Genomic DNA, 60,948 nt, shown 5'->3' on the forward strand with positions numbered 1-60,948 from the left:
GAATGAGTAACAATACATCAGAGAGTGAACGTGGATCTGAGAAAGTTCGTTATTTGGCTGATCAGTATTCAAGTGCAGTGTTTTTGGTGCGCAGTCCAAAAAACGATGCAAGTGATTGTCTTGGTCACTTTCCTTGTGATTGCAAGACTCTGGAATTGGTAACATAGAATACTGCAAGTCTGGTTCACTGGTTCATTGGGGAGACTGACGGTGGGGCAGCTACGTGGCTTCCATTGTTGCGCAGACCAAGTCCTCACACTGTGGGGTCACCTGATGTAGCAACCAGGGAAGGAGACATCCAAGCCAGTGAGGGAGAGAGCTGTACGAGCTAGGATGGGGATGGCCCCGGTGTTTGCTCGGTAGAAGACGAGCTGGATTGTGTTCATCTGCAACTGCATCAGGGCATGATGGGAACTGCTGCACCATCAGCCTTCGAGCCATGACACTCAGGGACATGGGCGATATAGACAGAGATAGATTTGGTTTTGTAACTGTATGGTTTTCTGCTACTGTAACTACCTGTGCTCTATGTGTTGTGTGCGACCGTCTGGACTGTGTTTTGCGCCTTGGACCCAGAGGAACACTGTTTCATTTGGCATTCACGTGTATGGTTGAATGACAAACTTGAATTTGAACTTGTACTTTGAACTTGAAGTACAGTGTTCCAACAGCTTCATCTTCACCCTGTCACTTTGGAAATATTCCAGAGGAAGTGATAATAGGTGTATAATGTTGACATTTACATTGGTGGGGAGTCCTCATGTGAGGCTGAAACTGAATCAGAATGGCAGGATCCCTACTGAACTTGATGGCTGGACTTGGTAGGACTTTTTCAGACTGCCTGGATGTCTGAGTGGAAGACATAGTGGAGGCTATGACTGTGGATCTTTTTGAAAAGTTCCCATGAAATGTGAGAGGCCTGCGGTCAGGAAGAAGCCTCCCACAGCAATGCCCTGAGGTGATGAACAATTGGCACTGTGAAGAGAAGATGGCTATTATTTATTATCTTATAATAAGCTTGAAACAACAGTTGTCAGTCACTATGACATTTGTGAAAATCACAAAATGATTGAGACTGTAGAATACACATGCAGTATGTTTGGATAGAGGGAAATACAGCATTCACAGTAAATGCTGGTGTCTCATAGAGATCGATTATATTCTTGGTACTGCATACTATTACAATTAGAACTCATGAATTGGTGATGAGAGCTCAAACTCAACAGAAGGAAAAATATATACTTTGAGCTAAATAAGAAGACTTAGCTGCTGGCTGGCAGTGTAAGTGAGCACAGTGGCAGCTTGATCCACCAGCAACTTCGCTGTGCATTGCAGCAGCCAACCCTTGTGAACACCAGCTAAAGTGGGAGGAACTACAGGCCAAATTCTGCACAAGAATAGGAAAAGCACAGCAGGCTGCATCACTGTCTGGTCTGGAGGACACAGGACCGAAAGAAGCTGCAGAAGGTTGTAAATTTAGTTGGCTCCATCTCGGGTACTAGCCTACAAAGTACCCAGGACATCTTCAGGGAGCAGTGTCTCAGAAAGGCAGTGTCCATTATTAAGGGCCTCCAGCACCCAGGGCATGCCCTTTTCTCACTGTTACCATCAGGTAGGAGGTACAGAAGCCTGAAGGCACACACTCAGCGATTCAGGAACAGCTTCTTCCCCTCTGCCATCCGATTCCGAAATGGACATTGACCTCTTGAACAGTAGCTCACTTTTTAAAATATATATTCTGTTTTCGCACAATTTTTAATTTATTCAATGTACGTATACTGTAATTGATTTACTTATTTTATTATTTTTTTTCCTTCTTCTATATTATGTATTGCATTGAACTGCCGCTGCTAAGTTAACAAATTTCACGACACATGCCGGTGATAATCAACCTAATTCCGATTCTGATGGCCTTGGTGGCCTTGGGAGTGAGTAGCAAGGACCAGCATAATTCTTGGAGAAGAGTAAGACTACGGAGATGCACAGGACCCAGTGGAATAACTTGTGCATATAGTCTGGGAAATAGAAAGCTCCTAATAATCTTTCCTCTCAGCAGACATTGCTATTGAGTTTTCCCAGCATTTTCTTTGAATTAGTCATAAGGTTGACAGGATATTTCCCTTTTTCACCTTTTGGAGCAATTTCAAAAGAATTCTGGTTTTCTGAATGATTCGGAAGGCAGTAGACCTTAGAACAGCCTTCTTGTGGTAGTTATCAGAACTTTATAGGAAATCAGATCTATGTGCAAATCCCATTTGTTGAGTTATGGCAATTGTTTAAAGGAAAATGAAAGATCCCTGTTTGATTTACTAATTAATTTGTACATCTTTTACCATTAAAAGAACAGGTACAAACAACTGCTCTAAAAGAAGAAAGACACGAACAGTCTCTGAACTCAGTTTTAGGTTTAAAAGCTCCACAGAATATCGACAACAGGTGAGCACATTTTTCAGCCAATCACATTTCTCCCAGCTTTGATTTACCCTTGTCAAATATTCTCCAAATTTGCTGACTCATGTTGAGATATAGAGGGATCCATAGGTACTGTCTGCTTCCTAGTGTTTTTTCTAAACAGACCCACCTCGTGTATGAACCAATACTATGCCAGCCAATTAATTGTGGAGGTTGTTGGATAGGAGAGCCTGAAGCTGAATAGTCATAGTCATAGTCATAGTCATACTTTATTGATCCCGGGGGAAATTGGTTTTCGTTACAGTTGCACCATAAATAATAAATAGTAATAGAACCATAAATAGTTAAATAGTAATATGTAAATTATGCCAGTAAATTATGAAATAAGTCCAGGACCAGCCTATTGGCTCAGGATGTCTGACCCTCCAAGGGAGAAGTTGTGAAGTTTGATGGCCACAGGCAGGAATGACTTCCTATGACGCTCTGTGTTGCATCTCGGTGGAATGAGTCTCTGGCTGAATGCACTCCTGTGCCCACCCAGTACGTTATGTAGTGGATGGGAGACATTGACCATCATGGCAATCAAGTGATATGGAGGTAGAAAGGGAAAAAGGAATTGAGATAGAAAATCAACTTTGATCTTTTGAATGTCACAACAAGATAAATAGGTTCTCTAGCCTCATTTACTCATTTTTTTTCTATCTTCATCTATTGTCTCTACGTATTACCTGTCCAGTAAGGGTTTGGGGCAGCAATGGGAGTAAACCACTTCTCCCCTTCCTTGTGTGAGTTCTGTCAATTCCAACTTGTACTCAGTGAAGATCAGCTCTCAAGACATTATTTGACCCAGGACCTTGTGGTTTTCTTTTCCGAGCTAATTGAGCTACTGATCCATACACTTTAAGCTACTGGTGGAAAACAATAATTAACTATTGAGATTGGGAAGCAAGTTGAAGAGCAAGTAGATCATATCAGCTGGCTCTGACAATAAGGCTAAGTGTGATAAGCCTTCGGGTAGATGCAACCAATAAATTCAATCCAAGAACCTTACACACTCTCTTCACTCCCAAGTAAGACAATGAATTACAGCCATTTGCCTTCCATCAGCTCTCCAGCCTCCCCTGCTAAAATATTTATATTGCTGAGCTGATAAAAGAAGTCATTGCAAACACATCTCTATGTTATGTATGATGGAGCAATTACACCATTTCCATTATGTTATACTGTACAGTATTTCAAAGTCATTTGCAATAATAACGTCTCTGAGACTGAGACAGGTCATTTTGTACCAGCAAGCACATAAATCTTGCATCTCATTCTTTAAAGAACATGGTTAGATTTGGGTTCAGAGCTAGTAATTCTGCTTCAATTAGAGGTTCACTTGGTAATCACTTTTTGCATGATATTCACATCCAGTGTTGATACTGTAAAACTCCAATGCTGAACTGGACATTGGAGAATATGCTGATTCAATCCCAGGACTGTACATGGAGGTTTGAGGGACAGTATCTGAAGGCTAAGGTCTTATTCTTGGTACCTTGATTTTGCTTTAAATTGTACCTTTCTGAGCATAGAAGCTATTAGTTGTCTTGAAAGAAAAGTAAAAGTTTTGCCTCAACACAACAGACTTTCTGTCTAACCACCTGATCACAAAGTGGCTATTACTGGATTTGTCTGGATGGGATTATATTAGTGATAGGGAGACATGAGTTTGAAGCCTATCAGGGCAAATTGGTAATTTTTCTGGAAAGTTAAATTAAAATTGGAATAAAATTAGTTACCAATTGCAGAATAAAAATACCCGACTCAGTAAAGTCCTTCAGGGAGGGAAATTTGCCAGATCTACACCAGCAGTGCTGTGGAAACTCGCCAACCTTCTCAAATGCTACTATCAGCAAAAATATCAGCTTTGCCCCAGCACCCACATATTGTGTGGTCAGATGGTTAGACACAAAATGATACTTGCTATACATAATTATTTCTTTGTATAGCTCTTGTATAGTATCCCCAATATTGATCTGTTCAATAAATATACATGTACTTTGCTTGCATGAATTTCTTTCTTTTCAAGAACTGCGGAAATGAGAGCAATCGAAGCTGAAATCCTGTTCAGAGATATTGGCCCTGATTTGGACAGTTGGATCAATTATTTTGCTGAGATCACAGAAGAAGCTCAACCTGTAACTTTCAATGGTAAAGAAAGGGAACGGAGAAGCATAGTCCAAAAAGAAAGGCAGCTCTTGTTTCAGGTACTGTATAGTACTGAGGCAATTCACAATCCCACCTCTCTGGTGCTATTAGGGTAAGCATACTACTGGAAGTAGAAGGCATAGAAACTGGGTATAGGCCACCCAGCAACACTGTTTATTTTTGTGGGAGTAAATGAACCACAGCATCCTTTATACTTTCTAACCACTTTCACAGTTTGCCCTTCTACTTTCAAGGTCACTGTGTCTATGCACTCAAATTTCAACTCTGCCATTTATTTTTTATTGTTTCCCTTAAAAGATTCTTAAAAGATTTGTGACACTAAAGTTTATCCACATAAACCTATCCAATCAGCCAGTTCATGCAGTCTGTACAGTAGGTGTATTCCCAGGACTGATGCCTGGAGAGTACAATATCTGCTCTTTCTCACAAAAGAACAAAGACAGTGGAGTGGGAAAAAGCTACGGGTGCTAAGAGAGTGGATGTATACCATTTGTCAGCTCAGTCAATATCTCTTGTCCATCAAGATCAAAGTAATTTCTTCTATACCCTTTTCCCACATAATTGTTATATGATCTTCCCCCCTTTCTCTCAAGCTTCAACTTACTTTGCAACTCAATTTTCTTTTGGCAGGCACCTCACTTCCATGCTTGATCTTGGTCCTTAAAAAAACATTTTACTTTTCACTGGGATCAAACTCTGCCAAATTTCTGCTCAATCCTGCAAATTCCACATCGTTAACTCGACATCTATGTTCTTCATGCTTTTGTAACTAGAATATCTTCACAATAAAGATGCATTGTAAATTCAGATTTCTATAAAGTATTGCTGCTGGACCTGCTGAGTTCCTCCAGCATTGTGTGTGTGTGTGTGTGTTGCTATAAAGTATTAAGTTTGAATAATATTGAACTTAATTTCTAACAGGATGAGCCTTTTGTACAAACACAGTAATTTGTAACAAATTGGCAGTTTCATGTAGAAAAGCTTTTTCATGTTCAATACAAAAAAAAATTATAAAGTCTATGTGCACTATGGGGCACAGCCTTAGAAAATGCACCATAAATTTTACTCTGTTACTGAGGTAGAATCTTTTAAAATCACTGAATGTGGATATTTACCATCAGTTTCAACATTCACAAGCTACAACAAAGAAATGAAAGAATAGTAGTCCAGTTACTGGAGAAGATTTTTAAGGATATAAGCATTTAGAAATCCATGGTTTAATTAGGAAGTCATAATGGCCTTGTGCAGGAAAATTTACATCTTACTTAACTGATCTTTTCAAGGGGCGATGAAGGTGATTAATGACAACAAAGACATGGATTTAAGTAAGGCATTTGACCATGTCCCTTATGGGAAGCTCATCCAAAGGATTAGAATGCACAGGATCTATGGTGAATTTGGTCACTTGGATTCGGAATTGGCTTGCCCAAAGAAGACAAAGGCTAGTGGTCAATCGGACTTATTCTGGCTGGAGGTCTGTGACTGTGGAGTTCTACAGAGATTCATAGCGCGGCCTCTGTTGCTTGTAATATATATCAAGGTCATTAATATATATAAATAACCTGGATGAAGGCATAGATGGGTAGGTCAGTAGGTTTGCACACAATATGTGTGGAAAATTGACAAAGGATACAGCAGGTATAGATCAAATACAGATGTAGGTGGAGAAATGGCAGATAGAGTTTAAATATGAAGAGGTATGAAAATATGAAGAGTTTTGGGCAATCAATTATAATGGGACAGTATGCTGTTAATGGGAAGAACATTAACAGTGTTGATGAGCAGGGGGATCATGGGGTCCAATTTTATAGCTCCTAGAAAGTGACTACATAGGTTGATATGATGGTTGCGAAGGCATATAGCTTACTTGCCTTTATTAGTAGAGGCATTGAATTCAAAAGTCAGGAAGCTATGTTACAGATTTGTATAACTCTAGTTAGGCTGCATCTGGAGAGTTGCACTCATTTCTGGATTCCCCATTATAAGAGGGATGCAGAAGCTTTGGAGAGGCTGCAGAAGAGGTTTACCTAGATGAGATGGCATGTGCTATGAGGAGAGTGTTGTTTTCTCTGGTGCAGCAGAAGCTGGGGAGAGACCTGATGGAGGTTTATTAGATCATGAGGAACATAGATGCAGTGGACAGCAAATATCTTCCCCCCCCTCCACCCCCCAAGGTTAACATGTCTAATACCAGAGGGTGTGCATTTAAAGTGAGAGAGAGTAACTTCAAAGGAGATGTATTGGTCATGTTTTTACACAGAGTGGTGGGTCCTGGAATGCACTGCCTGGGGTGGTGGTAGAGGCAAAAAAAGACAGACATTCACAAGGCACTGAGAGAGGCACATCACTGTGTAGGAAATAGAAAGTTATGGATATTGTGTAGACAGAAGGGATTAGTTTAGTTGGGTATCTGAATATAAGTAAATTAGTTGGCACAATATTGTGGGCCAAAGGGCCTGTTCCTGTGCTGTATTCTTCTCTGTTCTATGCACCATTTAACTCAACCAGTCCATGTAAGACCCTGAGATATAGAGGCAGAATTAGGTCAGTTGACCCAGCGAGTTTCATCGTGGCTGTTCCAATTTTCCTCTCAGCCCCAATCTCCTGCTTCTCCCTGTATCCCTTTAAGAAAATAGCAACCTCTACCTTAAATATATATAAAGACTTGGCCTCTACAGCTGCCTGTGGCAATGAATTCTACAGATTCACCACTCTCTGACTAAAAAAAGTCCTCCTCATCTCCATTCTAAAAGGACACCCATCTATTCTAAGGCTGTGTCCTCCCACCTTAGACTCTCTCACCACAGGAAACATTCTCTCCACATCCATTCTATCAAGGCCATTCACCATTTGATAGGTTTGAATGAAATCATCCCTCATTCTTCTGAATTCAGGTGATACAAGCCCAGAGCCATCAGATGCTCTTCATATGACAAGCCATTCAATCCTGGAATCATTTTCATGAACCTCCTTTGAACCCTCTCCAGTTTCAGCACATCCTTTCTAAGATAAGGGGCCCAAACCTGCTCACAATACTCCAAGTGAGGCCTCACCAGTGCTTTATAAAGTTTTATAAAGTTTCAACATTACATCCTTGTTTTTATATTCTAGTCCTCTTGAAATGAATGCTAACATCGCAATTGCCTTCCTCACCACAGACTCCACCTACAAATTAACCTTTAGGGAATCCTGTACATGGACTCCCAAGTCCCTTTGCACTTCAGTTTTTTTGTATCTTCTCTCCATTTAGAAAATAGTCAACACTTTCATTTCTTCTTGCAAAGTGCTTGGCCATACACATCCCAACACTGTAATTCACCTGCCATTTCTTTACTTATTCTCCTAATCTGTTAAGTCCTTCTGCATCTTCTCTGCTTCCTCAAAATTAGTTGCCCCTCCACCTATCTTCCTATCATCTACAAACTTTGCAACAAAGCTATTGATTCCATCATCCAAATCATTGACATATAACATAAAAAGAATTGGTCCCAGCACAGACTCCTGTAGAACACCACTAGTCACCAGGAGCCAGCAAGAAAAGCTCCCTTTATTCCTATTCTTCCCCTCCTGCCAACCAGCCACTGTTTTATCCATTTCCAGTAATACCACGGGCTCATAACTTGTAAAGCAGCCTCATGTGTGGCACCTTGTCAAAGGCCTTCTGAAAATCCAAGTACACAACATCAACTGATTCTCCTCTATCTATCCTGCTTGCTACTACTTCAAAGAATTCCAACAGATTTGTCGGGTAAAATTTTCCCTTGAGGAAGCCATGCTGAGTACAGCCTATTTTATCATATGCTCCAAGTACCCTGAGACCTCATCCTTAATGATCAACTCCAATATCTTCCCAACTACTGAGGTCAGACTAACTGGCTTATAGTTTCTTTTCTTCTGCCTCTCTCCCTTCTTGAAGAGTGGAGTCACCTTTGCAATTTTGCAATCTTACGCAACCATTCCAGAATTTAGTAATTCTTGAAAGATCATTACTAACGCCACCACAATCTCTTCAGCCATCTCTTTCAGAACTCTGGGGTATACACCATCTGATCCAGGTGACTTATCTACCTTCAGACCTTTGAGTTTCCCAAGAACCTTCTCTCTAGCAATGGTAACTTCACACACTTCATGCCCCCCGACACCTGGAACTTCCACCATACGGCTAGTGTCTTCCACAGTGAAGAATGATGCTAAATACTTATTCAGTTTGTCTGCTATTTCATTGTCTCCCATTACTACCTCTCCCGCATCATTTTCTAGCAGTCTGATATCCACCCTTGCCTCTCTTTTACACTTTATGTATCGGAAGAAACTTGTGGTATTCTCTTAAATATTATCGACTAGCTTACTTTTGCATTCCATCTTTACCTTCTTAATGACTTTTTTTAGTTACCCTCTGTTGGTTTTTAGAAATTCCCAATGCTCTAACTTCCCACTAATTGCAGCTCTATTATATGCCCTCTCTTTAGCTTATATGTTAGTTTTGACTTCTCTTGTTATCATCTTTCCTTTAGAATATTTCTTCCTCTTTGGGATGTATATATCCTGTGCCTTCCAAATTGATTCCAGAAATTCCAGCCATTGCTGCTCTGCCTTTATCCTTGCCAGTGTTCTTTTCCAATCAATTCTGGCCAACTCCTCTCTCATGTTTCTGTACTTTCTTTTTATATCTGTGTTTACATTTTATAAAAGTAAATAGTCCAGTAATAAGTAACATGAAAGTGCTTGGATATTTTCTGAAGCATTTTTTCACACTGATTGTTATAATCCTGGAATTTTATAGTTACAATATAAAAATATACAGTACTTAATTTTTTTTGAAATATTCTATGGTGAAATATGTTTCAGTCATAATAAAGAATGTTCTTCAGTATGAAGTTACTATTTAAGATCTTGCAAACAGGAGTATGCAACGGGACTTGGGAGTCCTCGTACAGGATTCCCTTAAAGTTAACCTCCACGTTGAGTCGGTAGTGAAGAAGGCGAATGCAATGTGGCCTTCATTTCTAGAGGAATAGAGTATAGGAGCAGGGATGTGATGTTGAGGCTCTATAAGGCGCTGGTGAGACCTCACTTGGAGTACTGTGGGCAGTTTTGGTCTCCTTATTTAAGAAAGGATGTGCTGACGTTGGAGAGGGTACAGAGAAGATTCACTAGAATGATTCCGGGAATGAGAGGGTTAACATATGAGGAACGTTTGTCCGCTCTTGGACTGTATTCCTTGGAGTTCAGAAGAATGAGGGGAGGCCTCATAGAAACATTTCGAATGTTAAAAGGCATGGACAGAGTGGATGTGGCAAAGTTGTTTCCCATGATGGGGGAGTCTAGTACGAGAGGGCATGACTTCAGGATTGAAGGGTGCCCTTTCAGAACAGAAATGCGAAAAAATTTTTTTAGGCAGAGGGTGGTGAATCTATGGAATTTGTTGCCACGGGCAGCAGTGGAGGCCAAGTCATTGGGTGTATTTAAGGCAGAGATTGATAGGTATCTGAGTAGCCAGGGCATCAAAGGTTATGGTGAGAAGGCGGGGCAGTGGGACTAAATAGGATACAATGGATCAGCTCATGATAAAATGGCGGAGCAGACTCGATGGGCCGAATGGCCTACTTCTGCTCCTTTGTCTTATGGTCTTATGGTCTTTATCAGCATACCAATTATTCATGTTAGTCCGAAACAATGTTAAAGATGTGCCGGTGTTTTATTTTTAGAGTTCCAACCTCCAGCTGCAATCACTGAAGACTCAGCTTTACACTCTGTTACGAGGATTGAGGAACAAGCCTGAGATAGATCAGCTTCTTGCTCATATGCTGGAGATGTCACATGAGCACGAAAGATCGTCCTTGGCATCTATGAAACAAAATGGTACATTTAAAATATTTACATGTCAGAATCAGGTTTATTATAAGAATCAGGTGTATTATCGCTGACGTGAAATTTGTTGTGTTATGACAGCAGTACAACGTAATGCATAAAATATGCTATAACTTGCAAGAAAAAACATTTTTAAAAAGTAGTGTAATAAGACAGCAAAATGATGAGGTAGTGTCATGGGTTCATGGAACGTTCAGGAATCTTATGGCAGAGGGGGAAAAGCAGTTTCTAAAGCACAGAGTGTGCATCTTTAGACTCCCGTAACTCCTCCCTGATGGCAGTGATGAAAAGAAATGACCTGAGTGATGGGGTCCTTAATGATGGATGCTGCCTTTTTGAGGCATTGCCTTTTGAAGATGCCCTCGATGGTGGGGAGGCTCGTGCCTGTGCTGGAACTGGCTTATATTACAACCCTTTGCAGCTTCTTCTGATCCTGCAATATTTCATCTCCTATTATTTGTGAATTGTAACATTACCTCTGCTGAGCTAATATAAAATGATTGGAAATGTCTTAATCTATTTTATTGTCAGGCTAGAGAACACATACTTTAAAAAAACAACAAAATGACTGGCATTTTTTAACCAAAGTGAAGCATTTTGTTATTATTTAGCACTCTGTCCTGTTTCTTGGTGGAGCATTGCAAAATTTTAACCAGTAGAGTACCATGGAATCTTTAATTGGTTTACAATCGAGGACGAGAGTAGTAAACTGTGTTCCATTTGAAGTTCAGTTCTTTGTTTGTATAGCTCCTCAGAAGGAGCCATAACATATTTCTTATCAATTTCTTTAATCTTGTCCACAATTGCCATCTCCTCCTGCTTCTGTTTCTTCCTCAAAGCAACGGAATACGAAATAATCTGACCCCGAATATAGGCTTTAAAAGTGTCCCAAAGAGTGTTAACCGAAATATCTTCTGTATAGTTAATTGTAAAAAAAAGCTCAATCTGTTCATTCATAAAATTAACAAAGTCCGAGTCCTGAAGCAACAGCGAATTAAAACGCCATTGTCTATTGTTTGGTATATTGGCCATAATTTTAATAGAAAGCTTAAGTGGAGCATGATCCGAAATGGTTATAGAATCATAATCACATTTAATCACTGAAGGAATGAGACGAGAATCAATGAAAAAATAATCAATTCTTGAATAGGAATGATGAACATGTGAAAAGAAGGAAAAATCTTTTTCCTGAGGATGCAGAAAACGCCAAATGTCCGTCGACCCAGAATCAGAAAGGAAAAAATTAATCAAATTTGCAGATTTATTAGGTAAAGTCCGTAAAGGAGCCGAACGGTCCAAAGCTGGAGATAAACAGGTATTAAGATCTCCGCCCCAAATCAATGAAAACTCGTTCAAATTCGGAAACTGATCAAACAATGATTTATAAAATTCCGGACAATCCATATTAGGAGCATAAACATTAACCAAAACTACTTTTTTATTAAATAGTAAACCACTAACCAATAAAAATCTACCATTCGGATCAGAGATAATATCCTGTTGTATAAAAGTAACTGAAGAATCTATAAAAATAGAGACGCCTCGAATCTTAGCATTAGAGTTCGAATGAAATTGTTGTTCCTTCCAGAATTTGAAAAAACGTAGTCTGTCCCCCCTCCGTACATGGGTCTCTTGTAAAAATAAAATTTGTGCTTTAAGTCTCCGGAACACTTTAAAAACTTTTTTCCTTTTAATAGGATGATTAAGACCATTAGTATTCCAGGAGACAAAATTAATAATAGACTCCATAAATCCTAAAGTCAACCCACAACAAGGAGGATTGACAATAGGCGCGACCCACAAACCCGGAGAGGAAACAGAACATACAAAAGATACCGGGGAAAAGGACGCAACCAGTACTTCAATAATGTATATAGCCCAAAGAAAAACAAACTAAAACGTGAAGCCCCTCCCACCACCCACCACCCCAAGACCCCAAGGCAAAATCTAAAGCAGACCCGCCAGAAAGAAGCAAGCGCTAAAACTACCCCCATGACGTCCAGTATACGCTCCCTAAAAAAAAGGTATAAATATGAAAAAGATCAGCTAATTGTAAAACAGTAAAAAAATAAGTAAAAAAAAGTTAACTCAATTAAGATACATACAGAACAGAACAAAAGCCGGAAAATATATATTAAAAAAAACCACAATAAACCTCAAACTCATGAATAGACACAGCAACAAAAAAAAAGGATTATTAACATAAAGTGATTATAAAAAGCAAAACAGAATAAAATTTAAAAAAAAACTACAAAATTTAAGGCCGCACAGGAAATACGTAAGATGACAAAAGGGAAGTAACCACCCAGAATCCCCTGGGAAAAGAAAGAAATGACGCAGTTAAAAAGAAAGTTTAGCAGCCATATTAAGAAATCAAAAGTAAACTTTTCTGCCCAAATAGGGCACAGAAAAGTTAAAACCAACCAATTCACAGCCTCCGATCAACGGAGATAATTAAAAAAAGGCAATTAAGATGTTGAAGATGAAAGTTGATCCAGATAACTCTGGGCATCCGATGGAGAATCAAAAAAACGAAGTGATTTTTATGTTCACAGTGATAAAATTGGCAAGCTGCTGGCTAATCAATTGAAATCTAATTATGTTAAATCTCAAATCAATCAGATTTATAACCAAAATGATCGATTGATATTGGATCATGTGGGGATTAATCAAACCTTTTGTGATTTTTATTCTTCTTTATATCAATCAGAGTCTCCTCGTGATTCTAAATATATGAATGATTTTTTAGATAAGTTAGACTTCCCTCAGATTTCACGGGATATGTCTTCTTTATTAGATACTTCCATTACAATGGATGAGATTAAGAATGTTATTTTTTCTATGAATCTGGGGAAAGCTCCTGGCCCTGATGGATTTACCGTTGAATTTTATAAATGTTTTGCTTCTTTATTGATTCCTTGGCTCTATAAGGTTTTTGAGGCTTCTTTGAAACTTGGTAAACTTCCGGAATCTTTTAATAGAGCATCAATTTCTTTAATACTAAAGAAGGATAAAGACCCTGCTCAATGTGCATCTTATAGACCAATATCTTTATTAAATGTTGATTCTAAAGTTTTTTCTAAGTTATTAGCAAATAGACTAGAAAAAGTACTTCCTTCTATTATTTCGGAAGACCAAACGGGTTTTATTAAAGGTCGTTACTCTTTTTATAATATTCGTACATTGTTAAATATCGTTTATACTCCCTCACAAAATGTTCCTGAGTGTGTTATTTCTTTAGATGCCGAGAAAGCTTTTGATAGAGTAGAATGGCCTTATTTATTTAAGGTGCTTGAAATGTTTAATTTTAGCTTGAAATTTATATCCTGGATTAAACTGTTATATTACTCCCCTGTAGCCTCGGTTCGTACTAACTCTTTAAACTCACCTTTTTTTCCTCTCTTTCGTGGTACTCGACAAGGCTGTCCTCTTAGTCCCCTATTATTTGATATTGCATTAGAACCTCTTGCAATTGCTATTCGAGAATCTTCAAATATTACTGGGATAACTCGGGGATTAAAGTCCCATAAATTATCACTCTATGCTGATGATTTACTTTTATATATTTCTAATCCTGAGAAATCCATTCCTGCTGTTTTAGAGTTATTAGCACAATTTGGTCTTTTCTCAGGTTATAAATTAAATCTTAGTAAGAGTGAACTTTTTCCGATTAATAAACATCTTCCCTTATATTATAGAGTACCATGGAATCAAAGTGTCTGCTATTTCTGAGACCTGTATTCATTAACATTCAAACAAGAATAAAGATTGCTGCTGCTTTCTCAATTTAGAGGAGATTTAATTAAATTCCCTCATCCCCTCTAACAAGATCAACGTGGCTGTTTACTTGGAGAAGTGAAACCTCAATCCCTATTTATCCAACCGGGCAGGCTGTAGAACGAAGTGTAATGGTCTCCTCTTTCTTCTCCACCTTGAAGACAGTTAAACAATAGGTGAAATTGAAGAAAGCTAAAAAAAAAAGTAGACTCGTTTGCTGTAAATAACATTATCATTATTTCCTAGCTGAAATGGGAAAATGCTGATAAAGTAATTCTATTTTAAAACAATTATTTTTAATAGGATTGAACACATCAAAAGGTAGTTTGAAGGTGAAGAAAAGGGATGTTTCAAATATCCTCTCAGAGCCTGGAAACTCTCTGAAAGCAAATGGTAAGTTGTTTGCCCAGATACAATTAAATTAACCTTAGCATGTTTTGGAAGGGATTGCCAGTGAAAGGGAAATCTCCTTCAATAGATCTCTGGTTTATACATCTGAAGCTTTGAATTGAATGTGGTCTATAGGACTGACATGCAAGATGAAAACAAAGTAGATGAAGATACTTCAGTTAATGGATATTACCTGAGTGAGTCATCTCTGTTGTGAATCCTTCTCAAGTATTATCCTCTTAATCATCTCTTAAAACATAAAAAGGCTCCTCAGGGCTCATCCTGCCAGTGCAGTTATTCCTGAACAATATCTGTGCCACACAGATGCCAGAAAATGATAAGCTACACTCACTGGGAACGTCACCACCTCTCATTAAGATTCAGTGCTACCACCTGCCCACCTGAATTTATAGATTTCTCCCATTGTTCTCACTAATGAAATCATTACAACCACTGCACATAGCATCCTGATATTAACACAAAACAAAACACAACTGGACCAGCCATACAGATGCCATGAAAACCTGGAGAAGGTCAGAGGTCTGGAGTTCTAATTATCACCTCACTTCCCAAAGATTCTCTGTTATCTCTACATTCCAAAATAGACAAATCAATGCATACTCTTCATAAATACAAGTGTTTCTGCAGATGCTGGAAATCCGGAACACCACACACAAAATGCTGGAGGAACTCAGCAGGCGAGGCAGCATCTGCAGCAGGGAATAAACAGTCAATGTTTTGAGCAGAGACCCTTCATTGGGACTGGAAAGGAAGACGGAAGAAGCCGGAATCAGGAAGTGGGGGAGTGGAAGAAGCTAGAAGGCAATAGGTGAAGGCAGGTGAGGGAGACATAGGTGGATGTGGGATGAAGTGAGAAGCTGGGAAGGTTAAGGGCTGAAGAGGAAGGAATATGATTGGTGAGGAGGGTGGACATGGGAGAAAGGGAAAGAGGAGGGGCACCAGAGGGAAGTGATGGGCGGGTCAGGAGAAGAGAAGGTGTGAGAAGGGAGCTAGAATATGGAATGGAAAAAAAAGAGAAGGGGGACAGGGGAGAAATTACAAGAAATTAGAGATACTGAAGTTCGGGTTGAGGGCTACCCAGACCTGAATATATGGTGTTCCTCAACAACCTGAGAGTGGCCTAATCACGGCAGTAGAGGAGGTCATGGATTGACATGTCAGCATGGGAATGGGAAGTAGAAATAAAATGTGTCTCTCACACATGCTGTCCACCTGTCTAAGTAAATGCATTCAAGAAGCCTAACAATATGTATTAATCCCCCCCTTCCTCCCCCATGGCTCTACCAAAGTATATATTATGCATAGAATGCAAAGCTGTAATTTTCCATTGTTTCTTTGGTGGTACTTTCCTCATCTGAAACATAGACTGACAACATGCAAACAGCTTCAGTCCCATATTTCACTCCAAAATACCATCCTGACAATCGTGTGTCAGCATTTCTTCGTTATTGCTGGGTCCAAAGTACTAGTCCATAACCTTCCACCGTTCAAGGTGAAGACCGACAATCATCTTCTCAGGCACCCAAGATTGGGAACAAATGCTGGCCATTCTGGTGCTGCCTACATCATAAGAATGTAATTAAGTAAAATAAGTTCTCCATGTAGCATCCCTCATCACAGTCTGCATCAAATGCACAGACATGCATATAACCCGGCAACACCACCTAGAAGAACCAATAAGTAGTTCTGGTTGACAACTTCATCTACTACTACAAACGAGGTTCCCTATTAGGAATGGATTCAAGACATAGCTTTGGTGTAGCACATAAATACTGTTCTGTTTTTTGTCCAACTCATTTGAATGATGCCAACTCATTTGAGAAACCTCTTTTGTTCAGCAAATCATCTAGAGGAAATCTAGATAAGCACAAAACAACATAGAATTCAAATATTATGACAATAGCTTTGGATAAGTGAGGATGGGGAGAGATTCATGGGAACATAATCACTTGGTAGAATATGCAGTTGTTTCAAATCAACTGTTTCAGAACAATAATCCCATGTAATTTGCTGTATTTCAAAAGCTTTTTTTTTCACTAAAATGGTTCTCTGTGACTGGTATTGATATTTTATATCCATCTGGTAAGTGTATTATTTGTTTAGGAATGGATACTTAAGTGTGCAACATCATAAATCATAGCTTTACTCCTTCCCACCAAAACATTGTTCCCACTGTTTAGGTTGTCAGAGTGTAAATGAAACACTGCTGAACATTAGCATATTGATGGATGAATATAGATGGATTCTGGATATACCAACAGAGGAATTGTCAATGACCTTTAAAGAGGTATGTACCATTGCAATTTTGTAATATAGCAAAGTCTTTGTGAATACATCTCTTGTGTAGCATGGGAGGAAATTCATATTAAAACTTAAGGAAACTTCAATGTTTTCAAGCCATCCATTCTTTGAAAAATGGAAACTAATACATTTCTGTCCGGTTCCTTCCAACTACTTGAATGCCTCTAGGGCCTACAAAGTTATAGAGTACGGGGCATTCCAAAATCGGGACAATAGATGCAAATCTATGTGTAGTGGATTGAGTGAGTGCCATGCTTGTTTGGCCCAGGTGATCCAGCAGGAAGAGATTTTCTTTATTTTTGAGAAACGTATGAACAAACTGGATTTTGGCTAAATTAGGACCCCCTTCTGAGAACATAAATATCTATTGCAGAAAGCCTATATAACCAACATCTCTCCTCCTGTTCTAACATGTTCCCATTCTCATTCTGACATGTCTATCCACGGCCTCCTCTACTGTAAAGATGAAGCCACACTCAGGTTGGAGGAACAACACCTTATATTCCGTATGGGTAGCCTCCAACCTGATGGCATGAACATCGACTTCTCTAACTTCCGCTAAAGCTCCACCTCCCCCTCGTACCCCATCTGCTACTTATTTTTATACACACATTCTTTCTCTCACTCTCCTTTTTCTCCCTCTGTCCCTCTGAATATACCCCTTGCCCATCCTCTGGGGTTCCCCCCCCTCCTTGTCTTTCTTCCCGGACCTCCTGTCCCATGATTCTCTTGTATCTCTTTTGCCTATCACCTGTCCAGCTCTCGGCTCCATCCCTCCCCCTCCTGTCTTCTCCTATCATTTTGGATCTCCCCCTCCCCCTCCAACTTTCAAATCCCTTACTCACTCTTCCTTCAGTTAGTCCTGATGAAGAGTCTCGGCCTGAAACGTCGACTGTACCTCTTCCCAGAGATGCTGCCTGGCCTGCTGCGTTCACCAGCAACTTTGATGTGTGTTGCTTGTCTCTCCTCCTGTGTTATGGTGCTCTCTGCAAAAGACATGGTGCTGTAAGACAACAGGCTCTGTATAATGGTGTTGGATGGGACCAATGTTTAGCCTTGCTCCCCATTGTGGTACAACATCTGCTGTGGCTCGGTCAGTAGAATTCTTAACCGTGAATCAAAGAATCTCAGATGTGGACTTGCTCTGGTGAATAATCACAAAAATCTAGCCTGACATGCTTGTGACATGCTGGAAGTTGCTCAGATGGATTTTTATTAACCTGATGTTAAATTAGGTCCTGGTTTCTCTGATGTGAGAAGCAGCTCCATGACATTTTTTTGCTGATGATTAGACAGTGTTCCAGGGTTTTCATATGATTCTAATTCTAACATAGACATTTCAGTTGACTTTGTAATCATTGTCACGTTTGGTTTGTGGGAGCTTGCTCTGTGTAAATTGACTGGCATCTTTCCCATATTATGACTACACTTCAGAAAGATGTTAATGGTCAAAAAGAGTTTTGGGAAGTGACGGGTGAAAAATATTTTTTTTGTAATCACCATTTCATCCTTCTCAGCTTTTGTCATCTACAACATGATTCCTTGGTTTTACTTCTTTTCTCTGCTTTCTAGAGGAACTTCAATACGCTTGATCATTCTTCTACCACATTTTCTTTCTCTGTAGATTCCCATGCATTGTAACTGAAAGATAAATCTTCATTATGTAAATCCATAAGACTAGAAGCAGAACTAGCCCGTCGAGTCTGCTCCACGTTTCCATTGTGGCTGATTTATTATCTTTCTCAACCGCATTCTCCTGCCTTCTCTCCACAAGCTTTGAAGCCCTTACTAATCAAGAACCTATTTACCTCCACTTTAAAATTGTATTATTCTGTGTTACTGGAACATTAGGTTTGTTTATTGTTTCTATTATTCAAGCACGAATTGCACATTACTGTAGCGTTATGGTAGCCTTGAGGCATTCCATTGGCTAGGGTTGACCATGGATGTTTCATCCTAGCCATCTACGTTCACTCGATAGGCAAGCCAGGGCAGTACCATATGGAGAGCAAACTGTTGCGATGTAGCAGGCTTACCCTCTCCACGCAGCTGATGAATCCAAAAGAACGGCAGAGACCGTTAAAGTTTGACACCAGCAGCTTGGCAGGAGTTGCCAGTCAGCATTGAACTCAATGTAGGACGGCCTTAGGGGCTCCAGCTCCTGACTTCTCCCTCGGGGTTTACTCCCGAAACCTTCCCCATGAACAGGTAAAGCTGCAAGGCAGCAGAGGTTTGAGATTGGAGATTTCCTTCCCCTAGATGAGCTGCCAACCATGGCTGACAGGCCCCATGTGCCTGAAGCAACTGGTTTGAAGGCACCAGAAACCTGCCTTTACCCCTTCTCCCGTCTGTAGAAACCGTTCCACTAGGCTTAGTAGCTAAGCCACACATGAACGCCAAGAGCAGGACATGGTTGTCAGAAGCTAGGATCTACTAATTGTGAAGTGCGTTTTATGCTGAATGAGATTTGATATGATTCTGTTCATGTCCAGGTGCTGGTGGATACATCTTCCAAAAACGAGAAAGGATTATTTAAGGCACGTGTTAAAGCTCTGGTTGGAGGTCGGCCTGCAACCTTTCACAGTCTGGTTGGTTTGGAGAATGATTCCTTTTATAGAAGCATGGCACAGATTATTGCTCTAGCTCTGGATAGTTTAAAAACATAAGGTGATGCAGCAGAATGGGTATTTGAAATATTTCTTTTGCTTTGGATGTCATGTTAGCATCCTGTAAAAACAATTAGGGAATACTGTACAGTATATATTGAGCTGGGATAACTACATAACTATTACCACATAGACAGAGAGAAGTAAATCATATGACATCTCAAACAACTTCATGCAATATATTAGCTACTGAAGTGAGGTGATTGTTATGTAATCAAAGACTACAAATCAATCTGAGAAATACTGTGTCATATTTAGAACTTGGTAGTGTCCCGAGTAATATCTGCCCAGATGTGAAAACTAACTCATTTTGGGAGGGTCACTTATGTTGATGTCCAAATATGAAGACTGAAATGGGTCACTCCAAAGGTAAACCAGCACTTAATAGCTGAATTATCCTCTCTTCCATGCTCCACAACTGGACTCAGCTGTGTGCTGCACCTGACCTTTCTTGCACCGACTTACATATTTCACTGCACAAAAGCGGCAATTGGATGAGAACTGAGCATGAAACAGGGAGCAGCTCTCTGTAGAACCAATAGCTAAAATAAATACAATTTGGGCCTTTACCTGATTGGTTCAACAAAATTAGTAGAAATGTATAAAAAGATATCAGATGTTCATTAAAAGGAGGCTATAGTAATATAGATTTCATATTACATTACCATCACAAGGTGCTTTGAATAAATTATATTTGTCAGAAGCATTGGAGGAAATTGTCGGATAGAACCAATTAATAAGGCAAAAAACATGATTTGTTTTTTATTTCTGTGTTAGAGCTGGTTTTTAGTATTGGCAGTAGAGCTTAAAAGTCCCATTTCTAGGAGGTAAGAATCTCCCTGTCAGCATGCAAATAACTGTATCAGTGGAACACACACAAAATGCTGGAGGAACTCAGCAGGCCAGGCAGTATCTATGGAAAAGAGGAAACAGTCGACGATTCGGGCCAAGACCCTTCATCAGGACTGTTGTGCGTGTTGCTTGGATTCCCAGCATCTGTAGATTTTTTCTTGTAAATGTATCAATGGTACGTTTTCCATTATCTATATCTGAATGTAAGACATAGTTTTTAAAAAAACTGTTAGTTTTGGAATGTAGGTAGAACTTTGACATCTGGGAAAATAAGTTTTTATACATTTTCAAAATGATGACTCATTTTTCTTTGTAGAAAGCTATAATTCCCCCACTAGAATTTCAAACTATTGACTCAAACTGGTGGGGAAATCTAAATATTTTAAAATTAGAACATTTACTTTGAACATACATTCTAATATTAATGATGCAGTTCACAAATGCTCTGTAAATATCATGTAAAATATGGTAAAAATGTTATTTTTTATATATATAAAATTTCGCAAACATTGCGTGATGTTGTATTGATAAGGTTTAACATGAATACCCAAATGCATTTAAACACGGAATTAATGTTTTATCACACACTTGTCTCAGGCAGAGATCATATATAGAGTAGCAGAATATTCAGTTGATGTAAGTGAGTTAAAAATTAACTCTCCTTTCTGTGATTGTGAGTGAAAGTTGATTTACTGGACTATTGGTATCTCTATAACCACAAAACATCTCTATTACCACAGACAATCAGAGTCCTGCTTTCTGTTAATGACCTACTTGAACATTGCCTTAGGTGGGCCCTGGTTATCCACGAGCTCCCACTTCACCCTGATTTTTACTTGGCAGATCCTTCTTTTGTAAATGTGATGCAAATCTCCCATGGATTTCCAACCGGCAAAGGTTGAAAACCCAACCACAAAGGAGTAAATTAGTCGCTCTAAATTAGTTACTTGGAAGAAATAATGATCTTGAACTTCCTTAACGGAAATGTACAATCTATAAGCAACACACATCAAAGTTGTTGGTGAATGCAGCAGGCCAGGCAGCATCTCTAGGAAGAGGTACAGTAGACGTTTTGGGCCAAGACCCTTCGTTCTGACGAAGGGTCTCGGCCTGAAACGTCGACTGTACCTCTTCCTAGAGATGCTGCCTGGCCTGCTGCGTTCACCAGCAACTTTGTTGTGTATTGCTTGAATTTCCAGCATCCGCAGAATTCCTCATGTGTACAATCTATAAATTGAGTATCCACTAATGAGAAGCAGATAAAACTGCAGACACTGAAAGCTTAAAAAGAGAGGGATGCTGGAAGAAAGCAGCCAGTCAATCAACAACCGTCTGGGTCAGAGACCCTTCCTCAGAGCCGAGCACTCAGTTCTGATGAAATGTCTCCAACCCGAAAGGTTAACTGGTTTCTCTTTCCTCAGATGATGTTTGATTGGCCAGCTCATTCCAGTCTTTCTGCTTTGTATGAGTATCCCTTATGCCATTTTAAAATCCCAGATTCCAATTTGGTTTTATCTGAGCGTTATTACGCCAGTATTACATTTATATGATTTGTTTGTCTCGGTTATGCTGAGTATTAAATTCACTCACTGAGGCCTGAGTGCTTTGAGACCTAATAGAAGAACATAACAAAAAAGTTGTGGAATTTCTAAGAGCAGTTATTTTTTTTAATGACGTGTGCGTACATGCATGTAAAAATATATGTATTTGTATATTTTTTTCCTTAGTGAATTGAAGTGCAAGGTGACATAATGCACTGCTGCTATGACCATTGACTTATTTATTATTTGTACAATGTATTTCATGCAGTTTCTTCAGATTTGTGACTGTAAAGCTGTAACTACTAAAAATAAAATTGTCAGTAAAACAAGTTTCTTTTGATTTGATGATTTTATTGATGTTCACAAAGATCAAATTTTACTTTTACTTAAAAAATGATACCAAGTTCTCTTTTCTTGGCACAGCTGTAATTCAAATACATTTTAAGACTGTAAATGGAGGGCTCAGTGAGAGGACAATGAAACACTGTACGTGGGTAGATAAGGTTGTGGTTTGAAAAGACTTCTCAGAAAGACAGGCTCTTTGGCCCACCATGTCTACGCATATCGTTTTGCCATTTACACAGATAAAAGAAGTCAGATCTTTGTGAAGAAAAGGTAGATGATCCCAGAGGAGCTTTTTTTTGGGTTTTTTTTGTGCTTGAAGAAGGCAGTGTATTATTAGTTAGTTCTCAAAATCAAAGTTGAGCTTACATTCATATGAACGAGTACGAGTGCACAGGTGTGATGAAAAACTTATTTGCAGCAGCATCAGAGACGCATAAGCAGCATTCACAAGAAAAGAAAACAATTTGTCTTCTATTATACAATATTTTTACTATAAAATGCAATTAAAACAACAAAAATAAACTACTTTAGTGCAAACATGAGGAAATCTGCAGATGCTGGAATTTCAGGCAACACACATCAAAGTTGCTGGTGAATGCAGCAGGCCAGGCTGCATCTCTAGGAAGAGGTACAGTCGATGTTTCGGGCGATGATCCTTTGTCAGGACTAACTGAAGGAAGAGTTAGTAAGAGATTTGAAAGTTGGAGGGGGAGGGGGAGATCCGAAATGATAGGAGAAGACAGGATGGAGCCAAGAGCCGGACAGTTGATAGGCAAGAGGGATATGAGAGGATCATGGGATGGGAGAACTAGGGAGAAAGAAAGCGGGGGGGGGGGAACCCAGAGGATGGGCAAGGGGTATAGTGAGAGGGACAGAGGGAGAAAAAGAGAGAGAAAAATATATATATATAATAATAATAACAAATAAATAACCCTCCTGGCACTTATCCTTGTAAGCGGAACAAGTGCTACACATGCCCTTACACTTCGTCCCTTACCACCATTCAGGGCACCAGACAGTCCTTCCAGGTGAGGCAACACTTCACCTGTGAGTCGGCTGGGGTGATATACTGCGTCCGGTGCTCCCGATGCGGCCTTCTATATATTGGCAAGACCCGACGCAGACTGGGAGATCGTTTCGCTGAACACCTACGCTCTGTCCACCAGAGAAAGAAGGATTTCCCAGTGGCCACACATTTTAATTCCACGTCCCATTCCCATTCTGATATGTCTATCCACGGCCTCCTCTACTGTCAAGACGAAGCCACACTCAGGTTGGAGGAACAACACCTTATATTCCGTCTGGGTAGCCTCCAACATGATGGCATGAACACTGACTTCTCTAACTTCCGTTAATGCCCCACCTCCCCTTCATACCCCATCCGTTATTTATTTATTATTATTGTATATCTTTTTTTTCTTTCTTTTTCTCCCTCTGTCCCTCTCACTATACTCCTTGCCTATCCTCTGGGTTCCCCCCTCCCCCTTTCTTTCTCCCAAGGCCTCCCATCCCATGATCCTCTCATATCCCTTTTGCCAATCAACTGTCCAGGTCTTGGCTCCATCCCTCCCCCTCCTGTCTTCTCCTATCATTTCGGATCTCCCCCTACTCCTCCCACTTTCAAATCTCTTACTAGCTCTTCTTTCAGTTAGTCCTGAAGAAGGGTCTTGGCCCGAAACATCGACTGTACCTCTTCCTATAGATGCTGCCTGGCCTGCTGCGTTCATCAGCAATTTTTATGTGTGTTACTTTAGTGCAAAGTGGTCAAGGTGGGTCTGATATTAAATGAGATTAATTGGGAAGGAAATTTAGGAACTGAACAGATGCCAGAAGTGAGAAGTTGTTTGATTACATGAAGTTGTCACAGACAGAAATGAAGCTTATTTAAAATCTTTCCTAACCATGAAATTATCCAAATGTTTTTTAAACATTGTATTTGTATCTGTGGAATAAGATGTGTGCATAGTGAACAGCAGCAATCTTTCATAAACTTAAAGGGCTGCATCTATTCTGTTTAGCAATTGAACAAAATGGTCTGGCTATTCTTGGCTTCTTTGGATGTGGGATCACAGATCGCTGGTGATTCTAGGATTGCTAGAAAGTCTAGGATTGCTACTCCTGCAGCTGCATTGAAGTCCTGAACCAGTGGTTCCCAAAGTGGTGGGAGTTTCTAAGGGAGTGATAAAGATAAAGGGGGGGGGGATCTTGGTAGCAAGGGGAACAACCGAGGGATTACATGCTTAATTTAAGAAATGAATTATTTATATAAGCATTTGATCTTCAGCCTCTCATAATGGATTACAATGATCACGTAATCACCCCATCCCTTGCTAACCCATCATTCTCTTAGACTTTGATCAAAGAATATCATAGTTGTTGAAAAGCAATTTGACACTTCTGTATTTGGCAAATTATAAGCAATCTGGACTGAAGAAATCATGTTATTTCTGGGCCCAGCCCATGCTTCGTTCCAATTTCACTACTGTAGTACAGTGTTAGCTAGTATGATTCCCATACTCTAATCATGCAGTGATGCAGTTTCTGTGAGTTAGGGTATGGTATTCAATGCAGTAACGTTCAGAATTTGACCGTTCAAATGGTCTTGACCGCATTTCTCCAGCCCATAGCCCAACCAAGATATCACTGCCCCATTTTATGTACCTTCAAGCATGCCTGAGATATGATGATATCATCACTTTTCCCTTTATTGATGACAGCGCATGACATTTGACCTAAACAGTAGGCCATACAGTCTGATAAAGCAAACAAGAACTTGGCTTATTTTCAGTCACATTGTGAAATCTCTAAGACACAGAAAACGCTTCAAAACCTGTTTCCCAGCATTTCACAACAAAACAATGATAGTTTGAGTGATTCATACAATATTTCACTACTCATTGTTAAATCTGGAAAGCCCCATGCAGTTTGATTAGAACTGATTCTGCCAGCAGTAAAGGAGGTTCTGAGCACAGTTTTGCTTAAGTCACCAGACCAAATAATTAATGTAATTCCACTCCATGATAACTCTGTCCAAAGATGAAAAGATGATATGTCTGAGAATGTGTAAGACACATTGTGCAACATACTTAGGACAACAGAATTTGCTCTGTAGTTGGATGAGCCAACTTGTCCAGGCAACAAATCTTTGCTTCTTGGTTATGTTCGCTTCATGAAAGATGAACGCATGGTGCAAGAGTTGTTATTGCAAAGGGACTAGACACAGATATGAAGGGGGAGTCAATATTTTGGGTGGTTGAGCACATTTTCAAAGAGAAAGGAATTCCACACATCAACATTCTTGCTTGTACAACAGATGGGGCATTATTAATGACTGGATGCATTACCTTCTTGAAAAAGGCTGTATCTAACATATTTACCATTCACTGTGTAATTCACAGACATCTTGTCACAAAAAAAAACAAGTGGTCAGCTGCTTAAATCATTAAATACTGTTATCACAGCGATAAAGAAAATCAGATACCATACTCTCAAATCCTGACTATTTTGAATGTCATATTGAGAATGATGAACAGTTAGAATATTTGCTGTTGCACACAGAAGTCAGATGGCTCTCAGGATTGCCTAAGATGCTTTTATGTGCTTTTTGAGACTGTGATAAAATTCTTTGAAGACTTGAATGCTTCATTCAGTAATTAACTGAAGAATATTAGGCATGACATTGCTTATTTGTCAGAATTATTCATAAAGTTTAATGAAATCAATCTTCAATTGCAAGGAAATGATATGAATCTTATCAAAGTCAAATTAGTTGTCTCCACGTTTCTGTTCGTTCACCCTATTTAAGTGCAACATTGGCCGTTGCAAACTTTTCCAATTCCTGAGCCTCTCTGAGTTGGAACAGAAAGTAAGGATACCAGTGATGATGTTCAAGGATACTATGCTCACCTGGGAGAGCTGAATAAATTCATGTCAGAGAGATTTCAGGATCTTCTCTCGATCCAAATTCCTGATTGGGTAATAAATCTATTCCTGAACACTTGTAATGAGGAATTAACAGGAAGGATGGAGAAAGAACTGATCTCACTACAAAAATAGGTTCAAAAACTCCTATCAAGACTTTTGATTGCAGAAAGAAATCTTGGAATGTTATCCTGTAATGTCAAGATTTTTTTTATTGCCTTTCCAACATCATATCTAGTGGAGTGTGGATTCAACATAGACGCCCAATTTCTTTCAAAGCAATGAAACAGACTGCAAATTACTGAACGTGATGATCTGAGACTCCTTCTGAGTGGCACTCAGCCTGATTTGAGACATTGATGTCACTGCTCCAAGCCCATCCAACTCACTGAAAAGTGAAAAAGCAGTGAAGTAGTGAATAGCTTGTCCGAGAAGACCACAATCTTGTCACGGAGGCTTGACTGTCTCAATGACCCACAGAGCTATATTGGCTGGAGTCAGGGCTTTATGCTTTGGTTCTTGCTAGAGTCACCCATGCCAAACAGGTCAAAGGGTAGGGAGGAAACGTTGACTCAGACCATGAGAGGCCTGCGTCGGGCATTTTCATGCCTTACAAGGCATAGATTGGAAGTCTGTGTGGGACGCCACTCCTCGCACAGACACTAGAGCAATGTCAAAGGGTAGAGGTCAGACTAAGAGCGGTCCAGTGATCCTCCAGTTTTGGGGGTTCAGCTCAGGGCTAACAACCCTGACTGGTTACACAGAACCGTTATGGAAACGGCAATGAAGAATCATTCTACATCTGTGTGCAATGGTATTCCTGAGTCTCCCAGGACTTGCATGACGACAGGAAACCAAGAGGAAGCTACAGACACAGTGAAGGAAGCTGTGAATGCCGCCAGAAATGGAGGAACTTCATTGCTGCCCTGATCACCAGCAACATAATGGGCAAGAGAAGAAGTGAATAGTTAACTGCTAATGTGCGCTCTAAATTTGTTGATGAAAATTGTTTTTATGGCAATTAAATAAAGAAATAATTTTATTTGTGTGAGAAGATTGCAGACAGCGTTTCCGCTTACGGGTCCAGGCCAGCAAGATCAGGGCCACAATAAAACCAGATACAGTTTCATAAAGATTTAAAAGTGCCATATTATGATGGCATTCAAAACTGAAAAATTATACTACTATTAGTTTCATCAATTCATCCTGTGCAGCTGTTCCTACTTAAATTCTGGATCATATTACTGTGTGAGAAAAAATCCCCATAAGCAAACCAGCAATGAATTCTTACAACTATTACTACAAAACACCCACCATTAATTAAATACTATCCAAGTAACTCTTAATAGCACTATTCTTTGTTCTAAGTAAGCTTGACATTGAGTTTCTTATTAGAGGAGAATTAAAAGTTACTTTCAACAGTGTCCAACCTTTGGGTTTCTAAGTAATTGTTTAATATGACTCTGTCTAAATGAAATAAATTATTGTACATAACCCAAAGTCTATAGTTGTTCATCTGAAGTTGTGAAACTCTAACACAGAGGTAATCAAATAAATTCCTGATGTAACAGATCCATAGTCAGTACCATTAGTGCAAGAAAAAAGTTGAATAAATGGTCAGAAACCCCTTAATTTAAAGAATGATTGTTGGCACAACATTGTACAAAGCAATCTTCTAATAGGGGTGAGCCTGATTTATGTCATAAAAGTGGGATATATTTCACATTTTTAACCTTCAGAATTGTGAGATATTACTGTTAGGAACAGAGTACATGTAAAATCAAAGAGCCAACTGGTTTGTGTATTTAAAAGAGGTTCACTAGGAACATGAGAAATACACTTCCGTGTTGTGTTTCCATGAACATCATGCCTACAAGTGTAGCATTGGTAATGGATATGGTTTCCCTATTAAAATTCACTCTGATTGAGGAAATATAATCCACCTTAGTGCCTCACTGAAAGGCTGCTCCAATTCCAGGGTGACAATTTGAATATCACTTAATCATTATTCAGTCTTAGAATGAACATAAATATTATGTTAAATAGATAGGTGGGTAAATATTCTCAAAGCAGATCATTTACCCATTTAATTTATCCATCGAGAACATGTTCTCAAATCATGTGATCTAATTATCACTTTAATCACAGCCTTTCAAGCGTTCGTCTTTGTAGATTGCATAGTTATGAAATGGTATCATTCAGACCACAAAGATGTCATTCATTCCATCATCCCTGTGATGCCTCTTTGAAACAGCAAGCTATTCCTGTCCCTCTGCTATTTCCCCACAGCACAGATCTTTTTTCTGCCTTAAGATTATATCGAATTTCTTTTTCGAAGTTACAACTGAACTTGTTTTGCAGGAAGTATAATTATAACTATTTGCTGTATAAAATGTAAAACAAAACCTGGCACTTTTCTCTTTATTTAAATCTAGGAGTCTGCCCTCAACACTCTCAACAGTCTTTTTCGAACCTCCAACATATTTAATCCTTAAAATTATAACTTGGTTATATCAATGTGTAAATGCTATGGATCTTGGAATTTTGATTCAGGATTGATCTACCTGTAAATCACATCCTGTGGAGAAAGCCTCTGGGTCCATAAAATTCTAAGAAAACAAACTACCAATTATAAAATATAATTCCAATAGCAAGGCTGGGACTGCAAATGACATTGTGGCTGAAAGTCCTTCACCCTGCTTAAATGACTGTAATATATGAAACTGAATTGCAGTTTGAATCATAGAATCCTATAACACAGAGCCCATCAAGTCCACACTGAGCATCAGCTACCCATTTACATTAACTCTACACTCATCCCATTTTATTCTACCCACATTCCCATCAACTCTCCCCAGATACCACCACTTACAATTTTAAAGTGGCCAATTAATCTACCAAGCTATATTTTATTGAGTACTCATAGATAATGGACACAGTTGCAATGAGAACTTAGAAACTCCGTACAATTATCATTTGAGGTTAAAAAGAAACCCAGGTCACTGAGGCTCTGAAATTTGTTCTTTGTTTCTTTTTTCATTGATAGTTTTTTTCTCCACCCTTCTTCATTCAATACAACTTAAAATGTTTAATTTTCAACTTTTCCTGGATATCTTATGACAGTTATTAATGTTGCTCTGTTCACAGATACTGCATGACCCATTGAATGGTTCCAGCACTTTATGTTTTCTCGCACCTAAAATTCAAGATACTTCATAGGGGACAACTTTGATACCAAGCCACATATTAGGACAGGTAACTAGAAACTTGGCCAAAGGGTTAAGGTTCAAGAAAGGGAATCTGGAATGGAATTTCTTATCATATGGACTAGGCAGCTAATTCAAGAGTAAAGAGAGTTGTCTTGAGCCCTCGGTGGAGAACTCTGAGGCTTACAATACTTGAGGCAGAAGATCAAGAGCAAGGGAGTATTTGAAAACAAAGTTAAGAGTTTTAATATTGTGGAAATGTGAGATCAGGATCAGGGATAGGACAGGAAGCACAGGAACGATAAACAAATAGGATCTGGTACAACTGAGTTACAAGTTTCATTTTGGGAGGAATTGACATTCACATGGAATATAAACCAAATTCCCCTTCCATGGTGACAGATTCCAGACCGTTCATATCGGACGAAGTTTATTTTATACCCACTGACACCAGCAGCTGTTTTCGTCAGTTTCCATTCTGGATCGTGTTTCAGATTCTCTGTGCCCTTCAAAGAATAGCCAATAAGACTGCCAAATGCCAGACTGCAACCGTTAAATTCAGAACTGCACTCTTTCAAAATGAAGAACATTCTTTTAGTTTACATTCTCATTTCCTGCCTGTTTTTCACAGGTAAGTTATGCTTTATTATTACTGAAGGAAGTTTATTGTGCTAATAGAAATCTCTTTTGGCTTGAGTTAACAGTTTCCTTTGACCCTATCCTGGCTGGAGCTATTGTGATGTGTGTCTTCAAATTGAACATTTTCTTTCAACATGAAGAGAATTGAATTTCTATCGAAATGTTTGAAACTATAAGTTTTCTTTAAAAACAATAGTCCTAAAGCTTAGGTGTAAGTTCTTTTAACTTTAGTTTCTGTTAAAAATTAGATCTTTTTGGAGAACTAAAGAAGCTTAAGCTCTGTTGTTCACTTATAGTTATAAGACTTTCTACTGTTGTCCATTTTGGTTGATTGGAGGACTACTACTGCAACCCTCAGTGTTCTGGCTATCATAACACTACATCCATATTTAGTCGTCACTGTTCACAAGTCAGCAATAACCAACACTAAAGCTGAGTTTTCTCGTTGACTCTTAGTAATTTCTGATATTCTACAATGGACAACTGCACATTTTATAAATTAGTTCAGAGTGATAGGAAGCAGCTTCCCGACAACAGGCAGTTGCCAACAAGATACTGAAGTTTGATGATACAGAAACAGGTGGTAACGTAAGCTGTGATGAGATTAAGAAAAGCAGGTGTATAGACAGCAAAAAAAAACAAACACGCTGCTGGAGGAACTCAGCAGGCCGAGAAGCATCTGTAGTGGCAGAGGGGTGGTCAATGTTTTGAGTTGAGATTCTACATGAACATAAGATCCAAAATGTTGACCATCTCTTTGCCTCCACAGATGCTACCTGACCCACTGAATTGCCCCAGTAGTTTGTTTTCTTGCTCCAGATTTCAGCATTCAACTGGATCCTTACCCAGCTCTTGACCTAGTTCGCCATAACACCTCTGTATTACATGATGGATGACATCTTACTCCGGAATTCATTCCTTGACACAAAATATACTTTCCTTAGAATGGGTCCATTCTACAGGTCAAGTACTTAAATACTTTGTACTGCTGTTAAATATTATTGCTGGCTGTTCAACAATGTAACTCATGCAGCTGAGGATAATGCAGCTCAGATTGGAAATCAATGGTTAGCAAAGTTCACTGAAGAGAAAGTATTTGAAGACAATGAAATCTACCCTCTGAATGAGGGACCTCTGGAAGACAACAGGAAAATGGGAGTAGAAATAGGCCACCAGGCCATCCAAGCCTGCCCCACTATTTCATACTATCATGGCTAATCTATGCTGTCCTTAAATTCTCTCCTATACCATTTCTCCAAATAATTTATTCATTGATCTATGAAATATTTCTCTACCTTACCTTTAAATACTTATAATGATGCTGTTTCGATCATCTGCTGGGGCAGACAATTCCAGAATTTAACTCCCTCTACGAGAAGGAATTTCAACATACCACCATTTTAAATGATTTGCTCCTTGTCTTGTAGCTATATCCCTTGTTCAAGACTCTCCCACTAGTGAAAACATCCCCATATCAATCCTGGAAAGCCCTCTTAGGATATTATATTTTTGATTATGTCATCCCTCGTTCTTCTAGACTCCAAAGAATTATATTCAAAACCATTTGGTAGGACAACCCTCTCATCTCATGGATTAGCCTGGTGAATGCTATTTGTACTGCCTCCAATGTACTATTTCATTTTTTGTGTAAGGGGATCAAAACTCTGGAGACTATTCAGATGAGGCTTCACTAACAACCAATACAATTGCAATAAAATCTCCCTATTTTTAAACTCCAACCCTCATGCAAGTTGCCATTTGCCTTCTTAACTTCTTGTTGGACCTCCCTTCTAGCTTTATCTGATTCATGCACCAGAACACCTAGGTTCTATACTAGGTTCTGTACTAAGTTGGCCAGGTGCTTCACAGAACCATCATGTGTGATTCCATCCCAGGAGATGCACAAGCATGAACAGTGGAGGAAACAGAGTCTAATTTCTGGAGCCATATGATTTGACCACCATTCCTGCTTCACACTCTTGAAAATGATTGAATTTCTTGGCATCTTTAATATTCTGCTGTTAAATTGGAAATGCTTCACTTTAAGCCTACAAGTGATACTATCTACAGATCTCAGGCCAATCAAAGTTTATTTTCTTCAGTCATGTCAATCAAAGGTTAATGCATGATGAAGGAAACTTCATGAGAGGGGTATTCAACCTTAACTGACAGAAAGACTGAAAAAACTCAAAACCCAACAAGTATTTGGCTCTCTTCTTTTTAAGCACAATTATCACTTTTTAAATTGAAAACTGGAGCATCCTGACATCTGTATTGATTTTAGTTAATGAGGTAATTTCTCTATGTGTTCCCAATGTTTGACATTCTTTCTCCTTTGTTCTGTAGGATGTTTTAGTCTGAACGATGAGGAGAGGCTGATTAATGACCTTTTAGTTGTCAACAAGTATGACAAAAATATACGGCCAGTCCGACATAAGGATGAAGTGGTGAATATTGCCCTGAGTTTAACGCTCTCCAATCTTGTTTCACTGGTAAGTCATTTAGTTATTAAGTGACCATTCAAATGTATGCAAATTGCCAATTCAGAGAAAGTATTTGCAATTCTACCTTTCACTGACTCCACATAAACAATAATTTCAATGTCAAATGGAATTACTTAACTCTATAACTATAATTTAATTTCTGTCTATTGGATTCTGAATACTGTATACCAAAATATACTTAAATTAACTTACTATTTTTGAAGCTGTATAATAGAGGATCTGGCTAAAGAAATCCTCTGAAGAGCTCCAAAACTTTTGAAAGAGCACTTTGATTATCTGTTGTCGTCTTCCTGTACTTACAGTGCAATGCGGTTATGATTGACAGTGCTATCAACTCAGCCAGTTCTGTCCTGCTACAGCATCTAAGTAGTCCAAATCACTGTCTACTGCAGCTCTGTCACGATGATCTTTCTGCACTCACTAAAAAAAGCAGGAAAGTTACTGATGACCTAGCAGTGAAAGACAATGTTTCACAAAGGTTTTGATTTATCAGCAATATTGATCAGTGTTAATGTTATGTAAATGTAAAGGTGCTGATGGTTCCACATGGTGAATGGAACATTTCTCATTGTTGTAATCAGAATGTTAATTGGAAGCATGGTATGTAAAGACTTAACACACACAAAATGCTGGAGGAACTCAGCAGGCCAGACGGCATCTATGGAAAAGAGTACAGTCGACATTTCGGGCCAAAACATTGGCAGGACCTCTGAGTGGATGTTGGTGGAATTGGTGGATGTTGTGTACTTAGATTTTCAGAACGCCTTTGACAAGGTGCCACACATGTGGCTGCTTAACAAGTTAAGAGCTTATGGCGTTATAGGAAAGATATTAGCTTAGATGGAGCATTGACTGATTGGTAGGAGGGAAAGAGTGGGAGTAAAGGGAGCCTTTTCTGGTTGGTTACTGGTGACTTAGTGTTCCACGGGGATCTGTGTTGGGACCAATTCTCTTTATGTTACAGAATTCTCCAATAATTTGGATGATGGAATAGATGGCTTTGTGCCCAAGTTTGTGGATGATACAAAGATAGGTGGAGGGACAGGTAGTTTTGAGAAAACAGAGAGGCTGCAAAAGGGCTTAGACAGATTAGAAGAATGGGCAGAGAAGTGGCAGATGGAATACAGTGTTGGGAAGTGTATGGTCATGCACTGTACCTTCTTCCTGATGGCAGCAGTGAGAAGAGAGCATGTCCTGCGTGGTGGGGTTCCCTAATGACTGATGTTGCCTTCCTGTGACAGTGTTTCATGTAGATGTGCTCAGTGGAGGGGAGTGCTTTACCCATGATGGACTGGGCCACATCCACTACTTTCTGTAGGTTACTCCATTCAAGAGCATTAGTGTTTCCATATCAGTCTGTGATGCAGCCAGTCAATATACTCTCCACTACACATCTATAGAATTCTGTCAAAGTTTTAGATGTCATGCCAAATCTTTGTAAGCTCCTAAAGAAGTAGAGGCCCTGCCGTGCTTTCTTCATAATTGCACTTGCATGCTGGGCTCAGGACAGAGCTTCTGAAATAATAACACCAAGGAATTTAAAGTTGCTGACCCTCTCCACCTCTGATCCTCTGACGAGGACTGGCTCATGGATCTCCAGTGACCACTGTGTGTATGTTATCATTGTCAGTCACACTCATTTTCCTTTTGGTTATGTATTCCGACAGGCAATGAGGTATTCATTGTCCAGCCATAATTCTAACCATTGAATGCACACAAAGTATGCAAACCGACAAGAAACTGCACTGAGGTCTATAAAGAAATGACTGTGTGCAATTCACAAAATACATCAGATATATAAAGGCATCCGTTAGTCTTGCGAGACTTCACTCTCCAGGGCACAGGCCTAGGCAAGTTTGTAAGGAAGACCAGCAATTGCCCATACTGCAAGTCTCCCCTCTCCACAACACCAATATTGTCCAAGGGAAGGGCATTAGGACCCATACAGCTTGCCACCAGTGTCATCGCAGAGCAATGTGTGATTAATTGCCTTGCTCAAGGACACAACACGTTCCCTCGGCTGGGGCTCAAACTCACGACCTTCAGGTTGGTAGTCCAATGCCTTAACCACTTAGCCACGTGCCCACACATCAGATATATAGCTCTTAGCAAATAAGTATAAGATCATTGTACATGCCTGAGTATATTGCTACTATGTATATTGTTTTTGTCATGTTGAGACACAGTAGCATAACAATTAGTGTAATGCTATACAGCGCCAACTATCCGGGTTCAATTCCTGCTGCTGTCTGTAAGGAGTTTGTATGTTCTCTCTCTGAGGTAATGTTACAGCAATATAAGACCTTAGTTAGACCCCACTTGGAGTGCTGTGTTCAGTTCTGGTCACCTCACTGCAGGAAGGATGTGGATACTATAGAAAGAGTGCAGAGGAGATTTACAAGGATGTTGCCTGGATTGGAAAGCCTGCCTAATGAGAATAGGTTGAGTGAACTTGGCCTTTTCTCCTTGGAGCGATGGAGGATGAGAGGTGACCTGATAGAGATGTATATGATGATGAGAGGCATTGATCATGTGGATAGCCAGAGGCTTTTTCCCAGGGTTGAAATGGCTAACACATGGGGGCATAGTTTTAAGGTGCTTGGAAGTAGGTACAAGGGGGATGTCAGAGGTAAATTTTTCACACAGAGTGGTGGGTGCGTGGAATGCACTGCCAGTGGTGGTGGTAGAGGCAGATACAATAGGGTCTTTTAAGAGACTCTCAGATAGGTACATGGAGCTTACAAAAATAGAGTGCTATGCTGTAGGGAAACTCTAGGCAGTTTCTAGAATAGGTTACATGGTCAGCACAACATTGTGGGCCGAAGGGCCTGAAATGTGCTATAGATTTTCTATGTTATTATGACCGTGTGGGTTTCCCCTCCCATTCCTATGGTATATTGATTAGTAAGGGTTAGTAACTTGTGGACGTGCTGTGTTGGTTCCAAAACATAAGTTGGTAACACTTGTCGGCTCCTTTCAGCACATATTTGGACTGTGTTGGTCATTGACCTAAATGACATATTTCACTATATGTTTCAATGTGCATCTGATAAATAAAACTAATCTTTAATGTTTATCTTCTAATGTAATACTATACCTTCAATTCCTTATAGAAAGAAAGTGATGAGACCCTTACTTCAAATGTATGGATTGACCACGTAAGTAAAGGAACCTACATTGTTTCATATAACTAAATTGTGTTTTCATCATGCAAACAAGACCATAAGACATAGGAACAGAATTAGGCCATTCGGCCCATTGAATCTGGTTCCCCCATTCCATCATGGCTGAATTATTATCCCTCTCCACTAACTACCCATCGACCCATCCTCCCCCTCACCTGGTTTCACCTGTCACCTGCAGCTTGTACTCCATTCCCTGTTCCCCACATTCTTATTCTGGGTTCTGCCCCCTTCCTTTCCAGTCCTGAAGAAGAGTTACAGCCTGAAACGTGGGCTGTTTATTCCCCTCCATAGATACTGTCTGACTTGCTGAGTTCCTCCAACATTTTGTGTGTGTTGCTCAAGATTTCCAGCATCTACAGGATCTCTTGTGTTCAGGAAAAGTATTTATATGACATTGATGAATTTGACATTGAGCCCTAAGCATCACAGCATGCCTGGTGGAAGATGAGGTGTGTTCCTCAATCTGGAATTGCGTTTCATTGGAACAGTGCAAGAGACTAAAGGGAGCAATAAGACGTGGCAATGGACCGGAGAAATAAAATGCCAGGCAACTAGAAGCTCAGCTCACCCTTGTGGACTGAACAAAAGGTTTTCTGCAATGTGTTCACCAAACCTCCATTTAAATGCTACCAGTGTAGAGAAGACCCTACCATGCCCACTTTTTTTTTTACCAAAACTGCTTAAGTTTCCCAACACTTCTGGGTTTTATTTCAGAAATTTACATGTAACCCCCCACCGGGCTCGTATGCAGCCTTGGCTCATTAGCTAAACAGCCATGGGATTCAGCGGTGAGAAGGCCACCGTTATAAGCAATATACATCTAGGGTCAGTATGATTTGGCTTTTAACCAAACAGGAACACCATATTAAAGAAACCCCAGTTTGAGTGAATACTATGTAAATACTGCCCTTACACAATTATTGGTCGGCAAGAAATTACAGATCATACACCGCATAAAATAATAAAGAAAGCGTATTTTCAAATGTCAGCTTTATCGAAAGAGAAAAGAAAAAATAATAAAAGGGTCCATTACAGTTAAACCAGTCCAAGTGTGCACATAAAGTTGGAGCTCACCCTGGTGATGTCTTTTGATTCACACGCTGGAGCCACGGTCTGCGTGAAAGCACACACCACATTCTAAACTTCATGCACAATCCATCTCGAACAAATGGGCTCTCGCTTGGGAGTATTGGTCCTTCGTCCTTACAGCCATTCATCTGCACAAGCACCGTGCATTGGGTCTCTCCTTCCAACGGCATGCTGTGGCATCTTCCCTCCCTCCACTCCCGCCAACAAACAACCCCAAGCCAGACTACTGTCCTACAAAGAAGCTCTCTCCACCCCGCTCTCTAGAACTTTCCCCTAATTCCGCCATCCTGATTGGCTGACACAACGTTCCTAAGTTGTGCAGCAGGGGATCTTATTTCTAGCCGAAACCAAAACATTCTACCAGCAGGACATACTGCTTCTTAACCAGGCCATACACAACATTGACTATAGAGATGGGAATGCTTGAAGAAATACCTCAAGCAAAGTTACTGATTCAATAATGTTGAGAGTACCTAAAATAAATCAAAAGTCATTGTAGCAATTCAAAAACCCAATGAAATTTTATTAGCGACTTGTTTATGTTGGTATGTAAATAATGTTTGAGATCTGAATCCTTTTATCTAATTCTCCATTCACTTGGTGACTAGTTTTTCTGCTGCTTGATGTAGGCATGGTATGATTATCGACTGACCTGGAATACATCAGAATACAGTGAAATTAACATTCTTCGACTCCCCCCTGGCTTGTTATGGATACCGGATATTGTCCTGGAAAACAAGTAGGAAAACTTATTTCTTCAAAGCCTGCCTTTTTGAATGAAGAAGCTTTTGTTTACTGCAAAAGGCAGAACTTTGTTCATATTGCAACATTTCTTGGGACCTCCATGATCTTTAAATTAATAGGCATTTACAAATTCTGCAAGCATAATGACTTAAGTTCTCTATTAATTGGCTTCCTCGGATATGAAATGATGGAATTTTGGTCTGTTGTGGTGCCACATATCACTTAATTTTTCCATAGGTACACTGGTTGTTCCAGCTGAGAGCCCCAATCTCAGACAGTGACATGCCCAAGGTGATAGAACCCTCTAGACACACTTAAATTTCAAGTATAAGGTGCCCCATAAAAGCTATAAAGCTTAACATACTGCTATCAGATGGATGTAAATGACCCTGTGCGATTCATTTTTGTCTTGAAAAAAGCTGCTCTCAGCCACTACCACAGCCAATTTGAGACTAAACGCAAATTTAAGGATAAGCTCATATTCTGCATGGGTTACCTGCTAAATAAATATTGAAATCTTCAACTCCAGTAACTGCTCCCCACCCCCATTGCTCCCCCATCCCTCCTGATCTACTGTCCCCCATCACCATTCCCCTTTCCCTACCTCCCCTTTTCTATCTGTCCATCACTCACACACTCCTCTTCCTGGTTTCCCTCACCTACTACTCCCCTCCCCACCATCCTCTCCTATTAGATTGCATCATTTTCAGTTCTTCCATGTATCACCTCACAGTTCCTAGCACCATTCCAACTCTTCCCTCCCTCATCTGCCCATTGACAGCTCCCAAACCTGGGTCCATCTGCCAACTCTTGTTCCACTCCTTCCCGTCCACTTTCTTAAACCAGCTATGTCCCTTCAATCCTTCAGTCCAGATGAAGGGTCTCAACCCAAAATGCCAACTGTCCATTTCCTTCCACAGATGCCACCTGACCCACTGAGCTCCTCCATCGTTTTGTATATTGTTCCACAGTTCAGTATCTGTAGTCTCTTGTGTCTCCATTTTACTTTGCATCTAATCACATGGCAAATATTTGAGGTTAACAATAATTTCAGTTGCCTGTCACTAAAATCCATTATCTTGTGAGTAGAGACAATAAAGAAATATAAATATGAACCTGCAAACGTGTGTGGAATATCTATTAAAGGTTTGCTAAAGCGTTAGCTTTGTTTATTTAATCTCTCCTTTGCCTTACTCACCAGCAACGATGGGCAATACAATGTGGCTTTTTTTTGCAATGTGCTGGTCCACCCAGATGGATTGGTTACATGGCTTCCCCCTGCGATATTCAGGAGCTCCTGTTCCATCAATGTCCTTTATTTTCCATTTGACTGGCAGAACTGCTCCTTAAAATTCACGTAAGTACAAGTCACTTTATTTGCTCCAGGAAAGTCTTGTTTCTATCTTCTGAAATTGGAAAGCAGTGGGTGTGTTTTCTTGCCAGTGTTGCATATTACCCTGATGGGAAATGCAATTAATTTTCATGGTTATGTCACATTAGCATGCAGAAATTGCATGGCTAATAGCAGTGATCAGGATGGAAAGAAAATCCAAAGATGTAGTGGACACAATGTTGACTACCCCTTTCTCTTTGGTGGGACTGTCTGAACTAATATAGATTGATTCCTGGTCCCAGGCTAACTGCCTCTGCCTTTGGGTTACATGCCTGGCCAGCCCTGTTCTTGGAGAACCCCATCAGCAGCTGAACATAGTGGAACTCTCCACTGCATACACAGTTTCATTGTAGCTTCAGTTGACGAATTGTCAAAACTTCCCTCAGTAGTTTTGAAAAGCTTCCATAAAGTAAACAGGGCTAACTGGGAGGACTACTCATATATGTGTGCACTCACCAAAAAGAGCCCATGATCCCCTCCCTTCACACCTTTTAGTTATCACCTTAGAGCAGATTGTGCACAATATCTGAAACACTATTAATTTTAATGATGATTGTAGACCAGATATAGGTGGTAAAGGAACTTTGTTGTAAAGTTACTTGTTGTTTTACTTTATCTAATATCTTTAATCATTTTTAGTATTTTGTGGTTTCAATTTAATTTTTGATAACATTTGTTTTTTTTTAATCAGTGATTTCAATCTTTGAATGACAGAGACATTAAACTTAATTATGGGATTGTGACTTTTACAGCTGGTAAACCATTGCCCCTGCTTTGCTGACTGTCAATGCTGTTGGTTGGGTTGATCCTAACAATGCCATTGACTGGCCTAACACAGCTCAGACCAAGCAGCCTCACAATGTAGTTGGAGACCCGATGACTTATCCTTGCAAATTCAGTCATTGATACGTGCAGACACTGATGCCAGTGGGGGAGGTTCTGTTATGGTCTATGTGTCACTAGTGTGAATCGTTGCAGTAATAAAAATTCAGCGTTTGAACTTTAGTACCTTTTTTTTTCTTTTTCTATGAAAGCTCTTTGAATTATAATGCAGAGGAAATAAATTTGGAGCTAACAACAGAAGTTGCAGATGGCAAGGAGTATCCTATTGAATGGATTATTATTGATCCCGAAGCTTTCACAGGTAACACATTATTAACGCCAGTGCTGTTTACCAGAGCATAATATTTACTAATAATTTAATTTATACATGTATTAATTAATGATAAAATATATCATCCTTTACTCTGGTACCACTGTGATGTTCAAAGGTTCATTTATTTTCAAAACATGTATCCATATACAACTCTGAAATTTGCCTTCTCCAGATAGCCACACAAGAGAAAAAAACATTCAGAGAGAAACATTAAACCCCCCACCCCCAGCACAAAAAAAGAAACAGCATCCCGATCAACCCCCCCCCCAGATGTGCTGATGTGAAGATAAATTATGTGGTCTAAAAAGATTAACATATATAACAGGAGTAAGAGGCAGCTCATGGAAATGTTCAGTGAAACAAATCTAACTTTAGTCTGAGACTTTGGTCATTTTATATTACTGTATATCAGCTGTGAAATGAGAACTATTACAGCTCCTCCACAACTGGTTCTTTTACATGAGCTGCTACAACCAACAAAATTGCTGACAAGACTGTAGTTTAGCCACATTTTTATGGAAGGCTATTCAATGTGGCCAGTTCCATGATTTAAAATCAATGATGTCCCTAAGTTATAATGAAGTGAGATGCCTGGCTTGCAATGCACTTGACGTCTAGACAATTAGAAATATAGATCTCACTCGGAGCTGAATTCCTGATTATAGAACAGGGGGAATTACATAAATTGCATTAACTTTTGCAAAAAGATGTCCTGTGGTCCCATTACTGTTGCTAGTTGCAGTAAATGAGTACTTAGAGTCATCTCTGCTGTAAACTGCAGAACACTAAATGAAAGAGAAAGTTGTTGGATTTCCTTTGAGGTTTTTGCTACATGCATTTCTGTCTCTGCTTTCAATTTTATTCACTATCATAAACACGAAAGATAATTTTGTAACATAAAACTACTGTAGCTATCCCCCTGAGCACTGGCAGGAAATGACCATTTTAATTGGATGCTTTCTCATTTCAGCAGATTTCATTTTTAGCACCACCCACTTATCCTGGGATTTGTGGATGTATTTGTGCCCCCAAATATTGGAAATGAAATGTTTTTACTTCACTCACTTGGTTGTTTCATTTGTTTCTAAATAATTAATAGAAGGGAGACAAGAGATTCTGCGGATGCTGGAAATCTTGGGCAACACACAAACAGACAATATTCTGGAGGAATTCAGGAGGTTAGGCAGCTTCCATGGAGTGGAATAAACAGTTGACATTTCAGGCTGAGACCCATCAGGATTATAAAAAAATTCTTTTTAATGGGTACTCTTCATTTACAGAAGGAATCAACAGGCTGAAGGGATATATAACTTAACTTGAGCTCTATGCTTGTTGCTGACAGAAAGCCTTTGTTGGCCTGTTACACGATACAACTGTACACAATTGTGAGGCTTCCTCGGTGGATGTAGGAATTCTAGTAGTATTTTTTTTGTAAACACGACATGGACAAAAAAACAAGAAAAGTGTCTTATTCTTCCTATTCACTATGATACTGGTCATAGGTATGTTATTACTAATAAACATGAGAAATTCTGCAGATGCCTGAAATCCAAAGCAACACACACAAAATGCTGAAGGAACTTAGTAGGTCAGACAGCATCCATAGAAATGAATAAACAGTCAATGTTTCGGGCCAAGGCCCTTCTTCAGGACCATAATGATCTTCTTCAATGAGATTTGCCTCAAGGATGATAAACTCGCCCATTGGGAGTATTTGTTTTTGCTGTTCCTCAGTGCAATTTTCCTGTTTTTTTGCCAACATCTTTATTTTTCATTTTACGCAGAGAATGGTGAATGGGAAATTATTCACAAAGCTGCAAAAAAGAACATCCATACAGAATTTCTCCCTAACACTACCAAATACCAGGACGTGACCTTCTATCTCATAATTAGACGCAAGCCTTTGTTTTATGTCATCAACATCATTACTCCATGCATCCTCATCTCCTTCCTGGCATCACTGGCCTTTTATCTTCCTGCAGACAGTGAGTATTCCCCATTTCACTGTACAATTCTCCACAAACAGTACTTTCTTAAACAAAGATATTTACCACAGTAGCCACTTGATTATAGATAGAATACAAAGAAAAATATTTTTTGTAGAATTTAAGCAACACAGCATGGACTAAAGCAGTAAGCTATATGTGATTGCAACATGATTGTTAACTTCAGATCATTAGAGACTTCCTTATGCCATTACAGTGTCTGGTATTACAGTGCCATTACAGATTCATTGACATAAAGTTAAACAATGAATCTAAAATGGTAATCTAGATAATCACTGGATGATTTAATGACCTTTTATTTGGAGTCTTTGGCAAAGACCCTTTTACCTCCTGCTTCTATCCTGCACTAAGCTTGGTCAATTTATGGGACTAGCAACCTAGAGACGGGAGCTCAGATCTCACTATGGCAGCTGAGAAATTCAAATATAATGAACTAGATAAATTCAGTAATACACACATTCTCTCTACAGCCACTGGTTCTCCGATCTCCAATCTACACTAATGTCAATTTGCAGTCACCAATTAAACTAAGAACCTGTGAATGTAGCATGTCTTTGGGATGTGGGCCGAAAACAAAGCCCCCAAAGAGGTTGTGCACCTTCCACACTGATGGTATCAGAAGTCAGAATCAAACATGGGTCATCTTTAGGGCGGAGGCAAGGATGAATTTTTTTTTCGCCAGAGTATAGTAAATCTGTGGAATGCTCTGCCACAAGCTGTGGTGGAGGCCACATCTGTGCGTATATTTAAGGTGGAAGTTGATCATTTGCTGATTGGTCAGGGTATCAAGGGATATGGCGAGAAGGCAAGTGTATGGGGTTGAGTGGGATTTGGGATCAGCCATGATGGGCTGAGTGGCCTAATTCTGCTCCTATGTCTTACGGTCTCACTGTCTGTACGGAGTTCGTGCATTCTCTGATGACTGCAAAGGTTTCTTCCGGGTATTCCAGTTTCTTCCCATATTCTAAAATTGAACGGGTTAAGATTAGTAAATTGTGGGTATGCTATGTTCAGAAGCACTGGAAGCACAGCGAAACTTGTGGACTGTGTTGTTTGTTGATGCAAATGACGCATTTCACTGAATGTTGTGACGGTTGGTGCACATGTGGCAAATAAAGCTAATCTGACCTAATCTAGTGAGAAACTTTTGGGCCTTCTTCAAGGACTTTTCCCTTTTCTTAATATTTCTTTTGATCTTCAGAACAATAAACACTCTGGAGACGAATATGTGCTCGTTCTGTTTCTCACTTTTCACGTTAGTCCAGTTTTTGTTTTGAAGTATAAACTGAAGGGTCTTTTCAGTAAAGGATTTACAATGAAATACTCTCCATGTACCTGAATGTCTGCTGCTCTAACAACACTCAAGCAGCCCCACACTTTCCAGGACAAAGCACTCTGGTTGATTGGCACCCCATCCACCACCCGAGTCGTGCAGCCCCTCCAACACTTTATCATTGCTGTAGTGCGTAACATCTATAAATTGCACAGCAATATCTTGACAAAACTTTTTAAATAACATTTCCCAAATTAACACCTGGACGGACAGTAATATATGGAAAATGGCACCACCAGCAATTTCCTCTCTAAATCCCACACCATTTTATTTTGCATATCTTTCAGTTCCAAGTCTAAGTCCTGGGGTTCCCTACCAAAAGCACCATGTTAATGTCTTCATGAGACTGATTTCAAAGAAGGTGACTGCCCACTAACTTCACAAGGATATTTAGGGATGGTCAGAAAATGGAGATCCCAAGAACAATCACAGATTCTGTAAATAAATGAAAAAAAATCTTGAGGAAGGGGTGATTGTTAGTCCAGTGGTAGATTCTCCAGGTTTAGAAGAGGGTTGGGCTTCAGTTGTTGCTATACCTATGGAAAACTGGTGAATAGCTCCACAACGTAAAATGGAATTTAAATATAAATGTGAAAACCAAATTAATACTTTTCCAATAATACTGCCAGAAAATGTTGATTAACTATGTTAAAGGAGAATAATTGCTAATTTCCTTTTTGGGCATACAAGACAGAGTCAATCACCCAAGGCTTAATGAGTCTTTCTTATCTTTGTTCCATTGGTTTGAATTATAAAGATTCTATAGCTGGTAAACCCTATATTAATACAAATAAAATGAGAAGGGAGATGGAGACAGATAAGATTAAATAGAGAGAAAACTTGAAAGCAGTACCTAATGTGATGATTTTAAGAAAATAGACAAGAAACTATAAAAAAGTGTATTGCCAAGTATAATTGAAGGAGACCATAAGACATAGGAGCAGAATTAGGCCATTCAGTCCATTAAGTCTGTTCTGCCATTCCATCATGGCTGATCCCAGAGCCAACTCAACCCAATACACCTGCCTTCTTGCCATATCCTTTGATGCCCTGACTGGTTAGGAAACTATCAACTTCTGCCTTAAATATACCCACAGACTTGGCCTCCACAGCAGTCTGTGGCAGGGAATTCCACAGACTCAGTACTCTCTGGGCTAAAAATATTTCTCCTTACCTCTGTTCTAAAAGGCTTCCCTTCAATTTTTTGAGGCTCTAGTATCCCTCTATCCCGAGTATCTCTCTAGTTCTGGATACTCCCACCACAGGAAACATCCTCTCCACATCCACCCTACCTAGTCCTTTCAACATTCAGTAGGTTTCAGTGAGATTCCCTCTCATTCTCCTCAATTATAACAATTACAGCACGGAAACAGGCCATCTCAGCCCTTCTAACTTCCAGTGAGTACAAGCTCAAAGATGCCAAACGCTCCTCATATGTTAACCCCTTCATTCCCAGAATCATCCTTGTGAACCTCCTCTGGGAATTGATGAAACCATTATTCAGAATACTGATCAAATTTAGGGACTCATTTAAGTGAAATTTAGCTCAAAGTGAATTCTTCAAATATTTTGGGAAAGAATGATACCTCTTTTAAAATGATCAGGAAATGCCAACACTTCACAGAGAATGAAATATACTTAACATACATAGACCCTTGATATTAAAAAGATTTAACAAAAACTCTTTGGTTAGCTTTCATTCCCAGAAAAGTTGTTAGCCCCTTTTGGGTGGTTCCTACTAAGCAAATGTTGGTCCAAATTTTTCTTAGATCATTTTATCTAAAACATTCCTGAACAAATGATATCTGTTCTGTTGCTTGCTGTGTACTCAATGTATTGATTTGAATTGCCCAAAGAGAAAATAGTATTGGCATGGAAATGCATGTGTTCATTTGGCACAAAGACTTTGACATTCTTGTTGTTATTAATCCAATTCACAAACAAACGAGTTGTCCAAATTCTGCTCTTAGATGTCAAACTCATCTAAAATACCATCTTGCTGATGCAAGGTTATGGTTTGATAATTCAAACAACAAGGTACCTGAGTCAGTTTTGTGAAGGAAATGGGGAAAGTGGGAAGGTAACCTCATGCACATTATCTTAGATTCCATCCATAATATTTTAGAGCAACATGTAACCAAATATTTTAAATGATATAATGTAGACTGCTTTATTCTTAAACCCAGAATGGGCAAAAATTGATGCAACACTCCAATTTATGAATTTCTTCTGCTGTCTGTATTCTTTCTCAGGTGGTGAGAAGATGACCTTGTCTATTTCTGTCTTGCTTGCTCAGTCTGTTTTCCTGCTGCTAATTTCACAAAGATTACCAGAGACAGCTCTTGCTGTTCCACTAATTGGAAAGTAAGTGATCATAAATTTGTACAATGGACAGTGAGCACTTTCCAAACCGATATCCTGCTTCTGGTATTTACTATGCTAAAGTATGACTCTAGATTCTAAATTTGCACACTGTCAAAAGTAAACTATAATCACTGGTTAAGAGGCACAGCTCTTTCTGAAATGTATACAATTTACTCATTATAAAGCTTCCCATTTTTGGACCATCAGAATTAGAACAACAATTTTTGTGTACTATCAATTCTTCCAGGGCACTTTGCAGGAAGGTTACCAAATACAAAATGTAACTCTGAGACACATAAGATAAACTGGGCAGAAAAAAGAAAGGTGTGGAAGCATCGGGCAGGATTTCTTTAGCTCTAGGGTTTAATCATTTTAGTTGAATGATTAAAATTACAGTTCTATAAGTTTGCAAGGATGGAAATGAATGACTCCAGATATATGAAAATTAGAAAATGTTACACAAAATACAGATTGTGCAAGGTCTTAAAGATAACGATTTTTTTGTTTTGGGGAAGAAGTTTTGCTTCACTGTGAGTTAAAATGAATATGGTATGGTTAATAGGAAGTAGGGGGCCATGAAAAAGATGTAATGGTATGGGAATTCGGATAGAATCTCTTCTAGAGTCAAATATAACACCAAATTCAGTTCACCATTACATAGAAGCTCCTATAATATTAGTAAATTTAAAAGTCCAATGTAGGTGCAGACATTCATTCCTGTGGATGGCTGAACTTGTCTTCTTCTTCTTCTTCTCCTTCTCCTTACTCTCCTCCTCCTCCTCCTCCTCTTCCTCTTCCCTCTCTCTCTCCCCCACCCCCCAACTTTTAGTAATTGTTTCTTAGCAAACCTGTGTGCTTTTGGTGACATTCCATAAAATACTAATGAGAGTATGGTTACCAAATCAAGGGATTTTTTTTTGTATTTTCTGACTTAAGGACAAAACTGATTGATGGATTTTTGTAAAAGTGGAACCTATTCATTACTTTGGACAGCATGAACTGAGAAAAGTCTTCCAATTCACTCAATCCCCATGTTGACCTCGATCCAGTTCTAACCAAATCATCAAGCTTGCTGATGACACAATAGTAATTGCCCTCATCGGCATCGACGATGAGACTGTGAACAACAAGGAGGTAATAGAATGGTACAGGCACAAGAACGTGCGTTTCAACTGGACAAGACCAAAGAGATCATTGTGGACTTCAGGAAGGTGCAGGATGACTACTCCTCACTATACATACACAGCTCCTCTGTGGAGAAAGCTAGAAGTACCAAGTTTCTGGGACGTATTGGATGATCTTACCCGGCCCCTCAATGCCACTTCTTTGGTCAAGAAAACACAGCAGCGTCTCCACTTCCTGAGGAGATTGAGGTGCAAGGTTCCCCTCCCCATCATTTTATCCAATTTTTTACAGCAGTACCATCAAGAGTATTCTGACCAACTGTATCACTACCTGCTACAAGAACTGCAAGGCATCTGACCGCAAGTCCCTACAAAGGATTGTGAGGGCTGCTGAGCAGACCATCGGGGTCGCTCTTCCACCCATTAGAGATATTTATCAGGAGCACAGAACACACAGGGACTTTAGCATTGTCAGTGATCCCTCCCATCCATCCAACAATCTCTTTGACCTCCAACCATCAGGCAGGAGATACTGTAGCATTAAAACAAGATCGTTGAATAATAATAAACTTGAACTTGAACTAAAAACGTCATTATCAAGGAAGGAGCGAAGCAAATCAAGATGGGACCAGGTCGACAAAGGGAGTATTTAATGAGGATATCGTCCACCGTACATTATTTTAATTTATTATACATGCAGCACAGGTCACATGAAGACCTTTCAGAGGAGTTGTACACTGGAGAAGTACACTTTCTTGCAAAAGGACAACATTGTCATCAAATGCTTAGAGGCTGCAGCAACACCTATGTATCACAAGGGTCCTCTATAGCTGTGATGTTAAAGACCCTGCTTTGAAATGATAAAGCTTATCATTCTTTCTCAGAGAGAACTAACCAAAATGTATTGTCCAAAGGATATAGGAGCACCAAATCAGACACTTCTCTCAATGATAGACAAAAATATTACATTAAACAAAAGAGAGACAATTAAGATCTGAATTTGGCAATGTCTCTTCAATAGTGTTTCTATCATGACTATAAATGATTTGTTGAAAAAGCATTAAGTAATATTGTCCATTTTGCCTTCCAGGTACTTAGTGTTCATAATGAGTCTGGTCACTATTGTGGTGGTGAATTGTGTCGTTGTGTTAAACTTTCACTTCCGAACCCCAAGCACACATGTTCTCTCATCTGGAATTAAATGGGTATGGTAACAACAGTAGAATTTGGTTTCTGTATTTGCATGGCAAGGCAATGTACCATTCTTTAAGGAGTAAAAGACCAAATGATGCTTAATGCTTTGATCAAACAGTTTGATTATCTTGCACAATTTGGAAAAGTGAATAAATAGAGAAACTAAAACATCAAAATTCTATTCAAACAAAACCATAGTCCTTCAGAATGATCTGAGTGAAATTAGAAATGTGGGGATAGAATTAAAAACATTCATCCTTACAATTAATTTTACGTTGATTTTCCAGCTCTTTTTGAAAAAACTCCCACGGATTCTCCACATGTCACGTGCTACCAAAGATGAGCCATCAGCTTGGCAGAACAATTTGATGCTACGTCGTAGCAGTTCCATTGGATACATTTCCAAAGCACAAGAATATTTTAACATCAAATCTAGAAGTGAACTTATGTTTGAAAAACAATCTGAACGCCATGGATTGACACCACGAGCGACTCCAACTATTGGTGAGTATCTTTTAATTTCTCTAGCCCATCTTTCACATCCTGCTCTCAGTAGTTTCCTCATGTTACTAGTTCGGGCACTGGTGCTGCTGGATCTTGTGGCATGCAATACAGTGATGCACAACTCCTTTTATGTTGCCTTTCCTAACATACACACCGAACATCAATGTAAATGTTAAAACAGACTAGTCTTTTTCATCTGCTATCTTTCTTGAGCTGTTAGAGGAAGTGCATAAAACTGGAGCAAGGGCGGTACAATGGTGCAACAAACAGAGAAGCTGCTTCACAGCTCTTGCAGCCTGGATTCAATCTCACCATCCAGTGATACAGTATTTGCCTGAACATTGCCTGGTGATCATGGGGCCTCAGATTCCCTTCCACATCTCAAGGATGTATGGCTTGGTGAATTTATTGGCCATTCCAAATGGCAACTACTGTGTAGAGGAGTGATAGAATCAGGTGGGGGTTGATAGGAATATGTGGAGAAGAGGTTACAGGGAGAAATTAGTAGAGAGAATAGGATTTATCTGTGAGCCAGCATGGACTTGATGGGATGATATGACCTTTCCTTTGTCATTAGGAAATATAAAAGATGTTCCTTGATTTGAATCATGGCTTGAACAGAATGGAAGTGAGCAAAGTTTGTCTGAAACTAATCAAGTGTAACAAAAACTTAATACCTTCACTTACTTTCAATCTTAGGAAGCTCAATTTCAGAAGACGGCTCTTTATTCTGAATTAAATGGTTTTAAATAATTAAAATAGACTTTTATTTTCAATATCATGAGTAATATTAGATTAAGATATGCTAATGAAAATGATGCATGACTGTCTATTTTATAATCCAATTTTTCAAGTTTAATTTATATTAATAATTTTAATATATTAAGATTATTATAATAATTTATTATATTAATAATTTTAAGTTATTAAAAAAGGTTAAGCTGAACTTGGCTTCAGAGTTCTCCAAATTAGAATTTCTCTTTCCTGAATCTAAGTATCAGGACAAAGTGGAGAAACTGAATCCAAGCTTCTTGTGTAATTTGTCTCAAGTAATCTGAATACAAACACAGACTTTATTCAGAAATGTCTTACAACAAGTGAAAATTCTGGTGTTTTAAAGCAGGTTTTAGGAGCAGTGGGAATGATAACATGGATATTTCAGACCAGCTTCATGCAGAAATCAAATCGGGCATCGATGGGACAAATTGCATCGTGAAACACATAAAAGATCAAAATGCCTATGATGAGGTAGGTTCAGTTAACAAGCAAGACACTGCATTATTATAATTGATTTGATTTTCACTGGCATTTTATCACCTAGAATATTTATCTTCTCAAACAAGTGCTTATCAGTAGATGGGAAACAGTGTGCATTAAGCTGTAGAGCTTCAGGCATAGACAAAAATAGTTGGTAAAGGAGAAAAATGCTGACCAGTAGTGATCTAGGGTTTTGAGTTGGGTAAGTGAACTGTTCCTTAATATAAAGAAATGGGGAATAGGGCAAGGGATTCATTCTTGAATTACAAAGTGAATAATTCTTGGTACAGTAGTGTAACACTATTACAGCACCAGTGACCTGGGTTCAATTCCTGCAGCTGTCTATAAGGAGTTCGTAGGTTCTTCCCGTGACCATGGTTTAGCTTCCTCCCACATCCCAAAGACATATGGGTTAGTAGGTTAATTGGTCACATGGGTGAAATTGGACATAACTTGCTCACTGGGCCAGAAGAGTCTGATCTCTAAATAAAATAATATTTTAAAAATTCCATGAGATAGTAAGATTATGTTTCATGGTCCAAATGACCTCTCATGCTGTAATGATGCTGCACTTGAGGATCTAACAGCCGTGATCAACAGAAAGGAAGCAACGTATCGTGGTGCCTGTTACATCATGGCAAGAAACTTTAATCCGGCCAGCTTGATGAGGTTCTGCCAATCTACTATCAATACATCACCTGTAGTGCTGGAGGAGTTAACACACTCCACAACTGCCATACCACCGTCAAGAAAGCCTACCACTCCTACCCTAGCCTGCACTTCGGTAAATTCAGCCACCTAGCTGTGCCCACTCTGCTTACAAACAGAGAGGCTGATGAGAGCAGCTCTGGTGAAAGGACTACAAAGAGCTGGATGGCAGAAAAAGCAGAGGAAATTGGGATTGCTTCAAATTGGTGGATTGGACCACATTCGAGGATTCATCAGAGGTCCTAAATGAATATGCCACAGTCATCAGCGACTTCATAAGCACATGAGTGCACAACTCTAATGCCATCTTCAGATTCGCCAATGACACATCGTTGGACGAATCACAAGTGGCAATGAGTCAGCTTACTGAAGTGAGATAATATCACCTGGTTGAGAGATGCTGCAAAAATAACAAAAAGAGTTTGATTGTTGACTTCAGGGAAAGGGAAGGAGGGTGAACATTCAACAGACTATACTGGGGCACTGGCAGTGGAGAGAGTTAGTAGCTTTAAATTGCTGGGTGTTAACATATCAGACAACCTGAACTGGGCCCAGCACACAGAGGCAAGCATAAGGAAAGTTTGCTAGCACCTTTACTTAGGAGGTTAAAAAGACCCAGCTTGTCATCAAACACCCTAACAAACTTTACAGATGCACTGTTGAATGTATTCTGACCAATTGCATCATGGTCTGGTACAGCATCTTGAATGCTCAGGAACATAAGAGGCAGAAAGAGAAAGAGTTAAATTGTACCTTACAGGCAAAATTCAAAAGGACAAAGAATGCAGGACTGAAGGTGCTGTATTTAAATGCATGTAGCATTTGGAATAAGGTGGATGAACTCGTGACGCAATTAGAGATTGATCAGTATGACGTTGCAGGCAACACTGAGTCATGGCTGAAAGAAAACCATAGTTGGGAACTTAATATCAAAGGATATATATTGCATCGACAAGCCAGGCAGGAAGGCAGGAAGGCATAGGTGGTGGTGTGCCTCAGCCGGTAAGAGATAGGATTACATCTCCAGAAATAAGTGACATAAGGTCAGAGAATGTTGAATCTTTGTGGGTGGAGTTAAGAAACTGCAAGGGTTAAAAATAAAACATTATGGGAATCATATAGGCCTCCAAATAGTAGCCAAAATGTGGGGTTAAAATTGCAAAAGGAACTGGAAAAAGCATGTAATAATGGTAATAATGCAATTGTAATGGGGACTGCAATATGCAAGAGGATTCAGAAAATCAGGTTGGTGTTGGATCATAAGAGAGGGAACTTGTTGAATGTCTACAAGATGGCTTTTTAGAGCAGCTTGTGCTTGAGCCTACTTGGGGGAAGGCTATCTTAGATTGAGTGTTGTGTAATATTCCGGATCTTACTAGGGAGCTTAATGTAAAGGAGCCCTTAGAAGGCAGTGATCAAAATATGATTGAATTAATACTGCAGTTTGAGAGGGAGAAACATAAGTCACATGTATCAGTATTGCAATGGAGTAAAGGGAATTACAGACACATGAGAGAGGAGTTTGCCCAGGTGGATTGGAGGGGGATACTGGCAGGGATGACAGCAGAGCAGAGATGGCTGAAGTAACTGGGAATAGTTCATAAGGTGCAGGATAGGTACTGTATGTCCCACTGAAGAAGTTGTTCTCAAATGGCAGGGTAGCCAACTGTGGCTGACAAAGGAAGTTAAGGACTGCACAAAAGCCATGAAAGGGCATATAAGGTAAAAAAAAGTTGGTGGGAAGTAGGATGATTGGGAAGCTTTTAAAATCCAACAAAAGACAACTAAAAGCTATAAGAAGGGAAAAGATGAAATATGAGGACAGATTAGCCAATAACATAAATTAGATTAGATTAGATTCAATTTATTTTCATTTTCAACATCTCCCTTAGTCAAGCTATTGTCCCCAGATGCTTCAAAACCTCCACAATCATCCCTGTAGCAAAGAAATCAGTTGTAGCCTGTCTGAATGATTACCGTCCCGTTGCCCTGACCCCCACAGTGATGAAATGTTTTGAACGGCTTGTCAAGCCTCATGTCACAGCCAGCCTCCCCTCATCACTGGATCCTCAACAGTTTGCTTATCGTCCAAATCGCTCTACAGAGGAGGCAATATCCACCACACTGCACACAGTTCCCTCTCACTGGGACAACAAAGACACTTATGCCAGAATCCTGTACATTGATTTCATTTCAGCGTCCAATACCATCATCCCACAGAGACTAGTGGAGAAACTGTCGCTGCTTGGCCCTAGCACTGTCATGTGTCACTGGATTCTGAATTTCTTGACAGAGAGACCACAGTCAGTCCGTGTTGGCAGGAACATCTCTGACTCCATCACACTGAGCACTGGATCCCCACAAGGCTGTGTGCTTAGCCCATTGCTGTTTACACTGCTAACACATGACTGTGCAGCCAGATTCAAGGAGAACCTGATCATTAAATTTGCAGATGATACCACAGTGGTGGGGCTCATCAGCAAAAATGATGAAACTATGTACAGGGAGGAGGTCAAACACCTAGAGAGCTGGTGCAGGGATAACAACTTGATGCTTAATGTCACCAAAACCAAGGTGGTGATCGTCGATTTCAGACGGTCTCAGCCTGAGCACACACCCCTCAGCATCAGCGGCTCCACAGTGGGGAGAGTGGAAAACATTAAGTTCCTTGAGGTGCAGATCTCGGACAATCTCACCTGGTCCAGGAACACCACTGGGATTGCGAAACGAGCCCAGCAGAGATTGCACTTTCTGAGGAAGCTTAAACAAGCATCACTCCCCACTAACATCTTAATTACATTCTACAGAGGCGTGGTTGAGAGTGTACTAACCTTTTGCATCACAACCTGGAACTCCAGCTGCAGTGCTATCGACAAAAAAGCCTTGCAGAGGGTGGTTAGGGGAGCAGAGAAGGTTATTGGGGTCTCCCTACCTTATGTCCAAGACCTCTTTCAGAGTCGATGCCTCCAGAAGACACGGTACATCATTAAAGACCCCTCACACCCTCTCCATGAACTGTTTGTTCTTCTGCCATCAGGCAAACGTTACAGGAGCATCAAAACTAAAACCACGAGGCTACTAAACAGCTTCCTCCCACAGGCAGTCAGACTGCTAAATAGCTGCTCCACCTGACTCTGCTTTGGACACTTTTAACTTGCACTGGACACTTATAACTGATTTTAACTGACATGTGGCTGTTGTGTTTTACTATTTATTGTTATGTTTATTACTTAGTGTTGCATTTGTTATGTTATGATTGCACTGCTCCTGAGAAACGCTGTCTCATTCTGCCCTGCAGAGCTGATGTATGGTTAGAATGACAATAAAGTTTTTTGAATCTTGAATCTTGTGCCAAGTACAGATACAAAGCCGATGAAATGCAATTAGTGTTACAGGAAATATACTGCCATGGATAGAGGAATGACTGACAGGCAGGAGGCAGCAAATGGGAATAAAGGGGGCCTTTCCTGGTTGGTTACCAGCGACTAGTGGTGTTTCTCAGGGGTCAGTTACTTTTCACATTGTTTGTCAATGATTTGGATAATGGAATTGATGGCTTTGTGGCAAAGATTGCTGATGATATGAAGATAGGTGGAGGGGTAGGTAGTGCTGAGGAAGCAATGTGATTGCAGCAGGACTTAGACGAATTGGAAGAGTGGGCAAAAAAGTGGCAGATGGAATACAGTGTTGGGAAATGTATGATAATGCATTTTGGTAAAAGGAAGAATAGTGCGAATATTATCTATATGGCTAAAAGGTTCAAACATCACAGGTACAGAGGGGCTTAGAAGGCCTCGTGCAAGACTCCCAGAAGGTTAACTTACAGTTTGAGTCTGTGGTAAAGAAGGCAAATGCAATGTTGGCATTTATTTCAAGGGGAATAAAATAAAAAAGCAAGGAGATAATGCTGAGGCTTTATAAGACACTAGTCAGGCTGCACTTGGAGTACTCTCTATGGTTTTGGGCCTCATATCTCAGAAAGGATGTGCTGTCATTGGAGAGAGTCCAGAGGAGATTGACAGGGATTATTTTGGGAATGAAGGGGTTAACATATGAGCAGTGTTTGGCAGCTTTGGGCCTGTACTCACTAGAACTTAGAAGAATGTTGGGGGGGAATCTCATTGACACCTACTGAATATTGGAAGGACCAGACAGGGTGGATGTGGAGAGGATGTTTCCTATGGTGGAGGGTATCCAGAATTAGAGCACGTTGTCTCAAAATTGAGAGAAGACATTTTAGAACAGAGGTAAGGAGGAATTTTTTTTAGCCAGAGAGTAGTGAATCTGTGGAATGCTCTGCCACAGACTGCGGTGGAGGCCAAGTCCATGGGTATGTTTAAGGCGGAAGTTGATCGTTTCCTGATCAGTCAGGAGATCAAAGGATAAGGTGAGAAAGGTGTATAGGGTTGAGTGGGTTTCGGGATCAGCCATAATGGAATGGTGGAGCAGACTCGATGAGCTGAATGACCTAATTCTGTTCCTATGTCTTATGGTCTAAGCTTCAAAGATTGGTGGACTCTGCTCAATACATCATGAGCACATCCCTCCACTCCATTTGTTGGTAGGTCCAGAAGGAAAAAATTTCTTTGAAATCTGCATCAATCCTACATCACCAAGATTTCTGCTTTCCACCGTTTGGCTCTTTCAGCATCCAGAGATTCCATTATCCTGTGCTTAATAACCATCAATGCCACAGCACCAATACTTCAGCATTTCCCTCCCTATGTATCTCAATATATCGGACTTCATCTTCCTCAAAGATATTCCATAACATTTACCCCTTTGAACAAGCTTTTTATCACCTTTTCTAATATACAAGTAACTGTTTCGTTAGCCGATTGTTAGTTTTATCTGATGTGCTTCCATGAAGCATCCTGGAATATTATCAGATCTGTTTTCAGCTACAGTAGATTTTTAAGAAAAGTCAGTCAGCTGAAAACCCATATGTTAAGTATCATCATATGCATGAAGGAAATCCTGATATTCCAATATTGCTGTACATAATAATTTCATAAAATTATTCCTATTTTGGGCTGTTTGAAAATTTGCTTCTATTATGTGTTACATAATGCTCCACAACTAGAAACGTGTTCCAGTAAAAAATGTTAAATTGCATATTTACTTGATCTTTGCACTCTTGAAGCATACTTTAAATTAATATTACAATTTGATTCACTGCTATAATAGACAGAACAAAGATAATTTTGTATGAAATTATTCAAAAGAATAAATTACTTTTTTTTCCCTTTCCATTTCAGGAAGTTGAGAACTGGAATCTAGTGGCCCAGACTATTGACAGACTGTGCATGCTCATCATAATTCCAGTAATGATCTTTGGAACTATCTTCATTTTTGTGATGGGAACCCTCAATCATCCCCCACCATTGCCATTCGAAGGTGATCCCTTTGAGTATTCACCAGATCGTCCACGATGTATGTAACTGAAGAAACTGCAAAGTACAGGGAGAATTATTGGAGAGGCTACTCTCTCTCTTGCGTGCGCGCACTCACAGGCACACACCCACACATACACAAACAGAACAAAGAAACACATCACAAGAGAAAACTAAAAATATAGCACGAACATTCAAGGAAATGTAATAATACCAAATGTAATAACAACTGCTCACCACTAATAACATGTTATAATTAGAAAAATGTAGAAGTACTGCTGTACTCAATTCTTTGTTTTCAGATTAGCTAACCCACTGATAATCTTGAATATTATTCTCTACAATGGCAGCAAAATAATGGCTTGAGTTGCAACTCACTTCCAGAAAATAGGACAGTTCAACATTCAACCGCACTTTCAATTCTGTTAGTAAGAAGTCTTGCCTTTATGAAGCATAATGTCAAAAATCCTGACACTTTACAGTCAATGAAAAACTTCCAAAATACAGACAGGGTTGTCATGTAGAAACATTATAATGAGCTTTGTTTTAAAAAAAAAAATCATTCTTAATCTCTATGAACCTGTATTAAATTCAAAAGACTGCCTGAGCATCTTTATAACCTGTTGTAATTACTCTTCAAAGACAGTTGACATGGTAACCTAGAAAGTAGATTTCACTGCTTATTGGCAAGCTAAGCCATTGCTGTATTTATTTATGTTACTCATATAGGTTTCCTGCAAAAGGAAATCATGAAACTTGTCCAAAATATCTGAAATGGCATTAGGTGATTTAAACCCCCAACCTCTGCAAAAACCAGGACCTGTGCCTTTCAGACCCATGACCCACAACCCACACTGGGAAAGATGTCAGCCATTAAAGGTACATTTTCTCTAGATCTGGGCAAGATTTTAGCAATTGCTAACTCCTCCAAGTGTGGCAATCTCCACTCAATTGAGCAGTGCATAAATAAGTTAAAGGGTCATAGAGTATGACAGCACAGAAACAGGCCGCTTTGGCCCTCAAGTCCATGTCAAATTTATTCTGACTAGTCCTATTTATCTGCACGTGGACCATAACTCTCCATACTCCTCCCATCCATGTATTCTTCCAAATTTCTTTTAATGTTGCAATTGAATACACATCTTCCACTTCCATTGGTAGCTTGTTCCACCCTCTGACCACCCCAGGTAAAGAAATTCTCCTTTGTTCCCTTAAATATTTCACCTTTCACCCTTAGCCCATGATCTCTAGTTCCAGTGTCACATAACCTCAGCGGAACTAGCTTGCTTATATTTACCCTACCTATACCCCTCATAATTTTGTATATCAAATCTCCCAATTCTCCTACAGTCCAGAGAATAACAACCTAACCTGTTCAACTTTTCCCTATAATTCAGGTCCTCAAGTGTTAGCAACATCCTTGTAAATCATCTTTGTTTTCTCAATCTTATTGATACCTTTTCTGTAAGTAAATGACCAGAACTACACACAATGTTCCAAATTTAGTTTCACCAAAGGCTTATACAACTTCAACATGACATCCCAACTCCTGTTCTGAAGACTCTGTGACTGCAGTATCATTGTTGACAAGCTTGTCCTTTGCCTGCACCCCAGAAGTCCCTGACTCACCCCAGATGATCAATCATTTCCAAGAATGAGAATTCCAGTAATAGATAGCTGCCAGTAATGAGAATGCCCGAAGCCAGATAAAGGGTAAGATGTGACTCTTGGTTAGAATTATATTAGGAAACATAGCCACCAGTATTGCTGCAATACTATGAGTTGGTTATATATTTGAATACAAGTACAGAAAACAAACTCCTTTATGAAAAGGACAAATGAACACATGCAACATGCAAAACAATGCTCTTCTGTACCCACTGGCAGAACAAGTGAATATTGGAAATCTTAGGTCTTGATAGACAACAAAATAGCTTACATTGCCCAAAGTACATGTGCACTAAATTTTAAATCTTTACAACGGCAATCATTACGAAAATTATTTAGTTATTGGTTCATGAGTAATTTCTATTTCATGTTGTACAAAAGTTTACTTCTCTATTAGATTTCATACCATACTTTGTTAATGGCAACAGTTCACCAGATAAAATAATAATCTTTACTTAATTAACATTTATTTAAAGAACTTAAAGCATCCTCAATTTTTAGGCTGTGCCTTTAAGTATTCAACTTCACCTCACCTCAAAATAGCATCTTGTGTGGTTATATTATAATACATCTGGTTACAGATTATCTAATAAATAAAATTTTGCGAGATTAATCTCATTGATATTGAACCAACTGAAGTTCGGATATATGCATATTCTGTTGTGGTATTTGAAATTTGTTTTTTGACAAAAAAAAATCAGAGCATTAGCTTAAAATGGAATTTCCATTCATTCTGTAAAATTTCAGCAGAAAGATACAATATCAAGAGAAACTAATAATCAATTCTCTGCTTAGAATTCAAGCATGTAAAAACAAATTAAAGTAATATGCCTTCTTCCCAAGCAAAAAACCTGTGCAGACATTTACATGTTATGAGCTTGACTCATTCTTGGGTGATATAACTGCCTCCTCTTATGGGAAATGTAGCAAGAACCTTGTAAATCTTTTTTGCACCCTTTCCATTTAATAACATTCATTCATTATGTGCCATTTCATATGACGTGGTCAGTCATGGTCTTGACCATGATTGTTCTTGACAAACCTTTCTAGAGAAGTGGTTTGCCATTGCCTTCTTCTGGGCAGTGTTATTACAAAACAGGTGACCGCAGTCTTTACTCTTCAGTAATTCTCTGCTTGATGTCATTGATTGCATAACCAGGACTTGTGATATGCATCAGCTGCTCATATGACCATCCACCACCTGGTCCCATGAATACACGTGACCCTGATCGAGGGGCTAAGTAAGTGCTACACCTTGCCCAAGGATGGAGTACCTTACATCTCCTTTGGTAGAGACCTATCTCCACCCTGCATCCACATCGTTCCTATAACAGGGTGACCCAGAATTGTATACAGTTCTCCAACTGTGGCCATACCAACATCTTGCAAAATGATTTTATCAACATCAGTAACATAATGTCTCAGCCTCTGTACTCAATATTCTGACTGAAGAAGACAAGTGTGCCAAGCACCTTCTTCGACAGCCAGACTCACTATGGCAGCACTTTACAAGTATGGGTACCTGCATCCTCACGTCTCTCTATTCTATCACACACCAAAGGGCCCAACAATTTACTGTGCAACTCCTGCCCTAGTTTGTCTCAAAATGCAGCATCTCACATTTATCTGATCTATACCCCATCTGCCAGCTGACTGACCCAGTTGATCAAGATCCATTGTAATTTTTGATAACATTCTTTACTGATTTTAGTGTTATGCACTAACTTACAAATGATACCACTTACATTCCCATCCAAATCATTAATATTAGTGGTGAACAAAAGTGGATCCAGCACCAATCCCCATAGTAAACCACCAATTACAAGCCTCCAGTTAGGAAAAAAAGCCCTCTACCACCACCCTCTGTCACCTACCATTGAACCAATTTTGTGTCCATTTGGCTACCTCACCCTGGATCCCATTTGTTCTAACCTTTCAGACCATACACCATGTGGCACCTTGTCAAAAGCCTTGGTAAAGTTCACGTGAATGAATTCACAGAAAATGATGAAGAAGCAGTAGTTGGGAGTGTGGAGGAGTGGGTTAGTGGGCGGAGGTGTTGTTCAGCTTTACTCTTGGAAAATGTAACTGTTTTTGAGTCTGTTAGTCCAGGCATAGATGCTATGTAGCCTCATCGCTGATGGGAGTGGGACAATCAGTCCTGGAGCAGGTTGGGTAAGATCCTTCCTGATATTACTAGCCCCTTTCCAGGCACCTTTCTGTATATATGAAACAGCATTCTGACATAAGTGCACTTGTTTTCTAAATGTGTCAGGGCCAGGTGCACAACAGATGCTATTAACAGATGCTAGTCCTGCGTTCTCCTTTTTTTAAACAATTGAGAAAAAACAAGCAGAAAAGTCTGCTGTAATTACACAACTTGTGCCTTTTGGACTCTTAAAAAGGGAGAAGCACGTTGAAAATGTGTTAGGACAACCAACAGGAAAGACAAATAAAGAATATGAGGTATCATTGAATAATATAGTTCTTTCAAATACTCCAAGGCAGCACTCAGACCCTATTGGGACATAGTCAGAAAAAGAAAAGGATTGGTGAATGCAGCTGATTAGGATGTGAAAGAGCAGTGGGTAGGAACTTCTTCCTACAACACATCCCCCCCAAGAGACATGGGGACAAAGGAAAATGCAGGAATCCCCTGCATTGCCATTACTTCACTAAGTCCACCGGCTCTGTATAACAGCAAATGTTACAAATCAAATGAATGAAACATGCCTCACTTTTTACGTGTAGATTAGACTAGTTACTGTATTGAATTTAAATGGTTGCAAACTATGTAGAATAGTTAAATGACAGAAGCAGCAGACTTTGATTTTAGAAATAACCAATTTTGTATGTTACAGTCCATTCTACATATACACTTAATAAATTTACTTTGAACTTTTAACTTTAATATCAAAGAACATATATTCCACCCTGAGATTCATTTTTTTTGTGGGCATACTCAGCAAATCCAATAACCATAAGAGAATCGATGAAAGACCACACCCAACAGGGCAAACAACCAGTGTGCAAAAGATAACAAACTGTGCAAATACAAAAGAAAGGAATAATAATAATAATAATAATAAAAAATATATAAGCAACAAATATCAAGGACATGAGGTGAAGAGTCCTTGAAAGTGAGTCCACAGGTTGTTGGAACAGTTCAGTGA

The 60,948-nt window shown here is 39.5% G+C and overlaps 1 protein-coding gene across 2 annotated transcripts; it reads left to right on the forward strand.

The window, feature by feature from the left end:
• The first annotated feature begins 30,038 nt into the window (after positions 1 to 30,038).
• Positions 30,039 to 58,966, forward strand: LOC134344763 (acetylcholine receptor subunit delta-like). 2 transcript variants are annotated; one of them, XM_063044849.1, is made up of 12 exons: positions 30,039 to 30,145; positions 32,500 to 32,645; positions 35,771 to 35,815; positions 37,561 to 37,670; positions 38,877 to 39,032; positions 40,103 to 40,212; positions 42,009 to 42,209; positions 45,816 to 45,927; positions 48,142 to 48,256; positions 48,533 to 48,749; positions 49,870 to 49,997; positions 55,973 to 58,966. In XM_063044849.1, the coding sequence occupies exons 1-12, from the start codon at positions 30,094 to 30,096 to the stop codon at positions 56,153 to 56,155; spliced, it is 1,575 nt and encodes a 524-aa protein (XP_062900919.1). In that variant the 5' UTR covers positions 30,039 to 30,093; the 3' UTR covers positions 56,156 to 58,966. The 2 variants fall into 2 exon arrangements, with proteins under 2 accessions (XP_062900919.1, XP_062900920.1); XM_063044850.1 differs by having other exon boundaries at positions 49,873 to 49,997.
• The last annotated feature ends 1,982 nt before the right edge of the window (positions 58,967 to 60,948 follow it).

Source organism: Mobula hypostoma, chromosome 4 (assembly GCF_963921235.1).
Source record: "Mobula hypostoma chromosome 4, sMobHyp1.1, whole genome shotgun sequence".
NCBI lineage: Eukaryota > Metazoa > Chordata > Chondrichthyes > Myliobatiformes > Myliobatidae > Mobula > Mobula hypostoma.

Coding starts and splice junctions, on each gene's coding strand:
- LOC134344763 (XM_063044849.1), top strand. CDS start 30,094: ATGAAGAACATTCTTTTAGTTTACATTCTCATTTCCTGCCTGTTTTTC. Junction 37,671..38,876: donor GATATTGTCCTGGAAAACAA/GTAGGAAAACTT, acceptor CTTACTCACCAG/CAACGATGGGCAATACAATG. Junction 40,213..42,008: donor TGATCCCGAAGCTTTCACAG/GTAACACATTAT, acceptor CATTTTACGCAG/AGAATGGTGAATGGGAAATT.